Here is a 72089-nt window from a genome sequence, read left to right on the forward strand (position 1 = left end):
TGACTCGCTAATGTCCCCTAGGACCCGAGTTCATCTTATCTGTTCCGAGATTGAGCGCTCTATATGTACTCTGGGAATACTACTCGGACCCCCTCACCAATTACCTTTTCTCAAGTCAGTTGAAAAGGAGGCCACAACCTTGGTTTTATTTGGCGCATGCATGTTTATATACTGTTGCCTTCGGGTGTTTACTTTTTGTTGCCTTCAGATGTTTATATCTGTATTGTACCTCGTGGAACGTTTAGCGAAGCGTGTGGTTTGCACGCCTAGCCGTTAACGCAAACCCTGAGTCCGCTTCGGAGTACGGTTGGGCTTCGATACGGGTAACTTAGTCGGGTGGCCCCCCTAGACTTTCTTGTTGAACTGGAACGGTCTTGTTGTGACACTCCGCACTTGCTACGCTGGTTCGAGCATGCGTATGGTTACATTTGAGCAACCCCTGCAGGGTGTACATCTTTTCGATAAGCCGTGTTGATACGTCTCTGACGTATCGATAATTTCTTATGTTCCATGCCACATTATTGATGATATCTACATGTTTTATACACATTTTATGTCATATTTATGCGTTTTCCGGAACTAACCTATTGACGAGATGCCGAAGGGCCAGTTCCTGTTTTCTGCTGTTTTTGGTTTCAGAAATCCTAGTAACGAAATATTCTCGGAATCGGACGAAATCAACGCCGAAGATCTTAGAATCCCCGGAAGCATCCAGAACACCCGAGAACCGCCAGAGGGGGGCCACAGGGCCCCCAGATGATAGGGTGGTGCGGCCCACCCCCTGGCCGCGCGGCCCTATGGTGTCGTCGCCCCTTCGACCTCCTGACGCCGCCTCTTCGCCTATAAAAAGGTCCCAGACCTAAAACCTCGATACGGAAAAGCCACTGTACGAGAAACCATCCAGAGCCGCCGCCATCGCGAAGCCAAGATCTGGGGGACAGGAGTCTCTGTTCCGGCACGCCGCCGGGACGGGGAAGTGCCCCCGGAAGGCTCCTCCATCGACACCACCGCCATCTCCATCAACGCTGCTGTCTCCCATGAGGAGGGAGTAGTTCTCCATCGAGGCTCGGGGCTGTACCGGTAGCTATGTGGTTCATCTCTCTCCTATGTACTCCAATACAATAATCTCATGAGCTGCCTTACATGATTGAGATTCATATGATGATGCTTGTAATCTAGATGTCATTATGCTAGTCAAGTGGGTTTTACTTATGTGATCTCCGGAGACTCCTTGTCCCACGTGTGTAAAGGTGACAGTGTGTGCACCGTGTGGGTCTCTTAGGCTATATTTCACAGAATACTTATTCACTGTTATGAATGGCATAGTGAAGTGCTTATTTATATCCCTTTATGATTGCAATGTGTTTTGTATCACAATTTATCTATGTGCTACTCTAGTGATGTTATTAAAGTAGTTTTATTCCTCCTGCACGGTGTAATGGTGACAGTGTGTGCATCCGTGTTAGTACTTGGCTTAGGCTATGATTATGATCTCTTGTAGATTATGAAGTTAACTATTGCTATGATGGTATTGATGTGATCTATTCCTCCTACATAGTGTGAAGGTGACAGTGTGCATGCTATGTTAGTACTTGGTTTAGTCGTGTTGATCTTTCATGCACTCTAAGGTTATTTAAATATGAACATTGAATTGTGGAGTTTGTTAACTCCGGCATTGAGGGTTCATGTAATCCTACGCAATGGTGTTCATCATCCAACAAAAGAGTGTAGAGTATGCATTTATCTATTCTGTTATGTGATCAATGTTGAGAGTGTCCACTAGTGAAAGTCTAATACCTAGGCCTTGTTCCTAAATACTGCTATCGCTGCTTGTTTACTGTTTTATTGTGTTACTACTGCTGCGTTACTACTGCTTGTTTACTGTCCTGGGCAAAGCACTTTTCTGGTGCCGTTGCTACTTATTTATACCACCTGTATTTCACTATCTCTTCGCCGAACTAGTGCACCTATTAGGTGTGTTGGGGACACAAGAGACTTCTTGCTTTGTGGTTGCAGGGTTGCATGAGAGGGATATCTTTGACCTCTTCCTCCCTGAGTTCGATAAACCTTGGGTGATCCACTTAAGGGAAAACTTGCTGCTGTTCTACAAACCTCTGCTCTTGGAGGCCCAACACTGTCTACAGGAAAAGGAGGGGGCGTAGACATCAAGCTATTTTCTGGCGCCGTTGCCGGGGAGGAAAGGTAAAAGGCACTCATACTTCGGTTTCAGGTTAAGTACTCCTCTGGCGCCATTGTGTTTGTGCTCGAAGCTATTTCCTTTAGATCCTGCAATCGCATCTTTTTATTTCTTGTTTACACTAGTAAGGCATAATGGAAAACAACAAAAATATGAGAGATCTTTATGAACTTTATCTTGAATTAGGACATGATGTGTTTGAAGAGAGAATTAAAAAACCCATGGAACTTTATATGCATGCTAATGGGAATGTTATTAATATGAATGCTTTGAACACTATTGTTGCTAATGCTATGGAAAATTCTAAGCTTGGGGAAGCTGGTTTTGATGAGCATGATCTTTTTAGTCCACCAAGCATTGAGGAGGAAATTTACTTTGATGATACTTTGCCTCCTATTTATGATGATTATAATGATAGTAGTCTTATGGTGCCGCCTGTTATGGAGGATAAATTTGATTATGATTACAATATGCCTCCTATATTTGATGATGAGAATAATAATGATAGCTACTTTGTTGAATTTGCTCCCACTACAACTAATAAAATTGACTATGCTTATGTTGGGAGTAGTAATAATTTTATGCATGAGACTCATGATAAGAATGTTTCATCTGATAGTTATATTGTTGAGTTTGCTCATGATGCTACTGAAAGTTATTATGAGAGAGGAAAATATGGTTGTAGAAATTTTCATGTTACTAAAACACCTCTCTATGTGCTGAAATTTTTGAAACTACACTTGTTTTATCTTTCTATGCTTGTTGCATTATGCTTCTTGAACTTGTTTATTTACAAGATTCCTATGCATAGGAAGCATGTTAGGCTTAAATTTGTTTCATACTTGCCTCTTGATGCTCTCTTTTTGCTTCAAATACTATTTCTAGCGAGTGCATCATTAAAACTGCTGAGCCCATCTTAATGGCTATAAAGAAAGCACTTCTTGGGAGATAACCCATGTGTTATTTTACTACAGTACCTTGTGTTATATTTGTGTCTTGGAAGTTGTTTACTACTGTAGCAACCTCTCCTTATCTTAGTTTTGTGTTTTGTTGTGCCAAGTAAAGTCGTTGATAGTAAGGTTCATACTAGATTTGGATTACTGCGCAGAAAAAGATTTCTTTTCTGTCACGAATCTGGGCAAAATTCTCTGTAAGTAACTCAGAAAATTATGCCAATTTACGTGAGTGATCCTCAGATATGTACGCAACTTTCATTCAATTTGAGCATTTTCATTTGAGCAAGTCTGGTGCCTCAATAAAATTCGTCTTTACGGACTGTTCTGTTTTGACAGATTCTGCCTTTTATTTCGCATTGCCTCTTTTGCTATGTGGGATGGATTTCTTTGTTCCATTAACTTCCAGTAGCTTTGGGCAATGTCCAGAAGTGTTAAGAATGATTGTGTCACCTCTGAACATGTGAGTTTTTGATTATGCACTAACCCTCTAATGAGTTTGTTTCGAGTTTGGTGTGGAGGAAGTTTTCAAGGGTCAAGAGAGGAGGATGATATATTATGATCAAGGAGAGTGAAAGCTCTAAGCTTGGGGATGCCCCAGTGGTTCACCCCTGCATATATCAAGAAGACTCAAACGTCTAAGCTTGGGGATGCCCAAGGCATCCCCTTCTTCATCGACAACATTATCAGGTTCCTCCCCTGAAACTATATTTTTATTCGGTCACATCTTATGTACTTTACTTGGAGCGTCTGTGTGCTTTTGTTTTTGTTTTTGTTTGAATAAATGCTTGTGTGGGCGAGAGACACGCTTCGCTGGTTCGTATGAACACATGTGTTCTTAGCTTTTAGTATTCATGGCGAAGTTTCTTCTTCGTTAAATTGTTATATGGTTGGAATTGGAAAATGATACATGTAGTAGTTGCTATAATGTCTTGGGTAATGTGATACTTGGCAATTGTTGTGCTCATGTTTAAGCTCTTGCATCATATACTTTGCACCTATTAATGAAGAAATACATAGAGCATGCTAAAATTTGGTTTGCATAATTGGTCTCTCTAAAGTCTAGATAATTTCTAGTATTGAGTTTTGAACAACAAGGAAGACGGTGTAGAGTCTTATAATGTTTACAATATGTCTTTTATGTGAGTTTTGCTGCACCGGTTCATCCTTGTGTTTGTTTCAAATAACCTTGCTAGCCTAAACCTTGTATCGAGAGGGAATACTTCTCATGCATCCAAAATCCTTGAGCCAACCAATATGCCATTTGTGTCCACCATACCTACCTACTACATGGTATTTCTCCGCCATTCCAAAGTAAATTGTTTGAGTGCTACCTTTAAAATTTCCATCCTTTACCTTTGCAATATATAGCTCATGGGACAAATAGCTTAAAAACTATTGTGGTATTGAATATGTACTTATGCACTTTATCTCTTATTAAGTTGCTCGTTGTGCGATAACCATGTTCACTGGGGACGCCATCAACTACCTTTTGTTGAATTTCATGTGAGTTGCTATGCATGTTCGTCTTGTCTGAAGTAAGAGCGATCTACCACCTTATGGTTAGAGCATGCATATTGTTAGAGAAGAACATTGGGCCGCTAACTAAAGCCATGATTCATGGTGGAAGTTTCAGTTTTGGACATATATCCTCAATCTCATATGAGAAAATTAATTGTTGCCACATGCTTATGCATAAAAGAGGAGTCCATTATCTGTTGTCTATGTTGTCCCGGTATGGATGTCTAAGTTGAGAATAATCAATAGCGAGAAATCCGATGCGAGCTTTCTCCTTAGACCTTTGTATAGGCGGCATAGAGGTACCCCTTTTGTGACACTTGGTTAAAACATGTGCATTGCGATGATCCCGGTAGTCCAAGCTAATTAGGACAAGGTGCGGGCACTATTAGTACACTATGCATGAGGCTTGCAACTTGTAAGATATAATTTACATGATACATATGCTTTATTACTACCGTTGACAAAATTGTTTCTTGTTTTCAAAATCAAAGCTCTAGCACAAATATAGCAATCGATGCTTTCCTCTTTGAAGGACCATTCTTTTACTTTTATGTTGAGTCAGTTCACCTATTTCTCTCCACCTCAAGAAGCAAACACTTGTGTGAACTGTGCATTTATTCCTACATACTTGCATATTGCACTTGTTATATTGCTTTGCATTGACAACTTTCCATGAGATATACATGTTACGAGTTGAAAGCAACCGCTGAAACTTCATCTTCCTTTATGTTGCTTCAATGCCTTTACTTTGATTTATTGCTTTATGAGTTAACTCTTATGCAAGACTTATTGATGCTTGTCTTGAAGTACTATTCATGAAAAGTCTTTGCTTTATGATTCACTTGTTTACTCATGTCATTACCATTGTTTTGATCGCTGCATTCATTACATATGTTTACAAATAGTATGATCAAGGTTATGATGGCATGTCACTCCAGAAATTATCTTTGTTATCGTTTTACCTGCTCGGGACGAGCAGAACTAAGCTTGGGGATGCTGATACGTCTCCGACGTATCGATAATTTCTTATGTTCCATGCCACATTATTGATGATATCTACATGTTTTATACACATTTTATGTCATATTTATGCGTTTTCCGGAACTAACCTATTGACGAGATGCCGAAGGGCCAGTTCCTGTTTTCTGCTGTTTTTGGTTTCAGAAATCCTAGTAACGAAATATTCTCGGAATCGGACGAAATCAACGCCGAAGATCTTAGAATCCCCGGAAGAATCCAGAACACCCGAGAACCGCCAGAGGGGGGCCACAGGGCCCCCAGATGATAGGGTGGCGCGGCCCACCCCCTGGCCGCGCGGCCCTATGGTGTCGTCGCCCCTTCGACCTCCTGACGCCGCCTCTTCGCCTATAAAAAGGTCCCAGACCTAAAACCTCGATACGGAAAAGCCACGGTACGAGAAACCATCCAGAGCCGCCGCCATCGCGAAGCCAAGATCTGGGGGACAGGAGTCTCTGTTCCGGCACGCCGCCGGGACGGGAAAGTGCCCCCGGAAGGCTCCTCCATCGACACCACCGCCATCTCCATCAACGCTGCTATCTCCCATGAGGAGGGAGTAGTTCTCCATCGAGGCTCGGGGCTGTACCGGTAGCTATGTGGTTCATCTCTCTCCTATGTACTCCAATACAATAATCTCATGAGCTGCCTTACATGATTGAGATTCATATGATGATGCTTGTAATCTAGATGTCATTATGCTAGTCAAGTGGGTTTTACTTATGTGATCTCCGGAGACTCCTTGTCCCACGTGTGTAAAGGTGACAGTGTGTGCACCGTGTGGGTCTCTTAGGCTATATTTCACAGAATACTTATTCACTGTTATGAATGGCATAGTGAAGTGCTTATTTATATCCCTTTATGATTGCAATGTGTTTTGTATCACAATTTATCTATGTGCTACTCTAGTGATGTTATTAAAGTAGTTTTATTCCTCCTGCACGGTGTAATGGTGACAGTGTGTGCATCCGTGTTAGTACTTGGCGTAGGCTATGATTATGATCTCTTGTAGATTATGAAGTTAACTATTGCTATGATGGTATTGATGTGATCTATTCCTCCTACATAGTGTGAATGTGACAGTGTGCATGCTATGTTAGTACTTGGTTTAGTCGTGTTGATCTTTCATGCACTCTAAGGTTATTTAAATATGAACATTGAATTGTGGAGCTTGTTAACTCCGGCATTGAGGGTTCGTGTAATCCTACGCAATGGTGTTCATCATCCAACAAAAGAGTGTAGAGTATGCATTTATCTATTCTGTTATGTGATCAATGTTGAGAGTGTCCACTAGTGAAAGTCTAATCCCTAGGCCTTGTTCCTAAATACTGCTATCGCTGCTTGTTTACTGTTTTACTGTGTTACTACTGCTGCGTTACTACTGCTTGTTTACTGTCCTGGGCAAAGCACTTTTCTGGTGCCGTTGCTACTTATTTATACCACCTGTATTTCACTATCTCTTCGCCGAACTAGTGCACCTATTAGGTGTGTTGGGGACACAAGAGACTTCTTGCTTTGTGGTTGCAGGGTTGCATGAGAGGGATATCTTTGACCTCTTCCTCCCTGAGTTCGATAAACCTTGGGTGATCCACTTAAGGGAAAACTTGCTGCTGTTCTACAAACCTCTGCTCTTGGAGGCCCAACACTGTCTACAGGAAAAGGAGGGGGCGTAGACATCACGTGTCCGCGGTTATGGATGACTTGGAGCTGTTTAACTCGATCATAGAACAACTTACACATTTATGTTGTTGTTAATAACTTGCTAATAACTTGCACAGTAATTTAGCATTACTACAACGGTTACCTAATAAAACTTGTCAACCGTGTGTGCCTTTGTAAGTACCTTCTTTGCGAAGGGGGGGACACATCGGTTGGGTTATGTTTGAAGAGTGTAGAACTATTAGCTTATGCGCTCTCTCTCCTTCTGTGATAGACGAATGTTGTAGAGTGTCTCTATAAGTTTTTAGTGCTTGCGCGCTGCCGCTTAACCCCACCATATTTCCTATGACGTTCCTCTTGCGTCCTCTAAGTCCCCTGCATGCCTCAAGTACAAAGGATGACTGGATGACGAATGCTTATACGTCTTGAAGTCTTGTTAAGTACGGACCCATTCTTATTGCTGCTTTGGGACATAACCAGGCACGTATGAAGACATGTTCGATGAAGATGATGTTAGCAAGGTTATCCTCCGGCTTGGCCTGGGCAGGGTTATGGACGCTGCTAATTATCTTCAGGACTCTTAGTCCAATTTATATCTTGTCCGTACTCGGACGTATTCGATCTTCTGTATGTTTTGGATCTTTGTATTGTATATTTGTATCTTGACTCGTTGGAGTCGTTGTTGTAATATATGTTTCTTGTGGGCTCTATTGTAATCCTGTTGTAATGTTACCGCTCGTGTTAATTCCTCTGGAATCACGTGTGTGATTCGTCACGCACGTCGTGTCGGAGGGCATCTCAGAATCGATATTGTGTGCATTTCAGCGGGTTCGCTGGGATCCTCATGGTACTGGTTCCGGGGCGCCACAAGTTGGTATCAGATCTTAGGTTGCTCTATTTACTACATATTTGCACTTCATTTCTATATGTATGCATAGCTGCAGGAGAATCCGTAACCCTGGCCTATTTCCATCCATTGAACACAACCCAATTAAAAATAAACTAGATAGGTCCAGTAAACATAAAATAAAAACAACTAGCAAGTCTTGTAGACGTTTTCTTTACACTATTTTAGCAGTGCTTACAAAGTTCGATTAAATCTAGGTCTTCTAGGGAAAAAGCTTATGATACTACAATCCATAATCCAGATCGAATGTATCACAAATTCATCAAAAGGTTGACTACTAAAGTGTAGTGATGCTTGAGTCATTTGGATTTTAACTAGCAGTTACTTAAATTCGTGAATTGATAAAAGTTTGTCAAAAACTTGCATCTCCTTCAATACATGTATTGTAGAAGAGTTGCAATTGGTACAACAAGCAAAATTTGCCAATAATATGAATGTTAGTGTATTGTAGATATTATTCTTGATTTGATAGATGATAAAAGGATTTTGGGATTACCCAAGATATCGAGAAGACTTGCATTTGCAAGAAATTGAGAGGGAGCTAATAAAGCCCTCTTGATCTTATGTGTAGATGACACAATAGAGTGAGAGCCAAATAGCCTTCCTAATATCATGTGTAGAGGACACATGTTAAGTGGGAGCTATGTAGCCTTTTCCCCATCATTATATGGAGATGACACAAGTTGAGTGGGATCTAAATGAGTTTCCTAGGACTCGTATGTCACTGACATATTTTGAGTGAGAGTTGAGCGCGTTTTTTCTCTGATCTTATATATGTGGTTGACATATTTGAGTGGGAGCTTAAAGTCATTCTTATATGTAAATGACATATTATGAATGCTATAAGTGGTACTTATGATTATTTAAGATAGTAAATATTCTACGAATGAAGTTGAAAATTAAAAACATTAAGAGGTCTATCAAGATGGACCAATATGTTTAGATAAGCGTTAAGTCAAAATATTTTCCTAGAGAGGACTCTGAAGGAGTTCAGAATAGAACAAGCCAAGAAATAGTTCTTAATTGTATAACTAGGTGGAGCGTTGAGTTGAGCTCGATGCCACGACTATGGTTACATGAGAGAAAATGAACATACTACATTCCCTTATGCCTGAGACATAAGGTTCTATCATTAAATTGTGTTGGGTATAGTGTTGTGTATACGACATAATGTGACCCAAGTTCTTAGCTCGAACAACATGTTCCGTAGTGATTTCCGAGTCAATCGCTAAACATAGTTTTAAAGTTTGTATTTTCGGTGTCTGGTGAGAACTGAGGATATTTTCTAAAATCTGTAGAGAACGGTAAACTTGACCGTAAGCTGTTACGCTAGTATAAGTTGTGCTGACCTAGAAGATTTGGAAATCTCGCAGTAATGGAAAGCCGTAAGTTGAGAGAAACATGGCTAGACATTGAAGTTGCATTGGATGCGTTGTCATTAAATATGTATATTGCTGGTTTGGTTGAGAAAGTTCGACTTTTATAAAGAGCGTGTTTTCTAGTGTGCATGACAAAGTAAGTGGAGGACGTTGAGATAAAAGGAACCGTCGTAATGAAAAACTCATTATGCACATGGGAAGAAAAGTATCACTCTTCTACCAAACACGCAATTGTAGAATTATCATTGTTGATGAGAAAGTAATGTCAAAAAAGGTGACATTAACGATTTGCAAAGAACATACGGATCTGAACGATTCGGGTTGTTAACAACCTCTCGCTGCGAGCATGCATGATCAATAGCTCATAAGCGTATGGTGTTATAATTAGTAAACAAATGCAACTAGATTATTTGTACTCTAGTGCAAGTGAGAGACTGTTGGATACAGTGCCCAACAGAAAAATAATAAAGAGTGTTTATTATATATATATCTATATATATATATCAATAGTCCATAATAGTCTCATGCCATACTATAATTGTATTAATTGGAAACATTAATACACGTGTGGTATTACAAACAAACCAAGGTTCCTAGTGAGCACACAGTGTGCGCAACCAGTTCATTGTGGTCAATCGTTGGTCGAGGTTTCCTGATCATGCACACACACATCATTGGCAATGAGATCATATCGTTTGAATAAATGAGATGATGGACATTACCAATATACAAGTCACGAAGTTCACGTTATGATATTTATGTAAGCGTAGTAACCTAATCCTTATAATTTGAGACCATATCTAATCACTGTCACCGATGGGTGCTTTGACATCATCAATCGCCACACCGTAGAAGGGTGGGCATAAAGCTGATGCTGAGGTATTCCAATGGGTTGGGTTGAGGCGTATGTGTCAAGAGCATGATTTGTTTATCCGCGTGACAGAAGATACTCTACGCCCACTCGGTGATATTACATCTAAGTTGCAACACATGACTAGGTCATGAAGATGGAATCGAACGGAACAAGTTGAATAGCCTTGTCGGTAACGAGATCGAACTAGGTATCATGATACCTATGATCAAGTCTCGGATGAGTGCCGGTATCGAAGTAACAAAGGGAATGGGATACGATGTAATGGTTCAAACGACGATCACATCTTCGTATAATACACGAGGGCCACTATTGTTCTCCAGAACACCATGGTGATCATTGATCAGAGAGTGTCTCGATCAAGTCCGCGTCATTATACCATAGGGAAACATACATAAAGGTTTAACGAAACTTAAGATTATTTTGGATTCACCGGAAACATCGGAGAATAGAGAAGAGAGAACCGGAAAGGGTTCCGGGAGAAGGAATCCGAAGATGTTCAGAGTGATACGAGAGGTGTCTCGGATCATCGGGAGTTAAATAATATGTATTATATGTTAATTAAATGAATTAGTATTAAATATAAATATTTATTTATTTATTAATACAAAGGTGCATCCCACCTTAAAGGGCCTCTTCCAGAGAGAGGCCCGCCACGTGGACGGCCACCCCCTAGGGTTTTATGGTGGGTGGCTAGGGTTTAAGGTGTGGGGAGGGGGCGCATGGGCCTTGAGGGGCCCATCCGGCCACACCTAGGGGCCCAGCCAGCCATCCCACTCCCCTGTCCATCTTTAGTCCCACAATGCCAAGGCATGAGACTCCACCACCCCTCCCCTTCCCCCTATATACAGTGGAGGGATTTGGAGGAGGAGCACACACAATTTAGGGTTCATAAAAAGGAGAGCCCCTTGGGGCGCCTCTCTCTCTCTCTCTCTCTCCCTCTCGCTCGCTCTCTCTCTCTCTCTCTCTCTCTCTCTCTCTCTCTCTCTCTTGTTTTCTATCCACCCGTGTCTCCTCGAAGAGCTGCACATGGAGGGAGTACTCCACCCGGTACGCAGGAGCATTGCTGGGATTCAGATCCGGAAGATCTTCTTCCGCAATCTTAGTTGGATCTGAGGCTGGGAGCGTCGTTAAGCACCGTATGTGTGTGAAACTACGAGGTGCTACACTTGCGGTACTCATGGTGGTACGAGAGGACTTCTACACGACCCCGAGGTTGGCAACGAAGTACGACTACATCAACCATGTTCTAGCAGAAAGTTGACCGCTATCTGTCTACGAGGGTACGTCACCGAAACTATCTCCGTTACTTCATTACTCCTAGATAGATCTGGGCAACCGGGTTGCATTAATTAGATTTTATTTTGCTTTCTGCTACGAATCGCCAACACTTTCTGAGGTCAAGAATTGTTAACAAAATTTGGGGGCCCCTAATCTCCACAGACGACATGCATGCTTCGTGAAGCGGTCGTGCATTTCTGCTTTAAAAACTCCTTCGATTGTGTATGTATATGGTCTTGCGATCAATCGCTACGGGCATATTTTCGCATGGATATGGGTTCACCCTAGAAATCGTAACACGCATTCTTATTTTGGTTGGAACAAATCTACTAATTTTTTTAATTCAGTTAGGAAGAGGAATCTTGAACGGAGAAAAAATAGACCTAGCAGCTAAAATTGGATTTCCTAAGCAATTGCAAGAATGGGTTTCATTGATATTCATGGTATAGTAGATGCTATGCACATACAATCATACTCAATTTGATAGAATTGTTTGATCTTAAATAGGATCTTCTATAATTTCACATATAAAAGGTAATCTCTTGATTTAGTTTAGTCATTCATAACTTGATTATTTTTTGATGATAGTAGATAGAAAGAACGCTCATAAACTATCATTCTTCTGTGCTAAACTTTGATTTTGATATGTAACAAATTAGTGAGTGAGATGAGGTGTTTGAGTGGTGTGATTAGCTGAGTGAGAGAACGAGTAAAAACACATGTGCACGGCGTTACTTTGACAAACCACGCCACTAGGGATGAAAAGAAATAGGTAGCTATTAGAGGCCAAGAACTAATGCCCAAATTGTGCAATGTGCGATGCAACATGAGATAAACATGGCAAGTCTTTTAGAGGTTCCTATTTCTTTAGAAATTAAGGAATTCATTTTCAAATCTCCATAAATTCTTAGAAAATATACAAGTAAATATACCTATCTAGTATCTACAGGTACATCCTCTCCGAAATATCTTTTCATGTGCTCTGTAGAAAAAATAAGATAAATTTAAAGAGTATACTTTCTTTTTACCTTTTTAGAGCCATTGTTTTGTATTTTTTTAAAAGAAAATACAACGTATTTAGGAAAACTTTGCAAGCATTTATAGCACACTTTTATGTATCTAAGAAATATTGAGGATTTTCTTACACGAAAATGTTAGTTTCGCATATTTTCTGAAATACCAAGCTCCCCGGATCCCAAGAGCAAACACGCGCCACCCAAGATTAACAACTTCATCATAATTTAAAGCAATAGTCCATCTATCCTAAAATAGGATGGCTAATATTTAGATAAAGTCAAATTTCTCAAAGTCTGACCAACTGTATAGAAAAAAAGTGACAACATTTGTAATCCTAGATTAATATTTTTTAGAACCATCATGAAATATATTTTTATATACGTGCATTTAAAATTATTTATGTTAATATTTTTTGTATATAGTTGCTCAATTTTATTTTTTTTTGATTTTAACTAAAACCTATAGATATTTTAATTTGGAAAGGAGGGAATACAACCACAACTAGATTATTGCAATGTGTAGAACCTGCCAGCTAGGGGAAAAAGAACTCTCTAGGTCGATGTATGCCGCGCGCAGTGTTGGAAGAATTTCAACGGCACCGTCGCATCAACCAGGCATAGACTATCCCCAGTATTCCGAACAATATTCTACTCACATGTTCTCTTATAGGATTAATTAGACCTGATTAGCAGTAGACTGCACTATTAACCTCAAAAAAAGTAGACTGCACTAGTTGTGCGTGTCTCGACTGGTGATGGTACGGCAGACTGGGAGATGCTAATCACATGGATAACCTGCAGCTTCATTCCGGCCTCAGTCCAAATTCAACGTACCCATAATCTAACTCTTGGATTTCGTAGTGGGATTCCAATCAGAGCGCGCTGCATTTAACAAGTCATCAGTTCTTCAATTATTGGATTTGCAATCTTGTCAAAGATACCGGGACAAATTAAAACTGGTTCAGGTTTTTCAGGTTTTCCTCCATATGACTCTATCTTGACGATCTCGATCTTTTGTTTGTTGCGATGATTGTACTTTTTTTTAACAAGAGTTTTCGTACCTCAAAGCATTGTATCAGGATAGGCTTCAGTTGTGAATTCGATGGCAGCAAGAACAACCAATACTTCTATCTCTTTCAGACTTTGCTGGACTGGACTTCAGAGAATATTGACTTGCATGTTAATCCATTGATCTCTGTTCTGTATTGTTCCGTTAAAGATTTCCAACTTGCTGCTGTTTTTAATCAACAAGACGGCCGACGAATATTCTACAACCCAGGATTTAATTCACTTTGTTTTGTTTGAACGAATCAAACCACGGATATACACGGGTGATGAACACAAGAGTTCTCTATCGCTCATGGCGGGCGGCCAAGATGTGGATTCGATACGGTAGTTCGTGTGCGCTACCAACCTCAGTGGCTCAGTGCTATGCACATGGACATGACTCGCTTATCAGTTTGATATTCATATACTCTCTGCGTGGCCTGTACTGCAAGAGGCTATTTCTGATCATCGCAAAAAAGAGAGGCTATTTTCTGGTCCACCTGCTGCTATATTTTGTTTCAGTTCTTGCTGATTTGCTGTGTGATATTGCATCTATAACCTGTTGAAGATTCAGATCAATATGTTTAATTAGTCTTGCCGATGTTTAAGAAGGAAAACACAGTCTTAGTAGAGTGATTAGGAACCTATATGATTGCAGATTTAGAAACGCAGTGCTATCTTTTGTTGGTTCGAAGCCTGAGTAACATGCATCCACGCGCATTATCTTAAAAAGTAACATGCATGCGTGCAAATGTCTACATATTTCCCAAATGTACCTCGTGTCGCTCCTCATTTAAGATCATGGTAACATTATCGTGTTTGTGCTATATAATCCTCCTCATCTAACCTAGCCGCCGCCTCCTCCTCTCCCGCCCCCCTCCCGGGCGGCGGCGGAAGATCTACCCGCCCCGCTCCTAGGAGCCGCCCCCGGATCGCCGCACCTCAGCCGCCGCTGCTGCCTGCCTCGGCCCCGGCCCCGGCCTTGGCCTTGGCCCCGGCTTCGGCCCCGGCCCGGCCACAGCCCGGCCCCGGCGGCAGTGGCGGCGCCCCTTCCGTCGAACGACGAGGGGGAGGAGAGGGTTTCCACGGTGGCGTTCCATGGGAGGTGATGAAGCGCCGGTGGAGGAAGCTGGGCGGCACGGCTACTTGGCCGGGGCCTGATGCTCTCCGTCGGTAGGCATGGAGGATTCGGTGGAGCGGTGGCGGCCTCCGCCCCTCGGTGACGGTTCAGCGGTGGTACGCATGATCTGCGCCGCCGTCTTCTTCCCTGGTGATCCGACAGGAGGGACTGGCGGCGTGGGGGCTGCTTGTAATGTCCCAGGTTTAGAGACGATCGAGGGGTAGATTTTAGAAAGGGATGTGCATTGCATAGTAAATTCTGGGGAAATTTCGCGCTTTTAAACAAAAACTGCATCGAAGGGGGACAAATTTCTCTCTCGATACCTTACAGGGTTAGGGTTTCGAGAGTGCGACAAACTTGCATCTCATTCCACTAGTTTAGGGTTTTGAGAAGAGAGGGGAGAGTTTGCATGATTGAATTCTAAATGAAGTGACATGGTTGAATTCAAACCAATGTTGAATTTGAATTTCAAACTCAAACATTAAATAATTACCCTAAATAATTCAATTGAGAAAATTCATTAAGTAAATAATCAATAATAAACAAGATGAACAATTACAATAAAGTAAAGCTCATTAGAGAAAACTTTGAGCTTTATTGATCATCACACAATATACATTGTCATTACAATATTCATAAGAGAAAATAAAATGAATTACAACACATTACAAGAATTGGTGAAATTGAAAAATACAAGAAAATGAAAAGAAAAATACAAGTAATGACCTAGTCTAAATTCTACAAGATCATCTTCACTTGATCTTGGATTGGATGAACTCCCTGTCCAATGTGATCAATTGATAATTCCTGCACATAAACACAACAAATAGAAGTTATGCCAAGTGGCATAGCCACTTGGCAGGTTAGAAAGAAATGGAAAATTGTGGATATGGATCAGCTCTGCCGAGCTGATCATCTCCAAACCAAGTTCAGAGTATCAGGTGCACATACACACAGCCAAACTGCTCACCAGGCAGTGTGCATGCTCAACAGCACACACAGGCCAGTGAGTCACCATAAGCTGCAGACCTTGCTGTCGACCAGAGAGGAAGGAGAAGGCCACATAAAAGCCTCCACAGTAAACCCTAGGCCATATCCATCGACAGGCTTCACTGGTAAGAACACAAGAACTCAAGAACACATGAACAGCCACTGTTGTTCAATCTGCTAACTCACCACAGCACTGAATCAAGCCCACAAGATCACCAGGAGGAGCAGGGCAAGTAAATCAACCACAAGCTCAACACTGAAGAAATCCTCTACACCAACAAACAATCTAGGAGCTGGAGTGAGGTATAAACCAAATCAACCTGAGCAAAACCAAGTTTTGCTCATAAATAAGCATACAATGCATCACTGGAGCACAGAAGGGTAGAATACCCTGTTTGTGTCATCATCTGGCTACCAGGCCATTTGGTGCAAGCAAATATGGGTAACACCACTAGGTAATCATCCTATGGGAATATCAGTTATGCAAATCAATGCATAACTAAAGGAATCCAGCCAAGAATGAATTCATAGCTAGCCTAACCCACACACTAAGCACCTATAGCTAGCTAGGCCATCAGATTATAGACAAATCCTTGTCTATATAATTTCTCAACATCAAAAGCCACTGGAAGTCCAGTATTGGATCAAGCCTGTGAGCAGTGGTTCAAATCCAGTAAGCAATTCTCAACTAGCGCAAGCCACAGAAGGAGGGAGCTACCCTTGACAGCATCACAGTGCTGCCAGGGCTACCTCAACCCACAGCCAGCACAAGAACCTACACATCATAATCCATTTGGATTCAAGTAGAGGGCTAGGGTACACAACCGAGTGTTGGCATCCATCTAGCCCTGTCACATTGACTGGGAGGATCACAACTGCAAACCAGCTCACCTCACTTATCCACTTCAGTAACAGTCAGGCACATACACAGAAGTGAACTAAGCAACTAAAACAACACACCCGGGCTTTGCAGTGATCCAATGGATCACTGCAAGCAACAGCAGTTGCTTAAGCCAGCAATAGTACACACCAGGCTAAGCCTGTATGAAGCACAAACAGCACTGGTGAGCACCAGTGAATCACAGAGAGAAGCACACACTTGCTCACAAGCAAGCAATGATCAATTGATCATCAAAGCATCACTTGCTCTTGCTACAGATCACTATAGCCAAGCATAGTATCATCACAAGGCCCAGACAGTTAAGCTAACCATATAATTGAACAATTGCATCACAGATAAATGAATAGAGCATTTTAATTGTATCCAGAAGCACTCCATCAAGGGATGGAGTTGATAATGCAACAGTTAGGCTCAATTGAGCATATCCATGAACTAGAGCACAGATAATAGCACATCAGAAGCATTGGCACTTGCCAATGGCAAGGATCATCACAGAATGATCAAGCCAAAAGCAATCCATGGCATACACAGGAGAGGAATATTATACAGAGAATCAGCAGGAGCTACTAAATTACACAGAGCACCACAGCATGCTCATGAGCAATAGTTCATGAGTTGCAACAGCAAGCAATTGAGCAAGAATAGCATAGCACAACAAACTGGAACCATGACAGATGCACAGCAGCAGCAGCAGCAGCGGCACAGCAACATAGCACAACAGCACATACGCGTAAGCTAGCAGGGCGCAGCAGCTAGCACAGCACATCGGCACAGCGTGCATCCCCACAGGGAGAAGCAGGCCAGTGGCCAAGCTAGACGAAGGGAAGGAGAAGCAGTAGAACAAGTAGCAGAGAAGGACGGAGGAGATGAGCACTTACTGGTGAGCGGAGAGAAGCTCGGCCATGGCGGCTACGGCGGCACGCGCCGGAGCACGGCGGCGCCAGGCCAAGCCGGGCCATGGCGGTGCCACGGCAGTTCACGCACACGGTGGCGAAGCCACGGCGGCGCCGTGACGCCAGGGACATCGGCGGCGGCGAATCGCCGCGGAACTCCTCAACCTTGCGAGCGGACGTGTTGAGGACGAGAAGTGGAGGCGGAGAGGACCAAATCGACGCCGTAGATCTGGTGCGCCGTCACCAGGCGGTCAAGATCCGCCGCATCTCATCGCCGGAGATAGCCGGAGACGGCCGGAGAATCTCGGCGAAGGCAGCGGCGACCACGGCATCGCGAGAGCGAGGAGAGGAGTTAGGGTTAGCGCGTGCGCGAGAGGAAGGGGACGGGTGCGTCCGACCGAGCCGGACGAGCGGCTCGGGTTAGGGTTAACCCACTGGGCCACCCTGACAGGTGGGCCCAGGGGCAAAAAGGACCTTTTACAATTTAACAAAAATATGAAACTTTGAAATTCAATAGAAAACTATTAAAAGCTCTTAAAAATAACTTAAAAATATGAAAAATGATCAGCATAAAATTCTCTATTTAAATAAAATATCAAAGAGAATTTTGAAAGACAATTATGAATAAGTCCTATTTTAATGATTTAAATAATCATTTAAATCACACACCTAATTTTCTATAAATGAAATTAAGTCCATTAATGTATTTGGACTTTAAAAACACCTTGACAACATTTCAAGGTTGTATTTTACTTGGAATGGAGTATCCTCAAATTATTCTTAGTATTAACCTCTTACATGAAATAATAACGACATCGGAAGGGGGGGAACAAACCCTAAAAATAGAATCATGCATAATTGCTTCTTTAACCATTGCCCTTATCGGACAATGATGCTATTTTTCAGAGGCAGAGGACAAGGGTCAGTCCACACCTTCCAACTGCAAAACTTTGCAGTGTTCAGGCAAGTTCATCACTTGTTCATGTCATTTGAGTATTTTTATCAAATTACCTGCAAAGTATTATGGTTATCACTATTGCACAAAAATCAAAACCACTACTTTCATAACTATGAATATGACTATGTGGTGGACAATGGAACCATGGATTGAGTTGATATGGTGGAGGTTCCATTGCACGGGTTTATATCCATCTAGGATTAAACAACAAATGTCGCCAGTGATTCTTGTGCCGTAATACCCGTGTTAACCATAAGATCCGGAGTGGGACGGAGTAGTCAAAAGTGTTTCCACCTCTCGTTCATCAACGGATGCACTTACCGTAGACGGTTGTATCTTGCGGAGCAATTGGTGGGTGGGGAGCCCCTTCTAATTCCCCACGGTATAGCTGTTGCTTACCGTATACGGTTGCTGCTTGCGGAACAATTGGTGGGTGGGGATCCCCTTCTAATTCCTCATGGTAATGTGGTCTATGATGGGTTGCAGCTACCGGCGAAGGAGTTTGGTTCAATCCCAGACTGTCGTCGTTGTCGGGGTCCACCCTGAAATTACGGGAATAATGGGACCGGCGTGGACCCAGGGTCGGGGCATGCAACAAAGGGTGGGTGTTCGAGGTAGCGGAGGAACATGATTGGCTAGACCTTATACCGGGCCTCACACTGTAGGAAGTGTGGACGGGAAAGCTGCCCGGTTGGCATCAAGGTTAAGATCTCTTATGGGTAAAGCAACACACCTCTGCAGAGTGTAAAGAACTGTGACCTGTCACTCCCTGTTCCGGGATTGAGGAACTGCGAACGCGGCCGGAAAGGAGCTCCATGAAGTTCTAGTAAACCGGTGAAGGCTGACGGACATAGCTCTTTGAAATAAAAGCAATCTCTTGAAGAAATGTTTATAAAAACTTGCATTGGTATTAGACTTTTTGGTCTAATATCGTAGCTAGTGCATTAAACACCTCTTATCTATAATGAACTTGTTGAGTACGCTTGTACTCATACCACTCTTAATCCCATGCTTAGATTGTCTGAATCGTCTGGAAGAGGACTGCAACAACAATGACGAAGCCGAGATCATCGGCTATGACGAACCTGACCTCTCAGGAGGAGTTGAAGGCGTAGACTACATCATCGTCTACGGATCCGGGGAGGCTTCCGGAGGAGAACAAGCCTAGAGATATCCGATAGTAATAGTAATCGAGCAGCCCGAACTCTTAGTATTTAGCTGCTCGAGGAAATAAATGTTTATCTTAATGAGACACTTATATTGTAAGTTAAGTTGGGTTCGCCTCGAACCCAGGAGTACTTCTCTTAGGACCCAAGAGGAGCTCCGAGATGACATGTGTATGTTAATTGTAATATTATATGAATGAGTTATGGACCCTGCTATGTTCTGTTGTACTACTCTGAGGGATGTAACATTTGCGGAATGGTACTTCGTGAATGTTATATCAACGACTGGCATACTACAACATGCAGTGGTATGCAGGGTCACCACAGTTGGTATCAGAGCAAAAGCTTTGACCTTAGGTTGGAACCTAGTAAATGGGACCAAACGTTAGGAGTCAAATAGGACTAGTAAAGAATTCTCTAAAAATATGGTGTATATTCAATTGAGAATACAACAATCATATCTTTTAGTGCGATAATTCTTTATTATCTCTATTATGATGCATTATTACTAATCTTATAATCTTTCTATTTCTACAGCCAACATGGCAAGTTCACGACCGGGAAGAAACATGAAAGTTATGGATTCCACACTGAACGAATACCAAGGAGGACTTGCAGATATCTTACGAGCCATGTTATTGGAATTTGGGTGCGATCCCCAGATTCCAGTAAAGAAGTACATGTTCTATGATGGACCGGTATTAGCCAAGTGCAAGGTAGGACTGCGACTTCCCGAATCTTTGGGAATGAGCGTAGTCATGCCAGCTGGAGAAGCTAGGACAACCAATACAGCCTACCATATAGCTGTTATGAGAGCCATAACTGATATACGGGAACATAAGACAAAAGAGCTTATGGATTCCGAGTTCTCCCATATTCCTCACAATCAGGAGGAAGAAGATCCCATGCTCAACCACTACAAATATGCTAAACGCAAACCCATAGCAGCGGCAAAATATATGGATAATAGCCGTAACCTCATATCATTACTCTTTCAGTTGAACCATCATCTGATAGGAGCTATTGATACGATGCTAGAGGAATTTACCGAACCCAAGGAGGAGAGTAGGGGGAAAGAACCTATGGAGAATGTAGTTCACACACCAGTTTATTCAGCTGGTGACTACATCAGCATTGATCCACTTGCACGTGAACCTACACCTACTACACCTGGGAACTACCTGGGTAGTTCCTATGGGGGATACGAAGGCGGAGAGGAATCCGGAAACAACCAGCGTTCCGAGACTCCTATCGAGAATTCTAGGGGTTGGCGTTGGGGAGATGATACAGGAACTCATAGTACTTCTGTGTATTATGATGGGGATATGAATGATGACGCAACAACCCAGAACCAGAGCTATCCTAGTAATGAAGGAGTGGATGGAGGATATCCGACACAAGTTGAGTCGGGTATGAGTTTTGGTAACCCTTATGGTGGGACTACAGGAGAGTACACCCGATGGGTGGACTATGATGCACTCAACGATCAGTTTGTGAATACTGATTTCTCCTTAGGATCATCATCTGATTCGGATTACCAGCCAACGGGGAGACCTTATGTTCCAGGGTCTATCAGGAGGACGACACGTTTGACCGGATGGAAGCCTGGGATGTACCGGGAGTGAAGATCGACTAGAGTCCACCAAGGGAGGTGAGGCTATAATACACAAGTACCACGTGTATTATAGTTTGTAATATTTGTATAAATTTGTACATATACTTTAATAAGTGAGTTTGCATACTCACATCGACTTGAGTATTGTAATAAGACCACTTAAGTATGTATATACAGGGTATATGTTTTGTATGATTTGGATTTGCTTCTTGATTTCCATTGCGTGACTAGTTCTGTGCACAAAGTTGAGCTCAGAAAACTTGCGCATGGAGTAATTATGAGTATCATCTTGTGTTGCAGAACTAGGGGGATTATGTCGGGAACGTTAGGAAACGAGACTGAAGCACAGCGCATGGAGCGCGAAGCAAAAGAAAAGGAAGAGGCTGAGGGTGCAGCCAGAGATCAGTTTCCACCACCACCACCACCCATGACGCAGCAAAACTTTATCCAGTACATGCAGCTGGTGGAGGAGCGACAGCGTGTAACGCTGGAGCAGCAGAATAAATTCTTTCAAGAGTTGTTGCAGCAAAATAGGGTGGAGAGACCTGAGAACCAGGGAGTCACATTAGCGGACTTCCAAAACACCAAGCCGATATCTTTCGCATACGTGCCCGAGCCAATGGACGCGGAAGATTGGTTGATGGATACAGAGCGGAAGCTCAACACCGTTGGATGTAACGACCAAGAGAAGGTTCATTATGCTACCCATCTGCTATGTGGACCTGCCGCATCATGGTGGGACAATATTGTAGCCGTTTATCCGGCTGGAAAGGTATTTACCTGGGAGGAATTTGCAAGGAAGTTCAGGGAATCCAATGTCCCTGAAAGTATTGTGGAACTGAAGCGTCGAGAATTCGAGAGTCTCGAGCAGAAGGATAAGGCAATCCTGACCTATGTCAGGGAGTTCTCTAAACTGTCCCGGTACGCTGTTGAAGAAGTCAACACCGAGGACAAGAAGAAAAAGAGGTTTCTGAGGGGGTTAAGTCCCCAGTTTAAAGTACAGCTCCGTATGATGAGAGCGACGGAATTTCAAGAGTTGGTGGATGCTGCCATCACTCTGGAAGATGATTTCAAGCAATTGCAGGAGGAGAAACGGAAAAAGGCCAAGTTTGAGCCTAAGAGATATGTCAGTAACAAGACTAATACTGGTTTGAGTTTCAAACTGAGGTACAACAACAACAACAATAACAACAACAGCTACAATAACAGGAGGAACCAAGGAAACCAAGCCGCAAACCAGATTGTTTGCCGCATTTGTGGGTTTAGAGGGCATCTTTCACAAGATTGCCGGAAACCCAAGATCATATGCTTTGGGTGTCGTCAGGAGGGGCACATGCTGAAGGATTGCCCCAAGAAGAATAGTGGAGGAGGTCAGTCAGGAGGAGGAGGAAACCGAGGAGGAAACACCGGAGGCAACTGGAAGAATAAGAAGCCCTTCGGCAAGCTGAACTGCACTGCGGAGGAGGTGGTCAACTCGACTGTGCGGTGATAGGTACGCTCCAGATACTCACTCATCCTGGCAAAGTACTTTTTGATACTGGTGCAACTACATCATTCAGTTCTCAACAATTCATCATCAAACATGGGATTAGTTGCACTAAGTTAGATACACCCATAACCATACTTTCTGCGGGGGGAACGATAGTAGTAACCCATGCCAAACAAAAACAAGTCATTATGATCAATAAGTGCGCGTTTGACGCGGACCTGTTCATTTTACCAATGAAGGACATTGATGTCATTCTTGGTATGAACTGGTTAGAAGCTAATGGAGCATTGATCGACTGTGTAAACAAGACGGTGTCACTGAAAAGTCCCGATGGAAGTAGAATGATCTACCAAGGCGACAAACATACACAGATTGAAGTTGAGTTACAGCTTAACAGCATGAAGGAGGTGAAGTTAGAAGATATACCTGTAGTAAATGAATTCCAGGATGTGTTTCCTGCAGAATTACCTGGTATGCCACCAGATAGGGAGATAGAATTCACTATCGACCTAATTCCAGGAACAGCTCCGATTGCTAAGGCACCATACAAGATGGGGCCCAAGGAGTTGAAAGACCTTAAGGAGCAATTGGATGACTTGGAACAAAAGGAATTCATTCAGGAGAGTGTTTCACCATGGGGATCACCTATGATCTTCGTAGATAAAAGGGATGGTGGAAGAAGGATGTGCGGAGACTACAGGAATCTGAACAACGTCACAATCAAGAACAAGTATCCACTTCCAAGAATACAAGATCTATTTGATCAAGTGAGAGGCGCGGGAGTCTTTTCCAAGATTGATCTAAGATCCGGTTATCACCAGATAAAGATCAAGAAGGAGGACGTTCCGAAAATTGCCTTTGTCTCAAGGTATGGACATCATGAATACCTTGTAGTACCTTTCGGATTGACCAATGCCCCAGCAATATTCATGAATCTCATGAATAAGATTTTCATGCCATATCTAGACAAGTTTGTCATCGTATTTATCGATGATATCTTGATATATTCCAATAACAAGGCTGAACATGCTGAACATTTGAGGTTAGTGTTGCAAACACTAAGAGAACATCAACTATATGCCAAACTTAGCAAGTGTGAATTTTGGCTAGATCAAGTGGAATTTCTTGGTCATGTCATTAGCAAAGATGGAATCGCTGTCAACCCGAGTAAGGTAGCAGCAGTTCTAGAATGGGAAGCACCCAAGACTGTCAAGGAAATCCGAGGATTCCTAGGAATGGCAGGATACTATCGGAGATTCATTGAAGGATTCTCCAAGATAGCAGGACCAATGACAAAACTGTTAAGGAAGAACACACCATTCGTGTGGTCAGAGGAGTGTGAGAAGAGTTTTCAAACTCTGAAAGAGAAACTCACCACGGCACCAGTATTAGCAGTTCCAGAAGTTGGCAAGGACTACACCGTGTACTGTGACGCATCCAAACATGGACTAGGTTGTGTACTCATGCAAGATCGGAAAGTGATATCTTATGGATCGAGGCAACTCAGACCTCATGAAGTGAATTATCCAACACATGACTTGGAATTAGCAGCGGTCGTATTTGCACTCAAAACTTGGAGACATTTTCTCTATGGAGCTAAGTGTGAGCTCTATACAGATCATAAAAGCCTCAAATATTTCTTCACTCAGAAGGAACTCAACATGAGGCAGAAAAGATGGCTAGAATTGATCAAGGATTATGATCTGACAATCAATTACACACCAGGGAAGGCTAATGTTGTAGCAGATGCCCTGAGTAGGAAAAGCACTGGAGGAGTGGAACAAGAAATATCACCGGAGTTGAGGAAGGAAATAAGTCAAGCCCAAATACAACTTTGGGAGAAAGAAGCCCATGAAGGATTATCGGCGTTGCAAGTAGCCGATGAGCTGAATGTCAACCTGAAGATTGAGATAATGATGGGTCAGCTAGACGATCCATTTATTGTTGAGGAGATGAGAAGAATAGATGAAGGAAGACCCTCAGAATTTCATCGCGGAGAATCTGGATCTTTATGGTTCCAGAAGAGAATTTGCGTTCCGGATATTGCTGAAATTAAGGAAGTAATACTCCGGGAAGCTCATCAAACACCATATTCCATACATCCGGGAAGTACAAAGATGTACATGGACCTAAAGGAACTATTCTGGTGGAATAACATGAAGAGGGAGATAGCGCAATACGTGGCGGAATGCCATACTTGCCAGCGAGTGAAGGCTGAACACCAGAGTCCGGCAGGGAAGTTACAACCTTTACCTATTCCAGAGTGGAAATGGGAGGAAATAGGGATGGATTTCATCACCGGACTACCCATGACTAATAAAAAGAAAGACATGATATGGGTAATCGTGGACCGGTTGACGAAAAGTGCACACTTCTTAGCGGTAAACCAGCAGGATAGAGGAGAGAAACTTATCGATCTTTACATCAAAGAGATCGTGAGTAAGCATGGAGTGCCTAAGAAGATAGTATCGGATCGAGGATCCATGTTCACATCAGCATTCTGGAAGCAACTTCACGAAGCTTTAGGATCCAAATTGGATTATAGTACCGCTTATCATCCCCAGACCGGTGGACAAACCGAGAGAACCAACCAGATTTTAGAAGATATGCTTAGGGCTTGTGCCCTAGACTTCGGAGGATCATGGGAAGAACACCTACCACTAGCAGAATTTTCATATAACAATAGTTATCAAAGCAGCATCAAGATGGCACCATTTGAAGCTCTGTATGGAAGGAAGTGTAGATCACCAATATGTTGGTATGAAGCCGGAGCAAGCAAAAAGTTCAACCCCGATTATGTCAAGGAAAAACAACAAATCATTGACATTATCAGAGACAGGCTCAAGATAGCTCAAAGTCGGCAAAAGAGTTATGCTGATCAGAAGAGGAGAACATGGGATCCACGAGTAGGAGACATGGTCTATCTTAAGGTAAGCCCGATGAAAGGACTCCAGAGGTTTGGAATAAAAGGAAAACTCAGTCCTAGATATATAGGACCTTTCAAGATACTGAGTCAGAATCGAGGTTTAGCCTTTGAATTGGATTTACCGGGAAGGTTAGCTCAAGTTCATAATGTTTTCCATGTGTCACAACTTCGGAAATGCTTAAAGACCCCAGATGAACCAATATCACATGATGAGCTTGAATTACAACCAGACTTAACATATATCGAGAAGCCAGCCAAGATTCTCGAGGAGAGCTGGAAACAACTCAGAAATAAGGCGATCAAGTATTGCAAGATACAATGGAAGCATCATCCCGAGAGGGAAGCCACCTGGGAAAAAGAGGAAGACCTGAGGAAAACATACCCCGAGCTGTTCAGGTATTACAACCACAACTTCGGGACGAAGTTTTCTTTAAGGGGGAAAGGCTGTAATGTCCCAGGTTTAGAGACGATCGAGGGGTAGATTTTAGAAAGGGATGTGCATTGCATAGTAAATTCTGGGGAAATTTCGCGCTTTTAAACAAAAACTGCATCGAAGGGGGACAAGTTTCTCTCTCGATACCTTACAGGGTTAGGGTTTCGAGAGTGCGACAAACTTGCATCTCATTCCACTAGTTTAGGGTTTTGAGAAGAGAGGGGAGAGTTTGCATGATTGAATTCTAAATGAAGTGACATGGTTGAATTCAAACCAATGTTGAATTTGAATTTCAAATTCAAACATTAAATAATTACCCTAAATAATTCAATTGAGAAAATTCATTAAGTAAATAATCAATAATAAACAAGATGAACAATTACAATAAAGTAAAGCTCATTAGAGAAAACTTTGAGCTTTATTGATCATCACACAATATACATTGTCATTACAATATTCATAAGAGAAAATAAAATGAATTACAACACATTACAAGAATTGGTGAAATTGAAAAATACAAGAAAATGAAAAGAAAAATACAAGTAATGACCTAGTCTAAATTCTACAAGATCATCTTCACTTGATCTTGGATTGGATGAACTCCCTGTCCAATGTGATCAATTGATAATTCCTGCACATAAACACAACAAATAGAAGTTATGCCAAGTGGCATAGCCACTTGGCAGGTTAGAAAGAAATGGAAAATTGTGGATATGGATCAGCTCTGCCGAGCTGATCATCTCCAAACCAAGTTCAGAGTATCAGGTGCACATACACACAGCCAAACTGCTCACCAGGCAGTGTGCATGCTCAACAGCACACACAGGCCAGTGAGTCACCATAAGCTGCAGACCTTGCTGTCGACCAGAGAGGAAGGAGAAGGCCACATAAAAGCCTCCACAGTAAACCCTAGGCCATATCCATCGACAGGCTTCACTGGTAAGAACACAAGAACTCAAGAACACATGAACAGCCACTGCTGTTCAATCTGCTAACTCACCACAGCACTGAATCAAGCCCACAAGATCACCAGGAGGAGCAGGGCAAGTAAATCAACCACAAGCTCAACACTGAAGAAATCCTCTACACCAACAAACAATCTAGGAGCTGGAGTGAGGTATAAACCAAATCAACCTGAGCAAAACCAAGTTTTGCTCATAAATAAGCATACAATGCATCACTGGAGCACAGAAGGGTAGAATACCCTGTTTGTGTCATCATCTGGCTACCAGGCCATTTGGTGCAAGCAAATATGGGTAAGACCACTAGGCAATCATCCTGTGGGAACATCAGTTATGCAAATCAATGCATAACTAAAGGAATCCAGCCAAGAATGAATTCATAGCTAGCCTAACCCACATACTAAGCACCTATAGCTAGCTAGGCCATCAGATTATAGACAAATCCTTGTCTATATAATTTCTCAACATCAAAAGCCACTGGAAGTCCAGTATTGGATCAAGCCAGTGAGCAGTGGTTCAAATCCAGTAAGCAATTCTCAACTAGAGCAAGCCACAGAAGGAGGGAGCTACCCTTGACAAGATCACAAGATGCTGCCAGGGCTACCTCAACCCACAAACAAGACAAGAACCTACACATCATAATCCATTTGGATTCAGTAGAGGGCTAGGGTACACAACTGAGTGTTGGCATCCATCTAGCCCTGTCACATTTAATTGGATGATCACAACTGCAAAGCAGCTCACATCACTTATCCACTTCAGTAAGATTCAGGCAAATACAGATAAGTGAACTAAGCAAATAAAACAAAACACCAGGGCTTTGCAGTGATCCAATGGATCACTGCAAGCAACAGCAGTTGCTTAAGCCAGCAATAGTACACACCAGGCTAAGCCTGTATGAAGCACAAACAGCACTGGTGAGCACCAGTGAATCACAGAGAGAAGCACACACTTGCTCACAAGCAAGCAATGATCAATTGATCATCAAAGCATCACTTGCTCTTGCTACAGATCACTATAGCCAAGCATAGTATCATCACAAGGCCCAGACAGTTAAGCTAACCATATAATTGAACAATTGCATCACAGATAAATGAATAGAGCATTTTAATTGTATCCAGAAGCACTCCATCAAGGGATGGAGTTGATAATGCAACAGTTAGGCTCAATTGAGCATATCCATGAACTAGAGCACAGATAATAGCACATCAGAAGCATCGGCACTTGCCAATGGCAAGGATCATCACAGAATGATCAAGCCAAAAGCAATCCATGGCATACACAGGAGAGGAATATTATACAGAGAATCAGCAGGAGCTACTAAATTACACAGAGCACCACAGCATGCTCATGAGCAATAGTTCATGAGTTGCAACAGCAAGCAATTGAGCAAGAACAGCATAGCACAACAAACTGGAACCATGATGATGCACGCAGCGGCAGTTAGCCGGCACACAAGAACATAGCACAAGACACATACGCGTAAGCTAGCAGGGCGCAGCAGCTAGCACAGCACATCGGCACGGCGTGCATCCCCACAGGGAGAAGCAGGCCAGTGGCCAAGCTAGACGAAGGGAAGGAGAAGCAGTAGAACAAGTAGCAGAGAAGGACGGAGGAGATGAGCACTTACTGGTGAGCGGAGAGAAGCTCGGCCATGGCGGCTACGGCGGCACGCGCCGGAGCACGGCGGCGCCAGGCCAAGCCGGGCCATGGCGGTGCCACGGCAGTTCGCGCACACGGTGGCGAAGCCACGGCGGCGCCGTGACGCCATGGACGTCGGCGGCGGCGAATCGCCGCGGAACTCCTCAACCTTGCGAGCGGACGTGTTGAGGACGAGAAGTGGAGGCGGAGAGGACCAAATCGACGCCGTAGATCTGGTGCGCCGTCACCAGGCGGTCAAGATCTGCCGCATCTCATCGCCGGAGATAGCCGGAGACGGCCGGAGAATCTCGGCGAAGGCAGCGGCGACCACGGCATCGCGAGAGCGAGGAGAGGAGTTAGGGTTAGCGCGTGCGCGAGAGGAAGGGGATGGTGTCTCGACCGAGCCGGACGAGCGGCTCGGGTTAGGGTTAACCCACTGGGCCACCCTGACAGGTGGGCCCAGGGGCAAAAAGGACCTTTTACAATTTAACAAAAATATGAAACTTTGAAATTCAATAGAAAACTATTAAAAGCTCTTAAAAATAACTTAAAAATATGAAAAATGATCAGCATAAAATTCTCTATTTAAATAAAATATCAAAGAGAATTTTGAAAGACAATTATGAATAAGTCCTATTTTAATGATTTAAATAATCATTTAAATCACACACCTAATTTTCTATAAATGAAATTAAGTCCATTAATGTATTTGGACTTTAAAAACACCTTGACAACATTTCAAGGTTGTATTTTACTTGGAATGGAGTATCCTCAAATTATTCTTAGTATTAACCTCTTACATGAAATAATAACGACATCGAAAGGGGGGGAACAAACCCTAAAAATAGAATCATGCATAATTGCTTCTTTAACCATTGCCCTTATCGGACAATGATGCTATTTTTCAGAGGCAGAGGACAAGGGTCAGTCCACACCTTCCAACTGCAAAACTTTGCAGTGTTCAGGCAAGTTCATCACTTGCACATGTCATTTGAGTATTTTTATCAAATTACCTGCAAAGTATTATGGTTATCACTATTGCACAAAAATCAAAACCACTACTTTCATAACTATGAATATGACTATGTGGTGGACAATGGAACCATGGATTGAGTTGATATGGTGGAGGTTCCATTGCACGGGTTTATATCCATCTAGGATTAAACAACAAATGTCGCCAGTGATTCTTGTGCCGTAATACCCGTGTTAACCATAAGATCCGGAGTGGGACGGAGTAGTCAAAAGTGTTTCCACCTCTCGTTCATCAACGGATGCGCTTACCGTAGACGGTTGTATCTTGCGGAGCAATTGGTGGGTGGGGAGCCCCTTCTAATTCCCCACGGTATAGCTGTTGCTTACCGTAGACGGTTGCTGCTTGCGGAACAATTGGTGGGTGGGGATTCCCTTCTAATTCCTCACGGTAATGTGGTCTATGATGGGTTGCAGCTACCGGCGAAGGAGTTTGGTTCAATCCCAGACTGTCGTCGTGGTCGGGGTCCACCCTGAAATTACGGGAATAATGGGACCGGCGTGGACCCAGGGTCGGGGCATGCAACAAAGGGTGGGTGTTCGAGGTAGCGGAGGAACATGATTGGCTAGACCTTATACCGGGCCTCACACCGTAGGAAGTGTGGACGGGAAAGCTGCCCGGTTGGCATCAAGGTTAAGATCTCTTATGGGTAAAGCAACACACCTCTGCAGAGTGTAAAGAACTGTGACCTGTCACTCCCTGTTCCGGGATTGAGGAACTGCGAACGCGGCCGGAAAGGAGCTCCATGAAGTTCTAGTAAACCGGTGAAGGCTGACGGACATAGCTCTTTGAAATAAAAGCAATCTCTTGAAGAAATGTTTATAAAAACTTGCATTGGTATTAGAATTTTTGGTCTAATATCGTAGCTAGTGCATTAAACACCTCTTATCTATAATGAACTTGTTGAGTACGCTCGTACTCATACCACTCTTAATCCCATGCTTAGATTGTCTGAATCATCTGGAAGAGGACTGCAACAACAATGACGAAGCCGAGATCATCGGCTATGACGAACCTGACCTCTCAGGAGGAGTTGAAGGCGTAGACTACATCATCGTCTACGGATCCGGGTAGGCTTCCGGAGGAGAACAAGCCTAGAGATATCCGATAGTAATAGTAATCGAGCAGCCCGAACTCTTAGTATTTAGCTGCTCGAGGAAATAAATGTTTATCTTAATGAGACACTTATATTGTAAGTTAAGTTGGGTTCGCCTCGAACCTAGGAGTACTTCTCTTAGGACCCAAGAGGAGCTCCGAGATGACATGTGTATGTTAATTGTAATATTATGTGAATGAGTTATGGACCCTGCTATGTTCTGTTGTACTACTCTGAGGGATGTAACATTTGCGGAATGGTACTTCGTGAATGTTATATCAACGACTGGCATACTACAACATGCAGTGGTATGCAGGGTCACCACACTGCTGGTCTTGCTTTGTTTTTGGTGGCGGTCCTCGGGTTTTCTCGCAAGCGAAGATGAAGATCTACCGGAGGTCAGTTTGCTTTGATCTGGCTGGAGAGATGAGTTCCGGAAAGCTCCGCTGGCGAATGGAACAGTGCATATTTTGCATGCAGTTTGCTGGATCGGGTGGTATTCGGTCACGCGCACCCATGTTTTTATTCCGACCGTTTGGTTCCGGAGGGAGCGCCGCGAAGCTATATTCTGTGTTGACATCTGGTGACTTTTTGGTCCATGGTGAAGTCAGAAGAAGGAATATCATGAAGGCCGGATTGGTGGACTGACTAAAGGAGGTTCGAGTCAACGTGATGCTGAGGGATCTACTTGACGTTCCGGGCTTGCAGCAGTGGTATGCATGTGGGGGCGGCAGCACAGGGGAAGTCCGGAGTCTTACCTCTCAGGGTGAAAACCCAAGGTCTGGCCTTAACTGGTTGTGACTGGCAATGTTCTTGTTGGAGGCATTGTTTTGAGAGTGGGGACTATCTTCAGGGAGAAATCCTAAGATCTTTGGTCGGGCGACGACGGCACTGGTGCACTGTTTCCTTCTTGGAGGCATCGCTTTTGGAGAGTCTGTACTTCAGGTGTTGTCACGGTGGTGGTTGTATTGTTGTTGCAAGGTCTAGAAGGCTGTAGCGGGACTTTTATTTCTTAGTTTTCTTTTCTCTTTTTTGGCTGTGTGCATCCGCACTGCCATTAGGGTGGGGCGTTGTTGCAGAGGCTGGGTGTAATTGCTATCTTTTGATATTAATATATTCCCTTTATCAAAAAATAAAGGAGGAGTTAAAGATATTCCTATCAAGGATACACCTTTTTTTTCACTTCGAGGAGTGGCCATCTTTGGCAGTGGATAATTTCAGTTAGAGGAGGCGTGGGTCAGAGTTTTGATATGTTCATATAAGTTACAATGTGATTACTTGGCTTTGTTCGCGGCGGGCACTCTTATTGGGAAAAGAAAAGAAGTAGACATTGTTTTTTACTAGAGGGCATGAGCTGGTTTGGATGTTGGTTGAGGTGACATGTGTGGTACATATTCCTAAAGGCACTGACCATACTTATGATGGTGAGGGTTTTGGGATTATTTTTGAGGTAGAAGGGGATGTGGTTGGTACAACAAATGATGTTCCTATGCAAGAGGCCCATCCCGATGATGATGATGATAAACCTCAAGAGGTGGAACAGAAGGATGCTTCAGATCAAGTAGGGAAGGAGCCCCCCTTCTATTTTCCATGTCCAATCGCGGATCCCTGAATTTCTACAATAAATTAGATAGGTAGCTTATGTTAGTTCCCTATACACGAGTCTGTTGTCATTCTACTGCAGCAGTTGTACTAGAATGATGAATACCTTAAGCAGGTAGAAATAGAAAGAATTTTGCTCAAATGGAAAAGGGTACAAATATCGAACATGGATTCTGGCAATGCAAGTGACAAGGTATTAACTTATCAATACCTACGGATTGTAGACTAGGGTTTAACTGGAAGTAGAGGACAAGTAGATCTCGAGGGTTTCAGCCGGAAAGGTACTCGACTACTAAAAACTAGGGTTGCGTTAACAATAGATTCGATCCTTTCTTCGTCCCTCGACTCCCCCTTATATAGGAGACGGAGCCGAGGTTTCGTGATACACAAGTTACAGAGTTCGGGAGACAATCTGAGTCCGCCCCGTAGTAGTTACAAGTCAATATTCCTAATACAATTCTATCTTTCCAAACTCTCTCCTAACTGGGCTTCTGGGCTTTATAATCTTCGGGTCGTGGGCCTTCAGTAAAATCCCGGGTACCATCTTCGGCAGGCCCATTGGGGATGCCTATGTCAGCAAGAGAGTTGGGTCCTCATATCGATCTGATCCGAATGAATCAATCTTTCTACAGAGGTAAATTCGTGCCTATTAGGCAAGAGGATAACACGTTCTAAATTCTATCTCGATAGGACATAGATATCTATTACTATGAAATTCATAAATGAAAATGAAGTAGTTAATGGGAGGGCTACCGTTATCCTTTTTCTTGTATGTGTTCCTAAGAGAAGTAATTTGTCCTGATGTTTCGAGGTCTGAAAAAAAGGGCGTGGAAACAGATAGAAACTCTTGAATGGAAACGGAAAAGAAATGTAGCCCCAGTTTATGATTAGCCTATTTAATCTAATTCTCCCTCGAATAAGTAGTTCTTACTTTAGTATATGTTGGTAAAATAAGATGTATGATAATGTATGATAATTAGGAAGTCTTGGTATACCTTCACGGAGTCCCTTCTTCAATCTGAAATTGAAAAAAAAGAAATGGCCCCCCAAAAAAATTGCCTGAGGGGAAACTAGAACATCAGAAACAATCTTGCCAAGCCTAGTAGGTCCACCGCAACTTAAAAAGAACCTTGGTCAACCGGTGTGGATATTTTTTTAGGGATTTGCTTGTGTTTTCTTATCTTTTGAAAACTCCTCTATTTTATCATGTCAATTGTCCAGGATCAATCCAGCTAAAATCTTGTGTAGTGTTCTCTCCATGTGTGTTTCTTAATTTTCGTGCCAAAAACTATACACCTTATATCTAGGAACGGAGGGAGTATTAATCAACTCCATTTTATCGAGAATTGAATGTATCTAGTTAAGTTTCTAGACTACGTGCATGCGTATCAAGACAAAATGGAGTCAATTAATATAAACCGGAAGGAGTAGTGTTGTCTTACGCTTATACACCTAATTATAACTTTTTAGTAGTGTTGTCTTACGCTTATACACCTAATATGTGTTTAGATGGTAATGGGAATAACATATTTTCAGAAGCATGCAAAAGTGCAACAGAATGCTACAAATATATAACTCTAGAAACTTCGTGTTTGGAATCCATCGCCTATGATCGACAAGGTACATAACATATGGAGCTTGAAAATAATGTTCTACTAGCATGAAGATAAGCTGAAGCTGTCAATCAGCTGGGAGGCCTCAGGCCTTCAATTTAATTCGTTTGTTAGCAAGTCTTTTAGCCTTTTCAATCCTTTGCAACAGTCAAGCCCCTTAACTACTTGCTTCCTGAAAGCTACTTCCTAACTTCCTTGTTCATGAATGCATGAGCTCATGCATGGCAATTGCATTATTCATGTTTATCCACTTGTATCAGTTCCAAAAAGAAGCTTGCTTAATAATTCTATAAAGCCCGAATTTATTTCTATGCAGAACCAGAACTCTGAAAAGGAATCCTTGTAGAAAAGGAAAAAAAGAAACGCAGTATTTTTCTTCCATGTATGCAATGGCAATTTGGCATGCAAAGTCATGGGTATATATAGATTAAGAGAGGAAAAAAAATCGTAAATTGAGCCACTCGTGGATGGTAAGGTTGCTATATATGATGAACAAAAGTGAGTAGGTACTAGGTAGATAGCCCATTTGATCATGATGACATGCCAGTGCACCAGCCGGTATGGAAACAATAAACACTTTATTTTATCGAACACATGTGACACCAAAGCGAGGGCAATGTCATAATCAAAATGAAGGGTGGCCTCACCACGAGTTTAGGACTTATGAAACAGAAGAATTTTAGAGAACTCCAAACCTTCAGCCAGATCCATGGGCACTCCCATCGTGTAATTGGGCATTTTTAAGTACTAATAATGTTGGTATTTGGCTCCCCGCAAATAATGTTGGTATTTGGTATTACATCGTCTTGTTGCTATGCACGTATGCATCAATGAGGTTACGTTGATATCCAGATCCCGTCCTTTAGGTTGATTCGTTTTTATTTGGTTATAAGATATATCTAATTATTTTGTTCTTTTATTAGGACACAAAGCGAGTGACTTTTACCGAGCTCCGTCGATCTATATTTTCTATCACAATTTGGAAGCTGGTAGGTGAAACAAAACTAGGACAACAAATAAACAAGGAGGTGGCAAAAGCAGCAGTGATAGTATTCACATATATTATATTTTGCGAAATAAAATATCAACAGTATCGATCACCAATGTTCTTGGTCAATTATCCCACAGACGATGCATGCATGTCTGTACAGTGTAAATCACACACATGCTCAACTAAATTTTTGGAACGCAGAAATTTCACAGAAACTTCGAAGGAATTTCAGGAAGCAATATCCTAATTCAGACGAGATTCGGAAACTATTGCGTTCCAAACACATGGCCTTATAAGTCTCGAATCAGTTAACCCTGGTAGTTCAGCAACATGGACAATGGAACCAAACAAAGCCCCTTGTCCTTGAGCTCTGCACATGGTGCTATACCCTTCTGGCTCTGATCAAGAAATCTCACTCCTCTTATCATTTCATCTGCATCTTCATAATCCATCCCCTCTCTTCCGTGATCATATCCAATCCCAACCCCCTTTAATGTAAGAAAAACAAGAAAAAAGATTAAATACAAATTATTTACTGCTATATAAGCAAACGATTCATTGAAATAAAAACAGGTCTAGTTATAACTTCTACACCAACTGAAGAACACGACAATAAATTAAGTAATTATCAACTGAACTGAGTTACCTTGGCGAGGTCCCTAACATTGCACCTCCTTTTAGGGCTGAATTCTAGTTGTGACAAAGCACTGACCTTGAAAGGACAAATCAAAACAGGCAAAATTGAGATCAACCATGTATACTTCTCTAGTTTTGTTGACGAAAGTAAAGCCAATTGTAGCTATACCATACCTTAGGGCTATTTACAGGAGAGCTTGCAGTGTCCTCCAAGGAATCATCATGATCCAGTGCCTTGAAGATTTTCTTCTTGAGCTTCTTCAGCCCCTTGTACCTGTCTAGCAACGCTGCCGGAGCGAGGGAGGCGGCGTCAGAGATCATAGAGCTCTCCTCCTCGTCCACCTCCTCCTCCTGATCATAAGTGCAATATGAAGCTTCTTGCCTCTTCTTCTCCTCCTCGGACATCATGAAATCCACAAAGTAACCGGTCCAAGAACTCTCTTCTGGTTGGGCCTCCGCTTCACTGCAGCTGAGGTCACTCTTGAAAGACGAGCTGCTAACTAAATCATCCATGGCTTGATATGTGCAGGGTGAAGCAGAAGAAAAGGCTGAACTGCAAGTTCTGCTTTTATGAATGAAGAAGGAATAGCTTTGCAAAGAGAGAGACAGCCTGCTTATATACACACGAGAGAGAGAGAGAGAGAGAGAGAGAGAGAGAGAGAGAGAGGCTGCATGACATCACTGGGAGGGGAAAGTGAGAGGTGGTTGGGGCGTTCAAATCAACAGTCAGATGGTACTATTTCCGTTACACGGAAACGAAGAATATTTCACACTTGCATTGGTTTCAGAAGCTGGCCGACCCAATCAATATCCTCCCTATCTTCCGTAGCACATTCACTGTTGTATTAGACCAGCTAAATAGCAGTATTCACTGTTTTCTTAGACCAGCTAAAAATTATTAAATCAATATCACGTCGGGTCCCTGCCTTCTTTTTTCTTTTATGGCTCTTGCCATCCCCATGTTGCTTCTCCTATAGTTTTAATATAAAGCAAAGGTTTTTTTTTTGCCCGTTTCAAAAAAAAAAAAAAAACCACGTCGGGTCGACATCCGATTAACTCCAAAGCTTGGTTGAGCTCCGCCTTAGTTGGAGCCGAGCCTCCGCTGTCGGGCTCGGCCTACATTGCTTCTTGCCTCAGCTGCTCGCGGGTCATCCCTGATCATCAAGGTATGTGTTACACAATATAACCCATCCGTTTCATAATTCTTGTTGTGGGTAATTATGTTAACATACAACGATGAAGACGTGCTCATGATTCAAAAGCTCGGGGGGGGGGGGGGGGGGGGCACAGACAAGGTGTCAGATGTCGGGTGGCCAATGCATAGTTATTGGAAAATCGTTTGTAGGCCTAAAGAAAATAAGGGGGCTCAACATCACTGACCTAGACAAATTTGCTAGAGTTTTGAAACTACAATGGCCATGGTTACGTTGGAAAGACCCTTAAAGACATGGATTGGAAATGATCACCCATATGATGAAGAGGATATGGACGTTTTCTTGCGGCACTACCATCACTATTGGAGATGGACGTATGACAAACTTTTTGGCATGCGCCTTGGCTAGAAGGCACCAAGCCAAAGGACATAGCAGTGTCAATTTTTTCTATCTCTAAGCAGGAAAAACTCGCGGTTAGCCAGGGCATGCATGAAGGTTTTTAGATTGCATCAACACGAACAACGGTTAGCCTTAAAAAACAACAATTGCGGCGTAATTAACGACTCGTCACATTGCCGAGTTTGTAGTCATTTTGATGCGGGTAAACTAGGTTCAACTTACCGAGGGCACCCTAGATGACATCATTTGGAAATTCAGAACTTCCGGATCTTACACGGCGGTTGCGGCATATCAGGCCCAATTCAAGGGCATCGTAAACTCTTTCAGGCCTGAGGCGGCATGGAAAAGTTGGGCCGCTCCAAAATGCAAACTTTAGCGCGGCTCATTATCCAAGACTAGGTATGAACGGCTGATCGGCTTCAAAAGTAAGGGTGGCCAAATTGTGGGGCTTGCCAATCATGCAAGCGAGAGCCCAAATTCGCGTTACACCTCCTATTCAAGTGTATCTACTCCAAACTGCTTCGGAACTCAATCATTTTCAGAGTCGAACTTGCTTCGGTGGACATGTCTTTATGGGACACCCACCCTCGGTATGGTTAAGGATTGGTGGCTTTCTTTCGTCTACCCTGTAGGCACTAGATAGAAAATGCTCTGCGTATGTTATCATGCTAGTCTCTTGGGAGCTTTAGAGTGAGCACAACTCAAGAGTTTTTCGCATTGTTGTAGCTAAAATTAAGGGAGGGGGAGGCTGTACTTTGAACCGCTGCAGGCGTGAGGCACTTTAGTGTCTATTATTAGGGTGTCATTATTTCTCAGTCGACTGAGAACTAACTTCGTTCTTAGTTAAATGATGTTGTTAAATTTTAGTTACAACTTATGACTAGCACGAATCACGATGCAAATCAAATGATGTAAGATTTGGCCGAGCACGAAGTTAGTTCTCTAGCAAATCTCCTATTATTATGCTGCCAGAGTAATTCTTTTGTTCCCTAACCTTGCCCGATTATACTTCTTAAGTGATGAGATTTTTCTAATTTAAATCTTAATTGATGAGATGTTTTTTTAAACTATCCGCAAATGCTGTGGCAATTGCTGCGTCGAAACATGAGGACACCGGTCTCGGGTAAAGGACGCGATTGCTGGCTGGTCCGGCGGCCGTGGTTACCGTTACCAGCTGACGGGCGCGCACACGCACGCAGACGCACTCAGGAAATTATTGGTGCGCCGCACGTCTGAGTGGGGGTGACGATTGACGACCCAGCCCAGCCGGCGTCGTCTTCTCTCGGAAGCTTGCAGGCGATGATGCAATCATTGAACGTATCAAAACGCCCAAGAAAAGGTCGCCAGGACTCCGGCCGTACCTCTCAATCCGATTGATTAGCTAAAATAAACGTGGGGCTAATTACTAGCCGCGACACCATAATCAATCGGAAAGCTTGCTTCCACTGTGCTGCTCGGGCTACGCTCGACAACGTGCAGACCAGAACGTATGCCGTATCGTGGTGCAGTGTCGATGCGTTAACGTCTGCAGCTTCCCTGCGCATGGACCTGTCCGCCGCTCATCCACAAATCAACACACTATTCGAGTCCCTTTCCTTCTGATTAATTATTAATAAACCTATAAAATAAAACTAAAGCATAGGTTTGCTCGTTCTCGGTTGTTGCCCTGAATCAAATCTTCATGAAACCCTGTCGTTCTGCCAAATCAACACACTTTTCTGCTTGAAACTTCGCGCTGAAAAGTGTGAATTTTATTTAAAAAATACATATATACTTATTAATCAAAATATCCATACACTTGTGTGTGTTGAATTATATTGTATCCCCTTCTTGAACAGACTTTTGGGTGAGTTGGTTGGTGTGTGAATTCAATATTATGCCAAGTTTTTTTTTCTGGAACATGTCGTTTGTGACAGGTTCAATATGTTTTGTACAGCAATAAAAGTGAAAATGTGGACAATGAGATGAATGTGGAACCAAAGACTTAGAAACATGACCGGGGTTTAAGTAATTTCAGCTAAACTGGGACATTCCATCCTTTTTCAAAACTGAAATTGTACAAAATTGTGTCTAATTGCAACGTGCCCACGGACTGCCGAGGCCTGAGATACACAATTCGACTTCCTTTCCTTCTGACTAATTAAGTAACCAATACAGTAAAATAAAAAGCAGAGTTTTGCTAATTCTCGATTGCCCCGAACCTTCATAACACTCAGTCGTTGTGCCAAGTCAACACACTTTTTAGCTTAAAACTTCATGTTGAAAAGTGTGTAATTTTATTTAATACCCGTTATTTATTAGTATAGAAACTAGCACAATGTCTTGGTAGGGTTTACAAAAACTATACTTCTTATTTGTGGAGATCATGGTTCGTGCCAAATCAAAATATCCATACACTTGTTTGTATGTTGAATTGTATATATTTTATGTCCTTGAACAGACTTTTTGGTGAGTTATGTAATGTTTTTTTATTTATTTCTGGAACCTGTTGTTTGTGCCAGGTTGAATATATTTCATACGGTGATCGAGGTGGAAATGTGGATAATAAGATGGGCTTGGAAACAAAGACTTAGAAGAAGCATGACTGGTTTTAGTAATTTCAGCCAAACGGGGACATTTCCTCCTTTTGGAACCTAAAATTGCATAATTTTATGTCCAATTGCAATGTGAAGTGTGCAATTCTTAGCAACAACTTGTGGTTATATATTGGATGAAAGGATAACTTCTGGGCATATACAACTGGATTTTTTTCTAGTACAGGATCGAACCTAGCTAGCTAGGTTGACGTTATTCTACTAAAACTAGGTTGGTGGCCTTGAACCACTCCACCTACTGGAGTTTTGTTTTTCATAACTAACTAGTGTTTGAACCCATGGCACTAGACCTAACTCGTTATTACATTGAAAGTGAATTCCACTTCTTACCCTACTTTGTGTATTTTGTGACACCAATCACTCTATCTAGTGAAAATTCTTTCAGCTTAACCCGTTTAAAAAACCTTAGACCCTCTAATATGTATATGTTGGTCAAGTTTTGATGGTTGATGCTAGAGGATAGCAAGAGGATGTCAAGGAATGGAGCATAGAGAAGACAAAGGTGAACATGATCAGTCGATGAAGGCAACCCCTCCGAGCTTTACAATTTTTATCACACCACATGGATCTAACATGCTGGTCCTATCTAGACCGTGCAAAATGCTATAAAGGGGTAAAACCGGGTTCAAATTTTTAAAATTTGAAGTTCAGGCAACTTTATTATTGAATCATAACACGGTCACTTACAAGAATAGGAATGAAAAAAGATGGGGGGTCATGAAACCAAAATTCCTTTACACCCTGAGTAGAGCCATGGGGATTCAAATTTTCTTAGTATATGGAGATTCCAGTATAAATTTTCCTAGAAGGCTAATGTGTCAGATATACACATCTGAGGGATAAAAAAAGAATTCCTTTTTTACATTTACTCATCCGCGTTCACAACCTAAATGGGCATTGCTTACTCTTTTGCATCCATCGGTTCATCCAAACACCAATTTACTGTTCTTCGCCAGTTCAAAATTTCGTATATACTACATGTATGGCATAACGGTGGAATTCTTTTTCGATAAATCTGACATAAGGATGGAATATATTTGGATGACCATGTATGCATACAGTAACCCTATCAGTCTATCGCCATCAGCGACGTGTCAACTACGGCATTTTGGGTGACCACACGGGATCCTATACAGGATAGCTGGGGCAGGGTGCCTGCCATGCTGAGGGACATGATTGGGGCCTGCACATGTTGTGGTTGACGAACTCTCCTGATCTTCATGGCATCAGCATCATCTCCTGGTTTTCTGCATTCCCCTCTGGCAAACAGACATTCCCTACAAAGAAAAGGGGAAGTGGGAAAACAAGAGGCATGCAGAACATGGAGAATCTGTCTTGAACTCTGAAGCAAGTGGGAGCATACAAAAGGAGTGCACGATTCAATACTAAACCTGAAAGAGATTGCTAACTGAAGCCACCGCACTTAATTTCCGCGCGGGAGTTAGACCATCCAATCAAAATTTCGATGGGCTAGATCAAGTGGTTTGAGACGCGGTGACAAAGTCTAAGCTCGTTACAACATTTGGCTTCCATCTAGTTGTCGAGAGGGACTGATAAATTTTGATGGAAGTTACATGAGAGTGAAGTATGAGCAGTTTTTTTTTTTGAAATTATCAATATACTCGCAAAGTATAACTAAATGTAAAGTAAAGAGTTTTTCCTACTTTTCCGTTATGTTTTTATCTAGGAGTTGGTACTCTATGTATTGAGTTGATACTAATCCAGCCTGAAATGCTAGCTGATAATAAAACACAAATTACAAATGAAGATTGAGCTAAAACCAAAATCTTCGCATGGTGAGAACCAACCTGAGGTTGGATGGTTAGGTGGGCGGTTGTACCCCTAGCCCAACAGAGTTCAAAACTCAGGTTGACATCTGTGTGTCTCATAGAAACGAAATATTCATTCAGTAGGAGATGACGTTCTCGTCGATAGCGAGGCGTCTGTGGTGACTTCGTCAATTTCAAGATCCAATCCGTCGGCTCAGTCTGTCGGAGGTACTCATAGGGGTAGGGTGTGCGTTAATAGGAGTGAGTATATACGCATTTATGTGAACGCTTGCGTTTGTACCGTGTTTCTAAAAAAAATCTTCGCATACTATCTTCGTAGAGCAGTAATCTTCACCAAAAAAAACCTTGCAAAATACAATTGGCACGGAGGCCTAAATGTCTATTCTATGAACGTAACAAGACTATTAAACACATATTGTCTAGTGCAAATTTGCTAGATCCCTACGATCGGTTATTCAAGTAGGTTAACTTATACCCACCACATAGTGTTGCTACTGGCTAAGCGGTATGGATCATATGTTTAAATTGCATATTAGGGTGGGAGTGCTTGCCTATTTGGTGCTTCTGCTATATAGAAACCATAAGGTATTTAATGAAAAAAAAATCTTCGCTTATGTAGGTTATAACTACGACTGCATTGTTTTGCTTCGTTCATGGTCATTTCTACGATATGTGGAGAATCATGATATGTTTAAACCCTAAACACGGTTGGTGTCGTCGTGGTGAACGAGCAGATGCCATAGGATGGCTTAGATTGGGGCCGAATGGACGCTAGAGGATTCGGGGGAGGGTTTGCGATTAGATGGGATGAATTTCCGGATGATTTCCTCAAGAACACAACCAAAGGCCGGTATACAAGAAGAGAGACAAGAGGAAGAACTCTTCACTAGATCGCTAGCTTCATTGATTTCAACATGGTTACAAGTTCTATCGTCTCATCCCTTCTGTGGTCTCGCGCCTGTAAGAGGCAGTACCCCCTCTCCTTATATAGGGGAGAGGGTGGCTTACAGAACAAGAAACCCTAATGGCATCTTTGACTGGACAAACTACTTTACAAAGCTACTTTAACCATAGATAACGCCGGGGTCCTCTTTAATCAGGGCTGCTGATGTCCTCCGGCTTCTTTTGGCGTCATCCCTCTCTTTGGCGCCAGGGCTCTGATTAAAGCCACTTTGCTTAGCTCATCCTTGTCTTCTTGCTCTGAAGAGAATCTTTGACCAGTCCTGCCGACAGGCCCTTCAGTCCGGTATCTTCTTTACCGGGTTCCGGCATACCCCCTTGGGGATGCCGGCTTAGCTTCACTTAGCCCAAACTCCTACCTTACTTTCCGGTAAGAATATTAAACCGGTATCTTGATGGCTCAAACCATCCGGTTTGGCATGCCTTTGGCATACCGGGGGTTATCCCCCCAACATTAGTCCCCGAAGCTGGTATAGTCTGGAGGATTCTATCCTACAGACCATGCCAGGTTTTCGTCTTTTCAGGATACCGGTTTAATTTCTCCGGCCTGAGCTTGGATCCGGCATCTTTGCCCTTTTTCGTCTTTTCTTTCTTTGCAAGGCACCTTCCGGCATCTCTCTTTTCCGGCATCATTCGCATTTACTCCTTCCTCGGCGAAGTCGAGAATATTTTGGGCCCTGCGCCTGTCAGTGACATGCGCACTGTTAACTGTCACGCCAGTGTCAGTTGTCACTTCGCTTCGACTCCCGCGCGGTCATTAAATGCCCCACTGCGGATCCCACTACCCACTTGGGATCCTGTGTGCGCTCCCATGTGGCCTCCCCTTTTCTCGCGTGTACCTCTTCGCCACGTGGCGGCCCATGGCGCGAACCGTCGCGGGCCGCGAGGCGAACCGCCGCGGCCCAGCGGTTTTCGACCCACCTCTTCTCTCCTTTATAAGCACAACCGCCCCTTCTTCTTCCTCTTCTTCGCATTCCTCATCCATCGCGCACAGTGCTCCTCGCCTTTGCGCTTCCGCCGCTCTCCGTCCGCCGTCGCTTGCTCGAGCTCCGTTGCCCGGCGAACTCACGCCGTGCTTCCGCCGGACCTCGTCGTGCGGGAACCTTCTGCAGCACCTTCTTCGAGCGCACTGCATTCTTGCTTCTTCGTGACCTTCTCCGCCTCGCCGTCGACGGTGCTCGTCGGCGACCGCAGGTCCTCTCCTTCGCCGGCGAAAGTCTTCCTCAGCGACTGCGCCGTGATGGTGTGTATTTCACACGTTCGTTGGGCAACCCCAAGAGGAAGGTATGATGCGCACAGCAGCAAGTTTTCCCTCAGAAAGAAACCAAGGTTTATCGAACCAGGAGGAGCCAAGAAGCACGTTGAAGGTTGATGGCGGCGAGATGTAGTGCGGCGCAACACCAGGGATTCCGGCGCCAACGTGGAACCTGCACAACACAACCAAAGTACTTTGCCCCAACGAAACAGTGAGGTTGTCAATCTCACCGGCTTGCTGTAACAAAGGATTAACCGTATTGTGTGGAAGATGATTGTTTGCAGAAAACAGTAGAACAAGTATTGCAGTAGATTGTATTTCAGTAAAGAGAATTGGACCGGGGTCCACAGTTCACTAGAGGTGTCTCTCCCATAAGACGAACAGCATGTTGGGTGAACAAATTACAGTTGGGCAATTGACAAATAAAGAGAGCATGACAATGCACATACATATCATGATGAGTATAGTGAGATTTAATTGGGCATTACGACAAAGTACATAGACCGCCATCCAACTGCATCTATGCCTAAAAAGTCCACCTTCAGGTTATCATCCGAACCCCCTCCAGTATTAAGTTGCAAGCAACAGACAATTGCATTAAGTATGGTGCGTAATGTAATCAACAACTACATCCTTAGACATAGCATCAATGTTTTATCCCTAGTGGCAACAGCAAAACACAACCTTAGAACTTTCCACATCGTCCTGTGTCAATGCAGGCATGAACCCACTATCGAGCATAAGTACTCCCTCTTGGAGTTACAAGCATCTACTTGGCCAGAGCATCTACTAGTAACGGAGAGCATGCAAGATCATAAACAACACATAAGCATAACTTTGATAATCAACATAACAAGTATTCTCTATTCATCGGATCCCAACAAACGCAACATATAGAATTACAGATAGATGATCTTGATCATGATAGGCAGCTCACAAGATCCGACAATGATAGCACAATGGGGAGAAGACAACCATCTAGCTACTGCTATGGACCCATAGTCCAGGGGTAGACTACTCACACATCACACCGGAGGCGACCATGGCGGCGTAGAGTCCTCCGGAGATGATTCCCCTCTCGGCAGGGTGCCGGAGGCGATCTCTGGATCCCCGAGATGGGATCAGCGGCGGCGGCGTCTCTGGAAGGTTTTCCGTATCGTGGTTCTCGGTACTGGGAGTTTCGTCACGGAGGCTATTTGTAGGCGGAAGGGCAGGTCAAGAGGCGGCACGGGGGCCCCACACCATAGGGCCGCGCGGCCAAGGGGGGGCCGCGCCGCCCTAGGGTGTGGCCCCCTCGTCGCCCCTCTTCGTATCTCCTTCGGACTTCTGGAAGCTTCGTGGAAAAATAGGCCCCTGGGCTTTGATTTCGTCCAATTCCGAGAATATTTCCTTACTAGGATTTCTGAAACCAAAAACAGAAAACAAAGAATCGGCACTTCGGCATCTTGTTAATAGGTTAGTTCCGAGAAAATGCATGAATATGACATAAAGTGTGCATAAAACATGTAGATAACATCAATAATGTGGCATGGAACATAAGAAATTATCGATACGTCGGAGACGTATCAGCATCCCCAAGCTTAGTTCTGCTCGTCCCGGCGAGTAAAACGATAACACAGATAATTTCTGGAGTGACATGCCATCATAACCTTGATCATACTATTTGTAAAGCATATGTAGTGAATGCAGCGATCAAAACAATGTGTATGACATGAGTAAACAAGTGAATCATATAGCAAAGACTTTTCATGAATAGCACTTCAAGACTAGCATCAATAAGTCTTGCATAAGAGTTAACTCATAAAGCAATAATTCAAAGTAAAGGCATTGAAGCAACACAAAAGAAGATTAAGTTTCAGCGGTTGCTTTCAACTTGTAACATGTATATCTCATGGATATTGTCAACATAGAGTAATATAATAAGTGCAATAAGCAAGTATGTAGGAATCAATGCACAGTTCACACAAGTGTTTGCTTCTTGAGGTGGAGAGAAATAGGTGAACTGACTCAACATTGAAAGTAAAAGAATGGTCCTCATAGAGGAAAAGCATCGATTGCTATATTTGTGCTAGAGCTTTGATTTTGAAAACATGAAACAATTTTGTCAACGGTAGTAATAAAGCATATGCATCATGTAAATTATATCTTATAAGTTGCAAGCCTCATGCATAGTATACTAATAGTGCCCGCACCTTGTCCTAATTAGCTTGGACTACCTGGATTATCACCGCAATACATATGCTTTAACCAAGTATCACAAAGGGGTACCTCTATGCACTTTGTACAAAGGTCTAAGGAGAAAGCTCGCATTTGGATTTCTCGCTTTTGATTATTCTCAACTTAGACATCCATACCGGGACAACATAGACAACAGATAATGGACTCCTCTTTTAATGCTTTAAGCATTCAACAACAATTAATTCTTTTCTCATTAGAGATTTGAGGATGTTTGTCCAAAACTGAAACTTCCACCATGGAGCATGGCTTTAGTTAGCGGCCCAATGTTCTTCTCTCACAATATGCATGCTCAAACCATTCAACTCAGTGTAGATCGCCCTTACTTCAGACAAGACGAACATGCATAGCAACTCACATGAAATTCAACAATGAGTTGATGGCGTTCCCCAGTAAACATGGTTATCGCACAACAAGCAACTTAATAAGAGATAAAGTGCATAATTACATATTCAATACCACAATAGTTTTAAAGCTATTTGTCCCATGAGCTATATATTGCAAAGGTGAATGATGGAATTTTAAAGGTAGCACTCAAGCAATTTACTTTGGAATGGCGGAGAAATACCATGTAGTAGGTAGGTATGGTGGACACAAATGGCATAGTGGTTGGCTCAAGTATTTTGGATGCATGAGAAGTATTCCCTCTCGATACAATGGTTTAGGCTAGCAAGGCTTATTTGAAACAAACACAAGGATGAACCGGTGCAGCAAAACTCACATAAAAGACATATTGAAAACATTATAAGACTCTACACCGTCTTCCTTGTTGTTCAAACTCAATACTAGAAATTATCTAGACCTTAGAGAAACCAAATATGCAAACCAAATTTAAGCATGCTCTATGTATTTCTTCATTAATGGGTGCAAAGCATATGATGCAAGAGCTTAAACATGAGCACAACAATTGCCAAGAATCACATTACCCAAGACATTTATAGCAATTACTACATGTATCATTTTCCAATTCCAACCATATAACAATTTAACGAAGGAGAAACTTCGCCATGAATACTATGAGTAGAAACCAAGGACATACTTGTCCATATGCTACAGCGGAGCGTGTATCTCTCCCATAAAGTGAATGCTAGGATCCATTTTATTCAAACAAAACAAAAACAAAAACAAACCGACGCTCCAAGAAAAAGCACATAAGATGTGATGGAATAAAAATATAGTTTCAGGGGAGGAACCTGATAATGTTGTCGATGAAGAAGGGGATGCCTTGGGCATCCCCAAGCTTAGACGCTTGAGTCTTCTTGATATATGCAGGGGTGAACCACCGGGTGCATCCCCAAGCTTAGAGCTTTCACTCTCCTTGATCATGTTGCATCATACTCCTCTCTTGATCCTTGAAAACTTCCTCCACACCAAACTCGAAACAACTCATTAGAGGGTTAGTGCACAATATAAATTGACATATTCAGAGGTGACACAATCATTCTTAACACTTCTGGACATTGCATAATGCTACTGGACATTAGTGGATCAAAGAAATTCATCCAACATAGCGAAAGAGGCAATGCGAAATAAAAGGCAGAATCTGTCAAAACAGAACAGTTCGTATTGACGAATTTTAAAATGGCACCAGACTTGCTCAAATGAAAATGCTCAAATTGAATGAAAGTTGCATACATATCTGAGGATCATGCACGTAAATTGGCTTAATTTTCTGAGCTACCTACAGGGAGGTGGACCCAGATTCGTGACAGCAAAGAAATCTGGAACTGTGCAGTAATCCAAATCTAGTACTTACTTTTCTATCAACGGCTTAACTTGGCACAACAAAACACAAAACTAAGATAAGGAGAGGTTGCTACAGTAGTAAACAACTTCCAAGACACAAAATAAAAACAAAGTACTGTAGGTAAAAACATGGGTTGTCTCCCAAGAAGTTCTTTCTTTATAGCCATTAAGATGGGCTCAGCAGTTTTAATGATGCACTCGCAAGAAATAGTATTTGAAGCAAAAGAGAGCATCAAGAAGCAAATCCAAAACACATTTAAGCCTAACATGCTTCCTATGAAAAGGAACCTTGTACACAAATAAATTCATGAAGAGCAAAATGACAAGATCAGGAAGATAAAACAAGTGTAGCTTCAAAAATTTCAGCACATAGAGAGGCATTTTAGTAACATGAAAATTTCTACAACCATATTTTCCTCTCTCATAATAATTTTCAGAGGCATCATGAACAAACTCAACAATATAAGTATCACATAAGGCATACTTATTCACATGCATAAAAGTATCATTACTCTCCACATAAGCATAATCAATTTTATTAGTTGTAGTGGGAGCAAATTCAACAAAGTAGCTATCATTATTATTCTCATTATCAAATATAGGAGGCATATTGTAATCATAATCAAATTTATCCTCCATAACAGGCGGTACTAAAAGACCAATATCATTATCATAAATAGGAGGCAAAGTATCATCAAAGTAAATTTTCTCCTCAATGCTTGGGGGAATAAAAAGATCATGCTCATCAAAGCCAGCTTCCCCAAGCTTAGAATTTTCCATAGCATTAGCAACAATGGTGTTCAAAGCATTCATAGTAATAACATTCCCATTAGCATGCATATAAAGTTCCATGGGGTTTTTAATTCTCTCTTCAAACACATCATGTCCTAATTCAAGATAAAGTTCATAAAGATCTCTCATATTTTTGTTGTTTTCCATTATGCTTAACTAGTGAAATAAAAACATGCATGATATTAAGTAAAGTAAAACAAGTAACTAATTTTTTTGTATTTTGATTTAGTGCAGCAAACAAAGTAGTAAATAAAACTAAGCAAGACAAAAACAAAGTAAAGAGATTGAGAAGTGGAGACTCCCCTTGCAGCGTGTCTTGATCTCCCCGGCAACGGCGCCATAAAATATGCTTGATGGCGTGTATTTCACACGTTCGTTGGGCAACCCCAAGAGGAAGGTATGATGCGCACAGCAGCAAGTTTTCCCTCAGAAAGAAACCAAGGTTTATCGAACCAGGAGGAGCCAAGAAGCACGTTGAAGGTTGATGGCGGCGAGATGTAGTGCGGCGCAACACCAGGGATTCCGGCGCCAACGTGGAACCTGCACAACACAACCAAAGTACTTTGCCCCAACGAAACAGTGAGGTTGTCAATCTCACCGGCTTGCTGTAACAAAGGATTAACCGTATTGTGTGGAAGATGATTGTTTGCAGAAAACAGTAGAACAAGTATTGCAGTAGATTGTATTTCAGTAAAGAGAATTGGACCGGGGTCCACAGTTCACTAGAGGTGTCTCTCCCATAAGACGAACAGCATGTTGGGTGAACAAATTACAGTTGGGCAATTGACAAATAAAGAGAGCATGACAATGCACATACATATCATGATGAGTATAGTGAGATTTAATTGGGCATTACGACAAAGTACATTGACCGCCATCCAAGCGCATCTATGCCTAAAAAGTCCACCTTCAAAGTTATCATCCGAACCCCCTCCAGTATTAAGTTGCAAGCAACAGACAATTGCATTAAGTATGGTGCGTAATGTAATCAACAACTACATCCTTAGACATAGCATCAATTTTTTATCCCTAGTGGCAACAGCACAACACAACCTTAGAACTTTCTCACACGTCCCGGTGTCAATGCGGGCATGAACACACTATCGAGCATAAGTACTCCCTCTTGGAGTTACAAGCATCTACTTGGCCAGAGCATCTACTAGTAACGGAGAGCATGCAAGATCATAAACAACACATAAGCATAACTTTGATAATCAACATAACAAGTATTCTCTATTCATCGGATCCCAACAAACGCAACATATAGAATTACAGATAGATGATCTTGATCATGATAGGCAGCTCACAAGATCCGACAATGATAGCACAATGGGGAGAAGACAACCATCTAGCTACTGCTATGGACCCATAGTCCAGGGGTAGACTACTCACACATCACACCGGAGGCGACCATGGCGGCGTAGAGTCCTCCGGGAGATGATTCCCCTCTCCCGGCAGGGGTCTTTGGAGGCGATCTCCTGGATCCCCCGAGATGGGATCGGCGGCGGCGGCGTCTGCGGAAGGTTTTCCGTATCGTGGTTCTCGGTGCGGGGGTTTCGTCACGGAGGCTATTTGTAGGCGGAAGGGCAGGTCAAGAGGCGGCACGGGGCCCCACACCACGGGGCCGCGCGGCCAAGGGGGGGCCGCGCCGCCCTAGGGTGTGGCCCCTCGTCGCCCCTCTTCGTCTCTCCTTCGGACTTCTGGAAGCTTCGTGGAAAAATAGGCCCTGGGCTTTGATTTCGTCCAATTCCGAGAATATTTCCTTACTAGGATTTCTGAAACCAAAAACAGCAACAAAGAATCGGCACTTCGGCATCTTGTTAATAGGTTAGTTCCAGAAAATGCATGAATATGACATAAAGTGTGCATAAAACATGTAGATAACATCAATAATGTGGCATGGAACATAAGAAATTATCGATACGTCGGAGACGTATCAGCATCCCCAAGCTTAGTTCTGCTCGTCCCGAGCGAGTAAAACGATAACACGTATAATTTCTGGAGTGACATGCCATCATAACCTTGATCATACTATTTGTAAAGCATATGTAGTGAATGCAGCGATCAAAACAATGTGTATGACATGAGTAAACAAGTGAATCATATAGCAAAGACTTTTCATGAATAGCACTTCAAGACTAGCATCAATAAGTCTTGCATAAGAGTTAACTCATAAAGCAATAATTCAAAGTAAAGGCATTGAAGCAACACAAAAGAAGATTAAGTTTCAGCGGTTGCTTTCAACTTGTAACATGTATATCTCATGGATATTGTCAACATAGAGTAATATAATAAGTGCAATAAGCAAGTATGTAGGAATCAATGCACAGTTCACACAAGTGTTTGCTTCTTGAGGTGGAGAGAAATAGGTGAACTGACTCAACATTGAAAGTAAAAGAATGGTCCTCATAGAGGAAAAGCATCGATTGCTATATTTGTGCTAGAGCTTTGATTTTGAAAACATGAAACAATTTTGTCAACGGTAGTAATAAAGCATATGCATCATGTAAATTATATCTTATAAGTTGCAAGCCTCATGCATAGTATACTAATAGTGCCCGCACCTTGTCCTAATTAGCTTGGACTACCTGGATTATCACCGCAATACATATGCTTTAACCAAGTATCACAAAGGGGTACCTCTATGCCGCCTGTACAAAGGTCTAAGGAGAAAGCTCGCATTTGGATTTCTCGCTTTTGATTATTCTCAACTTAGACATCCATACCGGGACAACATAGACAACAGATAATGGACTCCTCTTTTAATGCTTTAAGCATTCAACAACAATTAATTCTTTTCTCATTAGAGATTTGAGGATGTTTGTCCAAAACTGAAACTTCCACCATGGAGCATGGCTTTAGTTAGTGGCCCAATGTTCTTCTCTCACAATATGCATGCTCAAACCATTCAACTCAGTGTAGATCGCCCTTACTTCAGACAAGACGAACATGCATAGCAACTCACATGAAATTCAACAATGAGTTGATGGCGTTCCCGATAAACATGGTTATCGCACAACAAGCAACTTAATAAGAGATAAAGTGCATAATTACATATTCAATACCACAATAGTTTTAAAGCTATTTGTCCCATGAGCTATATATTGCAAAGGTGAATGATGGAATTTTAAAGGTAGCACTCAAGCAATTTACTTTGGAATGGCGGAGAAATACCATGTAGTAGGTAGGTATGGTGGACACAAATGGCATAGTGGTTGGCTCAAGTATTTTGGATGCATGAGAAGTATTCCCTCTCGATACAATGGTTTAGGCTAGCAAGGCTTATTTGAAACAAACACAAGGATGAACCGGTGCAGCAAAACTCACATAAAAGACATATTGAAAACATTATAAGACTCTACACCGTCTTCCTTGTTGTTCAAACTCAATACTAGAAATTATCTAGACCTTAGAGAAACCAAATATGCAAACCAAATTTAAGCATGCTCTATGTATTTCTTCATTAATGGGTGCAAAGCATATGATGCAAGAGCTTAAACATGAGCACAACAATTGCCAAGAATCACATTACCCAAGACATTTATAGCAATTACTACATGTATCATTTTCCAATTCCAACCATATAACAATTTAACGAAGGAGAAACTTCGCCATGAATACTATGAGTAGAAACCAAGGACATACTTGTCCATATGCTACAGCGGAGCGTGTATCTCTCCCATAAAGTGAATGCTAGGATCCATTTTATTCAAACAAAACAAAAACAAAAACAAACCGACGCTCCAAGAAAAAGCACATAAGATGTGATGGAATAAAAATATAGTTTCAGGGGAGGAACCTGATAATGTTGTCGATGAAGAAGGGGATGCCTTGGGCATCCCCAAGCTTAGACGCTTGAGTCTTCTTGATATATGCAGGGGTGAACCACCGGGTGCATCCCCAAGCTTAGAGCTTTCACTCTCCTTGATCATGTTGCATCATACTCCTCTCTTGATCCTTGAAAACTTCCTCCACACCAAACTCGAAACAACTCATTAGAGGGTTAGTGCACAATATAAATTGACATATTCAGAGGTGACACAATCATTCTTAACACTTCTGGACATTGCATAATGCTACTGGACATTAGTGGATCAAAGAAATTCATCCAACATAGCGAAAGAGGCAATGCGAAATAAAAGGCAGAATCTGTCAAAACAGAACAGTTCGTATTGACGAATTTTAAAATGGCACCAGACTTGCTCAAATGAAAATGCTCAAATTGAATGAAAGTTGCATACATATCTGAGGATCATGCACGTAAATTGGCTTAATTTTCTGAGCTACCTACAGGGAGGTGGACCCAGATTCGTGACAGCAAAGAAATCTGGAACTGTGCAGTAATCCAAATCTAGTACTTACTTTTCTATCAACGGCTTAACTTGGCACAACAAAACACAAAACTAAGATAAGGAGAGGTTGCTACAGTAGTAAACAACTTCCAAGACACAAAATAAAAACAAAGTACTGTAGGTAAAAACATGGGTTGTCTCCCAAGAAGTTCTTTCTTTATAGCCATTAAGATGGGCTCAGCAGTTTTAATGATGCACTCGCAAGAAATAGTATTTGAAGCAAAAGAGAGCATCAAGAAGCAAATCCAAAACACATTTAAGCCTAACATGCTTCCTATGAAAAGGAACCTTGTACACAAATAAATTCATGAAGAGCAAAATGACAAGATCAGGAAGATAAAACAAGTGTAGCTTCAAAAATTTCAGCACATAGAGAGGCATTTTAGTAACATGAAAATTTCTACAACCATATTTTCCTCTCTCATAATAATTTTCAGAGGCATCATGAACAAACTCAACAATATAAGTATCACATAAGGCATTCTTATTCACATGCATAAAAGTATCATTACTCTCCACATAAGCATAATCAATTTTATTAGTTGTAGTGGGAGCAAATTCAACAAAGTAGCTATCATTATTATTCTCATTATCAAATATAGGAGGCATATTGTAATCATAATCAAATTTATCCTCCATAACAGGCGGTACTAAAAGACCAATATCATTATCATAAATAGGAGGCAAAGTATCATCAAAGTAAATTTTCTCCTCAATGCTTGGGGGAATAAAAAGATCATGCTCATCAAAGCCAGCTTCCCCAAGCTTAGAATTTTCCATAGCATTAGCAACAATGGTGTTCAAAGCATTCATAGTAATAACATTCCCATTAGCATGCATATAAAGTTCCATGGGGTTTTTAATTCTCTCTTCAAACACATCATGTCCTAATTCAAGATAAAGTTCATAAAGATCTCTCATATTTTTGTTGTTTTCCATTATGCTTAACTAGTGAAATAAAAACATGCATGATATTAAGTAAAGTAAAACAAGTAACTAATTTTTTTGTATTTTGATTTAGTGCAGCAAACAAAGTAGTAAATAAAACTAAGCAAGACAAAAACAAAGTAAAGAGATTGAGAAGTGGAGACTCCCCTTGCAGCGTGTCTTGATCTCCCCGGCAACGGCGCCAGAAAATATGCTTGATGGCGTGTATTTCACACGTTCGTTGGGCAACCCCAAGAGGAAGGTATGATGCGCACAGCAGCAAGTTTTCCCTCAGAAAGAAACCAAGGTTTATCGAACCAGGAGGAGCCAAGAAGCACGTTGAAGGTTGATGGCGGCGAGATGTAGTGCGGCGCAACACCAGGGATTCCGGCGCCAACGTGGAACCTGCACAACACAACCAAAGTACTTTGCCCCAACAAAACAGTGAGGTTGTCAATCTCACCGGCTTGCTGTAACAAAGGATTAACCGTATTGTGTGGAAGATGATTGTTTGCAGAAAACAGTAGAACAAGTATTGCAGTAGATTGTATTTCAGTAAAGAGAATTGGACCGGGGTCCACAGTTCACTAGAGGTGTCTCTCCCATAAGACGAACAGCATGTTGGGTGAACAAATTACAGTTGGGCAATTGACAAATAAAGAGAGCATGACAATGCACATACATATCATGATGAGTATAGTGAGATTTAATTGGGCATTACGACAAAGTACATAGACCGCCATCCAACTGCATCTATGCCTAAAAAGTCCACCTTCAGGTTATCATCCGAACCCCCTCCAGTATTAAGTTGCAAGCAACAGACAATTGCATTAAGTATGGTGCGTAATGTAATCAAAAACTACATCCTTAGACATAGCATCAATGTTTTATCCCTAGTGGCAACAGCACAACACAACCTTAGAACTTTCTGTCACTGTCCCAGGTGTCAATGCAGGCATGAACCCACTATCGAGCATAAGTACTCCCTCTTGGAGTTACAAGCATCTACTTGGCCAGAGCATCTACTAGTAACGGAGAGCATGCAAGATCATAAACAACACATAAGCATAACTTTGATAATCAACATAACAAGTATTCTCTATTCATCGGATCCCAACAAACGCAACATATAGAATTACAGATAGATGATCTTGATCATGATAGGCAGCTCACAAGATCCGACAATGATAGCACAATGGGGAGAAGACAACCATCTAGCTACTGCTATGGACCCATAGTCCAGGGGTAGACTACTCACACATCACACCGGAGGCGACCATGGCGGCGTAGAGTCCTCCGGGAGATGATTCCCCTCTCCGGCAGGGTGCCGGAGGCGATCTCCTGGATCCCCCGAGATGGGATCGGCGGCGGCGGCGTCTCTGGAAGGTTTTCCGTAGCGTGTTTCTCGGTGCGGGGGTTTCGTCACGGAGGCTATTTGTAGGCGGAAGGGCAGGTCAAGAGGCGGCACGGGGGCCCCACACCACAGGGCCACGCGGCCAAGGGGGGGCCGCGCCGCCCTAGGGTGTGGCCCCCTCGTCGCCCCTCTTCGTCTCTCCTTCGGACTTCTGGAAGCTTCGTGGAAAAATAGGCCCCTGGGCTTTGATTTCGTCCAATTCCGAGAATATTTCCTTACTAGGATTTCTGAAACCAAAAACAGAAAACAAGAATCGGCACTTCGGCATCTTGTTAATAGGTTAGTTCCAGAAAATGCACGAATATGACATAAAGTGTGCATAAAACATGTAGATAACATCAATAATGTGGCATGGAACATAAGAAATTATCGATACGTCGGAGACGTATCACGCCGCTCAAGGTTAGTACCAATCTTACTTTGCTCGCCATCTGCTTGCTTTTCAGATCTTGGGTCTGCGGTGTTCTTATTTCTTCTTTTTCTTTGGTTTTCTTCTTACTCGTAGATCTTCACGCGGGGTTCAAGCGTGGGATTTCTGTTTTTTCGCCTACCCATCCAATGTCTGACGAGGAATCTTCCTCCGCATCTTCTTCTTCCTTTTCCGTTAAGCGTCGTAGACAATCTCCCGGCGAATCCATGGCTTCAGATCCGATGGACACCGATTCCGGCAACCAGCAGGAATCCGGTAGCCGCCAAGAGTCCGGTGGCCATCTTGAATCCGGTAGCTTTAGCCAAGCTTCCGGTAGCCACCAAGAAGCGAGTAGCTCTGACCAAGCCTCTAGTAGCTCTAGCCAATCATCTGGCGCAGAGCCTTCCCGAATTACTCGCGGAGCCTGGATGGGCTCCAATGTCACTGAATATGAGATCGACTGGTTATACCGGTCCCGCAGGATTCCGGAAGGGGTAGTCTGCCGGATTCCCGGTGACGAAATCGAACAGGACCCTGAGCCCGGTGAACATGTTGTTTTTCTTGCTCACTTTGAGCGTGGCTTCGGCCTTCCTGCCTCCCCTTTTTTCCGGGAGTTTTTAGATTTCTATAAACTCCAACCTCACCACCTTCCTGGCAACGCCATCTTCTACCTTTCTTGCTATGCCACCTTCATGGAGGCCTATATCGGCATTCGTCCCACTCGTGAGACGTTTGCCCGCTTCTTTTGTTTGCGGATTAATTCCGTCCAGGGCAAGGAAATCCCTAAGCCCAAGCCGCCCGTGGAGTGCGGATCTTGCATCGTTGGCTCCCGCCAAGGGAGCACTTTCCTTAAGTTTGCCGGCCTCGAGTCCTGCCGCGCCTGGCAAGGAACTTTTTTCTATGTGAAGAACAACGGCCGCGCCAATCTTATCGATCTTCCTCCGTTTCGAGCGGGGCCTCCTAGTAGAACCAACTGGAGCTACAACCCGAAGACGGATCACGCCGAAACCAACCGGGTGGTACGCTTCTTGGCCTCTTTGAAGAAGGAGACCAACATCTGCTCTGATGATATCATCCGCACCTTTATATCGTGTCGGGTGCTTCCTCTGAAGCGCCGCGTGCATAGGATGAGCGAGATGTACGGCCCTGGCGATGCTACCAAGATCACAAGCCGTCCTCTTAGCAAGAAGGATGTTGTTCGCAAGGCTAAGCAGATTTGCCAAACTGCTATGCCGTTTGAATGGGAATGGGGCCTCCTTCCCCTCAGCACTACTAACCCTCCGACCCAAGAAGTAAGGGATTACGCAATTGGGGTTGTCTTTGCCGGTAACTTTCTGCTCTTGTTAACCTTCTTTTTTCGTGTTCCAGGCCAAGGACCGCTTCCCCCTCATCGAAGCAGAGCGACGTGGGATCTGCGTGAAGCGCGCCCCTGATTCCTTCGACCCAGACCCCTACATCTTTTGGAAGGATCTGAAGATGGGCAAGACTCCGGCTACGCGCCTTGGCCGGTCTCCGCCGGAGCCAACCGGGTCCTACGATGACCTGACCATGCTTGAGGTATTTTCTTTTCTGGTTTCTTTTAGTTTTCCGCTATTGCTTTCCTGCGAATTGCTTCTTAAGCATATTCAACTCATAGATCCACGAGCGCGTGCCGCCCCTGCGCGCCGAGGCCGGCTCTGAGTTTGTGGACAAACTCATGGCCCAGGGCCAAAAGAACAAGCAGCCGGCATCTAATGCCGGTTCCAGCCAGGCCCCTCCCCCCAAGCGCTTCCGGACTGAGCCCGTGGGGGAGAAGGAAGTGGGCGTGCGCCGCTACGGGCACAAGCAGATGCCAACTGCTTCTGGGTAAGTTTTTCATTTTCTTGCTTGCCTCTTTTTGCCAAGTTCTTTTTCCGGTTGCTTTTTTCCAACTATCTTTCTTTCTTTTTCTCAGCGCTGCGCTCAAGCTTGGCCCAAGGCCATCGGGCTCTGAAGGTTCCGCAAGGACCTCAACCCCTCCTCCTCGCTCAAGCCCGGCACCATCTGGTGCCGGCAACACCTCTGCCTCCCTTTCGGGGGGCACAACAAATTCGGGGCGTGCGGCCCCTTCATCATCAGATCACCGCACGGAGGAGGATCTTTCCTTTCTCCCAGAGAACCAAGACACTGGCGCCAGCAACATCGGCGCCGAAGAAGAAGAAGCTGCCGGGCGGGCGGAGCCTTCGGCTCCTCCCGTCCTTGAAAAGATGACAACTTCCGCGCCGGAATCTTCCGCGCCGGAAGGCTCCAACCTGGGTGACGCGCCTAGCGCTCCCCCTTCTCCACGAACCATCCTCATGCCACCGCCAGACGCTCCTCGCGCCAAGCCCTCCAGGGCTGCTCCAACTGCGCCGCCGCCCAAGACCTCCAAGCTGATCAAGGGGAAGGCGACGGCCTCCAGCGCCCCTTCCGGCGGCCAGCAGCCCCTGGTGCTGTACGTCGCCAAGGCCGCCAAGGATACCGCCACGAAGGCCACCGGCCTCCTTGGCCGTATTACTGAGTTCCAGCGCAAAGGCCGGGACCTGGGGCACCTTCTGCCCTACGCCCAAAAGTGGAACGCCGCGGACATGACTCCGGCGACCCGCGGTCTGGGCAAGGACAGGCTGCCGGCACCTGACCCTGTCGGGGACCGGTCTTCCGAGGAGCACTTCATGCGGCTTCGCAGCGCTGTGAAGGAGCTCGACAGCGCATGGTACGATTCCACGAACAATTTGATGGTACGTTCTGCTAACTTTTTTCAATCTTTACCGGTTTCCGTTACTTCCGGATTTCTTCTATTTCTTCTTCATTTTCATGCCGGTTTCTCTCTTGTCTATCTTCCCAGTCCCCGAGTTTTGTGGTGAGAGCGCAGCTCTTAGCGTAAAACTTAACTTAAAAACTTAGCGTGAAACCGGCACTGCCAGTCCCCGAGTTTCGGGTTAAACACCTTCTTCTTAGCGCACAATTTATCTTAGAAACGCGCAAAACCGGCACTGCCAGTCCCCGAGTTTCGGGTTAAGAACTTTGTTCTTAGCGCAAAACTTAACTCATTTCTTTTTCTTGAACAGCTCACGGCTGACGCTCGGAAGGCCCTCTTTGAGGAGCTTCTATGGGAGCATCGGGAGCTTGCTGAGGCACACGATAAGTGCCAAGGTAATTTTCTGTACCACCGGCATCTTCTTACCGGAAACCTTTTTTCCTCCTATTTATAATCTCTGCTTAACAGTGATCCCGGAAGCTTCCATCGAGGCTCTCAAGGAGCAGCTCGCTGCCGCCCAACGTACAACTTTCTCTTTTCTCCTGTTAACTTGGTTTCCTTTTCATCTTTACTAGCATAACCTTGTTAACACCCTCTTTTCCGGGTTGCAGGGGAGAAGGACCAGCTCATCCGGCAGCATCAGGAGGAGCTGAGCGCCCATAAGACCAGCTACCAGGAGCTCAAGTCTCAGCTCATTCAGCTGGGGCTTGATCATGCCAAGGCCCTCAAAGCCGCTGAAGCTGATGCAGCGGCCAAGATGGACGAGGCTCTGGAGGACGCCAGCAATGCCACCGTGGTATTGTGAGCTGAGCTGGAGGAGCTGGCCAAGGCCCGGAAGGGTGCCGGGGAGAAAGCTGCGCGGCTGGAAGAGGAGCACAAGGAGTGCAAACAGCTGATCATGCAAACGGATACACTTGCCTACCGTGAGTCCTTTTCTTTTACATACTTTGATTACTGCATATGAGCCTTTTTTCTTCCGGTCACATTTTCCTTTCGCTATCTTCCCTCCCGGTTGCATCTTTCCTTCCGGTTGCATTTTTCTTCCGGATGCATTTTCTTCCGGATTCCTTTCCTTAGCCTTTTTCTTTCTTTGCACAGGCCTCTTTCCGGACTCTCAGCGGTATGCTGTCAAGAAAGTTGACGAGCGCCGCACTGCCCAAGGCCAAGCGAATCTTGCCATGCCATGGACGCCTTATGACCATCTGGTCGCGCTGAACGCGCGGGTGTCTCACATGCGCGCGATAGATCGCAACTTATCTGACATTCCTGATGTAGCTACCCAGCTCTTCAGGATTCTATGGCCTGACGAGGAGGTGCCGGACACTTTCTCCCTCATCAGCGATCGTCTCATGGGCGCCGGCAAGAGGATCCGCGAGTGGCAGTGCTCTGCTGCCCGCGCTGGAGCAGACTCTGCCCTCCGCGTCGCTTGCTCCTGGTACCCGGAGCTTAACCTGGATGCCCTTACCGGAGTGCGCGAAGGCGCGGAAACCGATTTGGACCCGATTCTCACCGCCAAGCGGCAGGATCGCGCGTACCACATCGCGGAGTACGCCGACATGCGCACCTTCATCCCTCCCCCTCCTGACGTCAAAGATTATCTTGATGAGGAGGAGGATGAAGCCGAAGAGGAGCCTCTAGACGACGCTGGTGCTGGCGACGCTCCTCCGGAAGCTCCTACTGCCTGATTACCTGCCTTAAGATTTACCTTGTCGTGCTGTTTGGCCCTGCGTGCCTTAAAACAATGTTCTGTTAAATTCTGCCCCGGTATGCCGGGGCTTATGATGTAAAACTTTAAGTCTGCTTGTGGTTGCCGTACAACATTTTATGCCGGTAAGTTATACCGGTAGCTAAGTATTTCTAAGTTTGCCTTAGCATATTTGCTTCCGGTTTGCCTTAGCTTTTATCCTGCACTGCAAAGATTTCCAAATTGCTTCCGCATCCAATTCGATGCACACTTGGTTCTTTTGCCTTGGCTCTGCCTGCCTTCTCTGGGCGTTCTTTGGCGTATGAGCACAAGGTTCTTTCACCAAACAAGCATTTTCTTGAACTTAGAAATAACTTCGAAATTTTGCAAAAAAAACCGGTTAAACCGGGGTTAGTTAAATTTTCCGGATTGTTCTTTCCTGCTCTCCCTCTTCGCAGTTCATGTGCTTATCCCCTACCGGTTTATCTTGCTTGCCATGAAGCCGGTTTGCGGACAGCAGCAAAGTCGAAGACTCCGGTAGGATTTAGCACACTACTAAACCGAAAAGAAAAAAACATTCAATAAGCAACCGGTAAACTGAAAAAATAAACAAGTTACATGCAACCTTATTGGGGTAGTCCCCGAGATTCATTCAAGGTTCCGACATCTTTTATTCATAGCATGTAAGGTACAAAAAGGAACTTCTTACACCACCACTTCAAGAGTAGAAAGGACGCAACAGAGCTACGTTCCATGGACGCTTGCTCTCCTCTCCGGACCTGTCCGCCTTTCCTTTTTTCCACTCTTGTGCATCAATCAAGTAGTATGCATCATTGTGAAGCACCTTGCTTACAATGAAGGGACCTTCCCATGGTGGCAAAAGCTTATGCCGGCCTTCAGTGCGCTGCACTAGGCGTAGCACGAGATCTCCTTCCCGGAAAACTCTCGGGTTAACCTTCCGGTTATGATAGCGTCTGAGGTTTTGCTGGTAAATGGCTGTTCTTGCCAAAGCCAGCTCTCTTGCTTCTTCTAGCAAGTCGACATCATTTTCTCTGGCCTCTTTGACCTCTTGCTCAGTATAGAGCTGTACCCTTGGTGAATCATGAATGATATCAGTTGGTATGACCGCTTCTGCTCCATAAACCATGAAGAACGGAGTGTATCCGGTAGACCGGTTTGGAGTTGTTCTTATACTCCACAGTACTGATGGTAGCTCATCGAGCCAACATCCCGGTGATTTTTCCACAGCATCAATGAGTCTTGGTTTGATACCGGAAAGTACCAAAGCATTCATTCTTTCCACTTGGCCATTGCCTTGTGGGTGTGCCACTGAGCACAAATCCAGCCGGATGTTGTTGTCCTCACAGAACCTTTTGAACTCACCTTGAGCAAAGTTGGTTCCATTATCAGTGATGATGCTGTGCGGGTATCCATACCGCAAAATGACATCTTTCAAGAACTTCACCGCTGTGCGCCCATCACACTTTGCGATAGGTTTCACTTCTAGCCATTTGGTAAATTTATCCACCATTACCAAGATATGAGTCATGCTGCTCCTTGGAGTTTTGAATGGGCCAACCATATCAAGGCACCAAACGGCAAACGGCCATGTTAACGGTATTGTTTTTAAACCGGACGCTGGGGTATGATTTTGCTTGGCGTACCTCTGGCACCCGTTGCATTTTCTTACCAAATCCTCGGTGTTTTCCAAAGCAGTGGGCCAGTAAAACCCATGCCGGAATACTTTTGCTACCAGCGCCCTTGATGAAGCATGATGGCCACATTCTCCTTGGTGAATCTCCTCAAGCATTTCCTTCCCCTCTTCCGGTTCCACACATCTCTGAAGGACACCGGTAACGCTTCTCTTGTACACCTCGCCATTGATGAATGTATATGCTTTGGACCTTCTTTGTATTCTCCTTGACTCATTTTCGTCATCCGGCAAGGTGCCGTTGATCAGGAATTCCTTAATAGGTTTAACCCACGACGGTGTCTCTCAAACCAAAAACACCGGTGCATCTATCTCCATGCTATCTACCAGCATCATTTCTTCCGGTATGGGTACAACAGTCCCCGAGCTTGCCGGAGCAGTCCCCGAGTTTGCCGGTGCAGTCCCCGGGTTTACCGGTGCAGTCCCCGGGTTTCCTTCATCAATATCCATGGGCACCACATGTGATTCCGGTATAAAAATTGATTCCGATTCCGGGCATGGTTTGATCGACGGTGCTCTTAAGTGAGCTAGAGCTATTCCGGGAGGAATTTCTTGCCTGGATGAGCCCAGCTTGGACAAAGCATCCGCGGCTTCATTTTCTGCGCGCGGCACATGGTGAAACTCACACCCTTCGAAGAATCCGGCAATCTTTTGCACGTGAAACCGGTACGAGGCCATGTTGGCATCTTTTGCATCCCAATCCCCGGAACACTGCTGTACCACAAGATCTGAATCTCCATAGCAAATGATCCGGTGTGCACCGATTTCTTTTGCGACCTTAAGCCCATGGATCAAAGCTTCGTATTCAGCGACATTATTCGATGCCCTGAAATGTACTTGCAAAACATACCGGAGGTGATCTCCTTTTGGTGAGGTGAGCACCACACCGGCACCTAGACCCTCTTTGAGCTTGGATCCATCAAAGTGCATTTTCCAGTATTCTATCCTCTGATCTGGCGGTTTGTATTGCATCTCCACCCAATCGACGAGGAAATCAGCCAAAGCCTGTGATTTTATGGCATCCCTTCTTTCGTATGTTGGTACATATGGCGATATCTGGATTGCCCATTTTGCAATCCTTCCGCTAGCGTCCTTGTTGCACATGATATCGGAGATTGGTGCTTCACTCACCACCTTCATAGGATGTTCCTCAAAGTAGTGCTTGAGTTTTGTGGCGGCCATGTATACGCCATAAGTCATCTTTTGGAAGTGAGGGTAGTTTTGTTTTGAGAGGGAGAGCACCTCGCTCAGGTAGTATACCGGCCTCTGGACGGTTTTTCCTTCCTCTTCTCTTTCAACCACAACCACTACACTCACAACCCGGTTTGTTGCCGCTATGTATAATAGCATAGGCTCTCTCTCTAGAGGTGAAGCCAGTATAGGTGCTGTGGCCAGCATTGCTTTCAGTTCTTTGAACGCTGCGTCTGCCTGAGGGGTCCAGACGAACTTGTCGGATTTTTTCATCAGAGCATAGAGTGGCAGAGCTTTTTCTCCTAGCCTGCTTACGAACCGGCTTAGCGATGCCAAGCTTCCGGTAAATTTCTGCACATCTTTTAGCTCTCGAGGGACAGTCATTCTTTCTATTGCCCGGATTTTTACCGGATTGACTTCTATGCCCCGGCTTGATACCAGGAAACCGAGCAGCTTGCCGGCAGGGACACCGAAGGTGCATTTTGCCGGATTGAGTTTCATCCGGAACCGTCTTAGGTTATCGAATGTTTGCCGGATGTCATCGATTAAGGTGTTCTTTACCTTAGTTTTTATTACAATGTCATCTACATAGACTTGCACATTCTTTCCGATTTGATCAAACAAGCATTTTTGCATGCAGCGCTGGTACGTTGCACCAGCGTTGCGCAAACCAAAGGGCATAGTAACATAGCAATAAGCTCCGTGCGGGGTAATGAACGCAGTTTTTATTTGATCTTCCTTTTTCAAGGGAATTTGGTGGAAACCGGAATACGCATCCAGGAAGGACAACAACTCACACCCAGCAGTTGAATCAATCACTTGATCGATCCGTGGTAAAGGAAAAGGGTCTCTTGGGCAGGCCTTGTTTAGGTTGGTGTAGTCGATGCACATGCGCCACACCTTTGGAGCTTTTGCCTCCAGGTTCTCATCTTTTTTCTTTTCGACCATTACCGGATTGGCCAGCCACTCTGTGTTCGTGACCTCCACAATGAATCCGGCAACAAGCAGTTTGGTTACTTCTTCTCCAATAATCTTCCTCCTATCTTCAGCGAACCGGCGCAAGGGTTGCCGCACCGGCTTGGCATCTTTCCGGACATTCAAGGAGTGCTCAGCCAGCTCCCTCGGAACACCTACCAAATCATCAGTTGACCAGGCAAAGATATTCCGATTCTCACGGAGGAAGCTGACGAGCGCGCTTTCCTATGCTTGATCGAGTCCGGCACCGATGCGAACGGTGCGCTCTGGGTAAGCCGGATCCAGTACAATGTCCTTTGTTTCATTCGTCGGCTTGAATGCCGGTGAGCCCAAGTTTCCACTCATTGCTGCTAAGCTCAACTGGGAAGACTGAGCCAGCGCAACCGCTGTTTGCATCCTTTTCTTTTCCTCCGCGATCACCAGCGATTCCGCTAGGTTTGATCCGGCAGATGCAGTTTCCAGTGAGACTTTGTAGTTCCCCACCACAGTTAAGGGTCCACGAGGTGCCGGCATCTTCATCTTGAGGTAAGCCGTATGAGTGGTAGCCATGAAAGCTGCCAATGGTGGTCTTCCCAACAACGCATGGTAAGGACTGTCTAGATCCACCACCTCAAACTCAACATTTTCAACCCGGCAATTGTCACGCCCTCCAAATGCTACGTCCACCCGAACTTTTCCTATCGGGGCACAGGACAAGCCCGGAACGATTCCGTGGAACGTTGTACGCGTTGGCTGAAGCATGTTTTCTGTTATGCCCAGCGTATGCATGGTATGCTTGTACATGATGTTTATGCTGCTGCCGTTATCTATCAGCACCTTGCTGAACTTTACTCGAGTTTGTGGCCCTTTCATGATTGGGTCCACAACGAGAGCATATCCACCCGGATTCGGCATGATCTTAGGGTGATCCTTGAATGACCAGGTAATTTCCTGTTCTGACCACTGCATGTACTTGGGGACTGCCGGCATCACAGCATTGACCTCCATGGAGCGGCGGTGCATACTTTGCCTGTCTGTTGGCTCAGTGACAAAGACAACACAGCACATATCTGGACCCTCGTAAACATTCCGGCCTAAAGGTGCCGGTGGAGGTGGTTGATCATCATTTTGTTCCACCCGGTTAACTTGCTGATACTGCTGCCGGTTTGGCTGCACCGGTAAGGCGTTTGCCCCGGTAAGTGGCGGTGGTGGCGGTAGCTGTTGTTGCCGCGGCATGTCTTGTGGTGGTTGCGCATCTTTTACCATTCCCTTCTGCATCAAGTACTTGGTCCAGGTACAATCCTTCGTCAAGTGGTTTGACGGGTGTGCCGGATTCGGTGTGTGCCACCGGCAAGGTTGGTCCATGGCAGCTTCCATGGTGTACTTTGCGGGTTCTTGCCAGTTTCTTTTCTGGACCCAGGGTTTCTTTTCCACCCATTGTTTCTTAGGACCCGCCCACGGCTGCGATCCGATTCTTTGCCTCTGACTGCCGCTGGCCTCAGAGTTTTCCTGCACAGCAGCAACTTGCTGCGGACCGTACCTTCGATCCGGAAAATCTTCTCTTCTTTTGTTATTCCGGTTATCCCGGTGTTGCTCTTGGCGCAGCTGTTTCGGCTCAGGCTGCACTGCCGGCTGCGTTGGGTCTCCCAACGCATAGCTATCCGCCACACGTATCATCTCTGCCAACGTTGTCGGCCTGTTCCGCTGCAGCTTTTGCCACAACGGTGAACCTCTTCTGCATCCACTGCTAAACCAAGCAATGGCCTGTGCCTCGATTACCCCTTCACAGGAGTTCCTTGTAGTGTTCCACCGGGCCAGATAATCCCGGTCTGTTTCGTTCGCGCGCTGTATGCATAGAGCGAGTTGTTGCGGCCTGTTTGGCCTTTGATAGGTGCTGCTGAAATTGCTCACAAAAGCCTCCTCAAAATCCAGCCAGCCATTTATGCTTCCTGCCGGCAAGTTGTTTAGCTAGATTCTTGCCGGTCCAACTAAAAACGATGGTATGATTCTCACAGCCCAACGCCGATTTCCTCCTCCTGCTACGGTTCCTCCACCGCCTGCGACGTATACCGCGGTCACGTAATCCGCGAGCCAGTCTTCCGGTTTCGTAGTGCCATCGTACGTTTTTGTGTCACGGGGCAACATAAAGTTGCGCACTGGTGGTTTTTCTTTCATGATCCTTGGGCCAAAGCACTTTGGGCCTGGGGGACCTTCCTCCTCGATCATTTCTGACAAGTACACTCTATCCAGACGGTGCCTCGCATCCCGTTCCGGTAAGTATCTCTCTCCCAGGCGCTCTCCCAATGGGTTCCGGAAAACTACCGGTCTTGCTGAATCTGCCTCATCATAACATTCCGGTACCGCGGCCCTTGCCTGCCGGTACCTCGGGGGATCTATTTCCTCCTCATCGTACGCTGCCCTTGCAGCTCGATAATTTTGCCCGGTTTCATATCTACCGGCATGATTGTTTCCGGCATAGCCGCCTCTGGCGTAGCCTCGTTCTGCCCCTTGGCTTTTTCTACCGGCATCATGTTGCCCGGCTTGTTGTTTTCCGGTAAGAACCGGATCGTACACAATCATCTGCTGTGCGTTCATATCCTTTTCTCTTCTTCTGTCCGGATGGGGGGACGACGCCTGCCCATGAGACTTGCTTCCGGCATTCTTTGTTGAACGCGCGGATTTTGAGGCCGCAGCCTTGTTCAGCTTAGCCAGTTGCTCAGCATTCTACTGCTCAATAGTTTCCAGCAGCTCTCTAACACGCTCTTGCTGTTTTGCCAAAGCATCTCCGGAAAGCGACTCGCACAACTCTACTGCAGCTTTAGCAGCTTTTATAGTTTTATCCGGGCTGCTGTACTTAGGTTTTTCCACGATGCTAACAGATGCAGAGGTACTTTTGCCGGCATGAATTTCTTTGCGCAAATCCTGGTCTAGATTGCGAGCCTTTAGCCGGTTTTCCGGTATCCTAGCAGCATGCGCGCTAACAGAAGCAAAGCCATGGGCAGCGTTGTACTCACGTAGGGTTAGGTTCAGCTCGCGCTGCGCCCGGATGATGTCCTTGCCGCTCTCGAGCACCTTTTGGCGCTGCGCCTCCAGCTCCGCCTGAGCCGCTGCCGGGTCGATGTTCTGCGCGATGGGGGTGGCGAGGACGTTCATCGCCGCTTGGAGCGGTGTTTCCGGTGGCGCGGACGATGCTCCCGTTGCGCCTGCGTTGCGCTCCAGCGGTGGCTTGGCCGCACGGGTCGAAGCCGCACGACCAGCACCTTCACCCACAGCCTCTTTTCCTGCACCAACCACACCGGTCATCATTACCTCGACGCTGCCGGCGGCGCGGCCAGCACAGAGCCATCTTGGCGGGTCCGGTGCCACCAGCACCGGCGAGAGGCGCTGGCGCACAGGGACGGTGCCGAAGTAGACGCGGTGGCTGCCAAACTCGATGATGCGGCCGTTCTTGGGGAAGATGCCGCCGTTGGCGAAGCAGCCCGCGTTGTCGTTGATGAAGTCCATGGCGTAGATGCGCTGCACGAGCGCGGACACCGTACGCTCGCCGGAGATCTCGAGGACGCCCGCCCGAATGTGAACTCCTTCAAGCGCCACTTCATGCCCCACGGTGGGCGCCAACTGTCGTCGTGGTGAACGAGCAGATGCCATAGGATGGCTTAGATTGGAGCCGAATGGACGCTAGAGGATTCGGGGGAGGGTTTGCGATTAGATGGGATGAACTTCCGGATGCTTTCCTCAAGAACACAACCAAAGGCCGGTATACAAGAAGAGAGACAAGAGGAAGAACTCTTCACTAGATCGCTAGCTTCATTGATTTCAACATGGTTACAAGTTCTATCGTCTCATCCCTTCTGTGGTCTCGCGCCTGTAAGAGGCAGTACCCCCTCTCCTTATATAGGGGAGAGGGTGGCTTACAGAACAAGAAACCCTAATGGCATCTTTGACTGGACAAACTACTTTACAAAGCTACTTTAACCATAGATGACGCCGGGGTCCTCTTTAATCAGGGCTGCTGATGTCCTCCGGCTTCTTTTGGCGTCATCCCTCTCTTTGGCGCCAGGGCTCTGATTAAAGCCACTTTGCTTAGCTCATCCTTGTCTTCTTGCTCTGAAGAGAATCTTTGACCAGTCCTGCCGACAGGCCCTTCAGTCCGGTATCTTCTTTACCGGGTTCCGGCATACCCCCTTGGGGATGCCGGCTTAGCTTCACTTAGCCCAAACTCCTACCTTACTTTCCGGTAAGAATATTAAACCGGTATCTTGATGGCTCAAACCATCCGGTTTGGCATGCCTTTGGCATACCGGGGGTTATCCCCCCAACAGTTGGAGGACACGGCGATGGATATTTTTATCTAACGTTAATGGATGCGTCATCTTCGGATTAGTCATCTATCACCCTAGGCACCTTTACGGTTTTTGATGAACACTTTTATCGCGTCCTTGTTTTGTAACTTTAAATTGAAGCGTTTTTATGTATTATAGCTATGTAGAGGTCAAATATAATGTTTAAGTCCTTTAAGTAATAAAACATAATTTTTTGTTCGAAAGGGGTCTCGACCGGCCTCAGAAAGCCGGACCTGAGACCAGAGTTGCCCGGCCGGTTCACCTACCAGTCTGGTATAGCAAGTGAGTGTAGCCGTCTTGAATGCAACAGAGCAGGATCCATGTTCAGATCTCTGTCATTCATGCCTGGCTGAAAGCTGATGCTAGATTATGTGGCTCCCAACTTCTGCACATGGTTCATCATAGCTAGAATGATTATGCTGTTGAAAGTCGTGTCAGAAATTCAGTCCACTTTTGACAACATAATCAACTTAGCTTATTTCCGAGGTCCCTGCTTTTGACATTTCAGGGGCTCATGATCATGCCCTTTTGTTTTTTTTCTCTGCGACGTTGATGACATGTTATATATCAGGGACCCATGTTAGAATTGAAATCCATGACATGGGGGCTGGGCATTGACTTGTTGAGCGCCAATACGTACGTAGTGCCATAGCACCTGCCATGACTAAGACTTGTTAATTTACATGACCTGCAAGAAAGATGGAAATAAATTCAACATATATGGGTATACTGAGTAAAGGTCATACACACATTATATAGTAGTATGTCAGTAAGACATAGTAGTGCCACAGCACATTAACACCTGCCAAACACTTGTTTAGACACCGGTTATAGTTGGCATTGTGATACTCCGTTATTCTACCTGTCTTTGCCGTATGGACTATACATGTTTCGTATTGACATCTACATCTTCATAATCATGCAAGTCAAAGAGGTCCTAAGAGGTTGAAATCTAAGCTTAGCATTACAAAGTTCCAGAATTCCGTACACAATATCCACCGAAGTGCCGAATTTTTTAGTGGAAATATGGCACTCCGTCCGTCCTAAATTAGATGTTGCAGATTTAACTGGGTTCACATGCATGTATTTATACACTAAAAATTATCTAGATACATGCCATCTAGATAAATCTATGACAACTAATTTGGAACAATGAGAGTATTATCTCAATGTGTATTGTTACTCAATTGTTCGTTTCCTAGCAAAAACTCTAACAATGATTTTCTTTTATTTAGAATACACAATTAATTCATAAACAATTTAGCGGTACATTATTACTTGCTTCGTCCCAATACATAAGAATATTTTGATTCATTAAGACAATTAAATATTGACACATGAAAATATTTGATATAAAATCAATTTTGGTACAACACTTACTTATGCAATGCGTTTTTACGAAGGGAGTATTTCCTTTGAAAATTTCCAAGTAGTCATATGCACCTTGGTACATTTATGGACGACTCTAACACCCTCGCCTCTTCCAGGCGACACTCGGAAAATCTAGCCACCCTCGCCCCTTCCAGGTGACCCTGATAGAGACAGGATTCGCGCTAAATGCTTCCAATGACTCTTCTGTTGGGTGTGGGGGACTAGCTCGCACGTTCGGAGCGGCAGATCTTCAATAAGTGGACGCCTTGGTACTCTGATCTGGTCTTTATGTTTACAAATCATGGAACTAGTGGTATTCTGTGGCGGCCTAATAAATGCGGTGTCTCGACAAGGGAGCATGAGCGAAATGCCTCGTTGCATGGGGGGGTGATGTGTGCGGAAGGCACCCATGTCCAATGGTGGAACACGAGATCAAGAACAAGGGTGGTAGCCCTGGTTCATCAGCGGCAACAACCGGTTGCTGGTCATGTGGACTATGCAATGACTAGATCTTGAGATGGTGATGGTCATCTGCTTGGCGTTGCTTCCGATCGAGATCAGCAATGATATGACATGCGCCTCCTTGGACAGTGGAGCTTCTAAGGCCGGTGTAGGTATTTGCGATGGCACCTCCTTGGACCTCGGAGCTTCTGAGGCCGACGATGGTATGGAATGTCTTCTTTGTCGCAACATGAGGTGGATCTATGGTGTTATGAATGAAAGCGGGATGGTGAAAGTATAGAGATGGTAAACCTAGAGGGGGGGGGGGGGGTGAATAGGTTTCTACAAATTTTAATTCTTTCTTTGCAATATTAGGCTTTGCGGAATATAAAGATGAGCCTAATGCAAACTAGGTGAAGCAACCTATATGAGGATACAACTAACTCGAGCACGAAGGCTCTCACAGCGATTAAATCACAAGTAAGGAGTTCGGTTAGAGATAACCGATAGCACGCGGAGACGAGGATGTATTCCCGTGTTCCCTTGCTTTGCAACAAGGTACGTCACGTTTGGAGGAGTGGAGGTCCCACGAAGGATTCCCCGCGCCACGAAGGCTCACCCTATTCTCCGGAGCCTATCCCACGAAGGAATAGCTCACTCACTTGTGGTAGACTTTGAGGTAGCCTCCAAACCTTCACAATCTTGCCCGGAGCAAATCCACAGCCCGGATGCTTCCGGACTCCTCTTGCCTACCTAGGGTTTCCAAGGAACCCTAGGAAGCAAGCTTCTCAATGAATACAAGGGGGAATGAGATTTGGCTTGGTAGAACGGTAGATCGGGTCCTCCTCTAATGATTCCCCGGAGGGATTTGAGTTTGGGTGGAGGAGGAGGGAGATCTGAGGCTTTTGGTGTTTCTAGCAATGGAGTAAGAGAGAGAGAGCTCAAGAACAGCTTGTAGTGTAGTGCCTAACTGTTCAGAGGTAGGAGAAGACCTATTTAGTGTTCTTCGAAATACGGCCGTTGGTCACTTGCCACATCAGCAGATTCTTCGAGAAACCCGGTCAACCGGATTTGGCGCCGGACTGGCGGGTCCACAGCCGGCCGATCGGGCCACAGACCGGCCGGCCGGTTTCCAACCGGAGCTGGGACCGGGTCTTGACCGGGCAGGCTTCGACCTTCTTGGATGGCGCCCGGATGTCACAGCGCAGAGTCCGGCTGGCCGACCGGGCCGCTCGATGCAGTGCCCGGCCGAACCGGGCCATGGACCGAGCAGCCGGTCCGAAACCGGGCTGGTGACCGGACGCAGATCGGAGGGCTCGCCTTCTTATCGGAACTTGCCGGATGGCACCTGCCTGGGTCCGGTTGGTGACCGGGCTGTCCGGTGCCGGGAGCCGGTCCGACCGGATCTGTGACCGGCCAGGCTCTGAAAAACTAGCTGATTTTTCGTCGAATTGGGGGGGTCTCCCGTTGCCTTTTGTTCCATTGCTATACCATCATACCTCTTTGGCTAATACCTGAAAGTCATCTTGTAGGCATGTATTAGTCCAAATACTCTAGCACGGTGTCATAGATACCAAAATAATGGATAAGGGTAAAGTACCCTTACAATCTCCCCCTTTTTGGTATACGATGACAAACCGAGCTAGAGTAACATATAGATATTATGATAAGCTCTAAACCTTGATTCCATATAAGATATTACGAC

General features: G+C 44.4%; 1 protein-coding gene across 1 annotated transcript; it reads right to left on the minus strand.

Annotated features, from left to right (window-relative positions):
• Positions 1 to 35324: 35324 nt before the first annotated feature.
• LOC127333284 (vascular-related unknown protein 1) lies at positions 35325 to 36508 on the minus strand. Its single transcript, XM_051359663.2, has 3 exons — positions 36082 to 36508; positions 35918 to 35983; positions 35325 to 35759 (listed from the first exon to the last, which is right to left on the minus strand). Exons 1-3 carry the CDS (start codon positions 36418 to 36420, stop codon positions 35580 to 35582), a joined length of 585 nt encoding a protein of 194 aa, XP_051215623.1. The 5' UTR covers positions 36421 to 36508; the 3' UTR covers positions 35325 to 35579.
• Positions 36509 to 72089: the final 35581 nt, after the last annotated feature.

This window comes from Lolium perenne, chromosome 2 (genome assembly GCF_019359855.2).
Source record: "Lolium perenne isolate Kyuss_39 chromosome 2, Kyuss_2.0, whole genome shotgun sequence".
In the NCBI taxonomy this organism is placed as follows: domain Eukaryota; kingdom Viridiplantae; phylum Streptophyta; class Magnoliopsida; order Poales; family Poaceae; genus Lolium; species Lolium perenne.

Coding starts and splice junctions, on each gene's coding strand:
- LOC127333284 (XM_051359663.2), bottom strand. CDS start 36,420: ATGGATGATTTAGTTAGCAGCTCGTCTTTCAAGAGTGACCTCAGCTGC. Junction 35,984..36,081: donor CTCCTGTAAATAGCCCTAAG/GTATGGTATAGC, acceptor TGTCCTTTCAAG/GTCAGTGCTTTGTCACAACT. Junction 35,760..35,917: donor ATGTTAGGGACCTCGCCAAG/GTAACTCAGTTC, acceptor CTTACATTAAAG/GGGGTTGGGATTGGATATGA.